Source organism: Mixophyes fleayi, chromosome 5 (assembly GCF_038048845.1).
Source record: "Mixophyes fleayi isolate aMixFle1 chromosome 5, aMixFle1.hap1, whole genome shotgun sequence".
NCBI classification, from domain to species: Eukaryota; Metazoa; Chordata; class Amphibia; order Anura; family Limnodynastidae; genus Mixophyes; species Mixophyes fleayi.
In genome coordinates this window covers 169,177,657-169,249,745 of record NC_134406.1, presented here as the reverse complement: position 1 = coordinate 169,249,745, position 72,089 = coordinate 169,177,657, and the positions used below count along the sequence as shown (strand labels likewise).

General features: G+C 40.1%; 1 protein-coding gene across 2 annotated transcripts; it reads left to right on the top strand.

The window, feature by feature from the left end:
- The first annotated feature begins 21,250 nt into the window (after positions 1-21,250).
- LOC142158756 (uncharacterized) lies at positions 21,251-70,500 on the top strand. Of its 2 annotated transcripts, none has more exons than XM_075213003.1 (7): positions 21,251-21,389; positions 23,227-24,378; positions 25,252-25,348; positions 35,088-35,339; positions 53,221-53,354; positions 59,846-59,969; positions 69,896-70,500. In XM_075213003.1, the coding sequence occupies exons 2-7, from the start codon at positions 23,253-23,255 to the stop codon at positions 70,053-70,055; spliced, it is 1,893 nt and encodes a 630-aa protein (XP_075069104.1). In that variant the 5' UTR covers positions 21,251-21,389; positions 23,227-23,252; the 3' UTR covers positions 70,056-70,500. The 2 variants fall into 2 exon arrangements, with proteins under 2 accessions (XP_075069104.1, XP_075069105.1); XM_075213004.1 differs by having other exon boundaries at positions 21,251-21,431.
- The last annotated feature ends 1,589 nt before the right edge of the window (positions 70,501-72,089 follow it).

Sequence of the window (72,089 nt, the reverse complement as noted above, 5' to 3'; positions counted from 1 at the left end):
GAAAGACAACGATGATGACATTCAGCTCCCCAAGACGTAACTTGAGGAGTGCGCCAGTCAATCTGGGGAGAATGACATTGAAGCCATGGAAGGCCTAAGACAATCGGACTTGTCGTAACAGGAAGAATTAAAAACGAAATCACTTCATGGTGTAGCACACCAATCTGAAGCGTTACTGGAGACGTACTCTGGGTGATGAGACCATTGATGAGACGTGATCCATCTATAGCCGTCACAGTAATCGGTGTTTTCAAAGTAATCACTGGTAGGGACCATTGATTCACTAGGGATTTAGAAATGAAATTTCCTGCTGCTCCAGAATCAATCAGTGCTTGAGACTCAAAGGATTTGGCAGCAAAGGAAATCGTAACATCAAAAGCGCAGACTTTTAATTTCGTAGAAGATGGAGAGGACTCCAGGGACCCTAACTTCACCTCTCCAGAACTAGTTAGGGCCTGGCATTTCCCGATTTCTTAGGGCAAGAACTGAGCATATGTGTGGAATCAGCACAATGGATACAAAGTCTATTCTTTACTCTTCGGTTCCTCTCCTCTAAAGTTAATTTGGAACGTCCTATCTCCATGGGAATCACAGAAGGTGAAGCTGGACGAAATTGAGGGGTTGAGCGAAGAGGTGCTTTAACTGAAGTTGTTTTCTTAGATTCTCTTTCACGAAACCTCATGTCTACACGATGGCAAAGAGAGATCAAATCTTCTAATGACGTAGGAAGCTCTTGGGTAGTCAGTGCATCTTTAATTTTATCGGAGAGCCCCTGCCAGAAGGCGGCAATTAATGCTTCAGTGTTCCACTGAAGTTCAGAGGCTAATATCCTAAATTGAATGACGTACTGGCCTACTGTATGAGAACCCTGACGTAAACGAAGAATGCTGGAAGCAGCGGAGGTCACACGACCTGGTTCATCGAACACACTTCGGAACGTAGAAATGAATTTGGCACTATCTTGTAATACAGGATCGTTTCTCTCCCACAGAGGGGAGGCCCAAGCCAGAGCTTGTCCAGAAAACAATGAGATAAGATAGGCCACTCTGGAACGATGGGTAGAAAAATTTTGAGGTTGGAGCTCAAAATGAACTGAGCATTGGTTGAGAAAACCCCTACAAGTTTTGGGGTCTCCATCGTACTTTGACGGAGTAGGCAGGTGAAGCGTGGGAGCTGTAGACACCTGGGATGGCACTGGGGAAACGGAGGAAAGCACAGGAGCTTCAACATTAGCTGTAACGGTCTGTCCAGATGTTCCTTGGGAGGCTAACGACTGGTAGCATTGAAGTAACAGCTGTTGGCGAGCATCCCGTTGCTCCACACGGGTGACCAGATGCTGCAGCATCTCTTTGGCTGTAGGTTCCGTATCTGGGTCTGTCATGGCCTGATCTTACTGTCACGGGCACTAGGAGTCTTTACCCAGGGATCACCAGGTGATAAGCTTACCAGAGCAGTATAGGTGGTAATATGGTACTCTGGTAGCAGGGTGATCACGGAACAGGAGACAGCAGATGATAGAGATGCTCAGGAAAGTCTATGACTAGCAGCACTGGTAATATAAATGTAGTAATACACGAGGAACTGAATGGACAAAGGACACGTGAGGGTAGTCAGTGGTCTGCGGTAGCAAGTTGTACCACTGCTATAGTGAAGAGGAATGTCCAACAGAAACAAGGAGGTGATGAGAGTCAGCGGTCTGCGGTTAGCAAGTTGTACCGCTGTCTGGGTGAAGGAATGGAATCCAAGTGGAGGTATCCGGGGAGTCAGTGGTCTGCGTTAGCAAGTTGTACCACTGCTATGTGACAGGATACTGGAACAGGTGACACAGGAAACAGGGATCAGTGGTCTGCCTCTAGCAAGTTGTACCACTGAATATATATGTGAGGAGGAGCACGGGGAGAGACTGCAATACAGAGGATACACGGGCACCTTGAACTTGATCCACAATGACATGCACAATATAGTAATGACTGAACAGCACTGCAATAATACAAAGTCACAGAAACTATCCGGGCAAAAGATAACACAGTCAATGATGGCAAAAGTCTCAGCGGATAGTAAGCTCCAGAGGAGAACAACTCAGTCCAGCAAGATATGCAATACACCAGCACAGTCAATGAGAAGTATGCATACCGTGGTTCAGGAGCAGGCTGTCAGACAGGAGTGCAGAGATACCTGAACGGCTGGAGGCCGGCAGGATGCGAAGTCCCTGGAGGGTGAAGCGGTAATCAAGTAGGTGCAGCGCACAGGTAGGTAGACCAGCAGGGAAACAAATACTCAGGAAGCAGTAGTATGTAGAACTGGACTCCTGGAGGACCCTGAAGAGTAGCGATGGTCTAGACGAGATGAAAGCAGTGAGGCGCAGATCCAATGCAGACTGGCGAGTAGAGACCAGCAGGAACACTGAGAAGCACGGAGAGCGGATCAGCTGCCATAGACACGAGTAGAACTGAGGAGTAGCAGCCAGCAGGACTCTGCAGGTACACGGAGCCAATTAAGTTAAAGGAACAGATACTGAAGGTTTTGAAAGGGCTGCGCATGCGCAGACCCTCAGGATGGTGGACGGCCACGGTTCCTAAACATACGGGAAGAAGCACTCACAGTCTGGTGAGTGACAGTAATGCTACTCAGACAATAGCCCCTCGCACTTTCTCCAAGCTCCAAGGTTTCCAAATTTTCCTTTACCCCTGAATTGAATAGAGTAATTGGCCGGACTGATTATGCTACTAACTTCTTCCTCCCCAATACCTTCTTATCATTACCTGAACCAGTCTCTGTCACCTGCTAATAATCGAAAGAATTAACCGCCCTGAGAAGAAAATGAAATGAGAGAACACAAAACAGGAAAAACTACAACTTCATGCTGGACAACAGTTTTAGCCTTTGGCTCAGGTGCTACTAACTGCATTCGAGGCCTTCCAGTACAGACTCATGAGTGCCCTTGGACCCTTCTCTGAGTGTTGGCCCCTCTGCAGTGGGTGGTATGGGCACCAGTGTGTCTCTGCTACCCTTAAAGCCGTGAGGCTGGTAGCCTACACCTGGTACCTGTCTGGCAAATAACCTAAGCTTAAGAGATTTCTGCTCCACAACTTACTCTCCCGATCCAACATCCTGACAGTTAGTGTGACCTTTCAGGAAACAGTGTTTTGGACGTTCTCGGTTACTGTCTCACTATTTACCTTCTCTCAAGGTCTAACCTAGCCTCCCAGTTACAATCTCATCTCACAAGGGGTCAAGAACATTTCAAAAACTAACAGATTAGGAGTCTGCCCAGGAGTGATCTTTTGGTAGCGGGAAAGGACTAGTGGCACTTCAATCAAGTTCCAACTCTTATTCTATTCAATTCATTCTACTGAGTACCACTACTTTATGTTCACACTGGTTTATGGCTAACTGAAAGTATGTGATTTGTTACCACTACTCATACATTATACATCTATTATCAATAACATGAATACCCCTATCATCTATTATAACTCTAGGACTATCACATTAAATAACAAAAGCTTTGAGTATGAAACAGTAATACATTAGACACATTTCAATACACCTCTACCTAGACATATTTCATTGGTACACCTGTGTATACTTGAGGATCCTGCATGGTGGTAATTGGATGACGTGTATTTGTTTTACCTGGAGGAAAACCCATCAGCAGGAGGGATATGGGATGGCTCTATTGGTCTACCTTGTCCATCTCTCCAGAGTCCACCAGACTCCTCACCACATCTCTTCACCTTCCAGACAGTTTATCCCTCGGGTAACACAAATCTTCCTATATTAACCAATATGTGTATGCGTGCATGTGTGTGTGTTCACCTTTTTAAAACTAAAACAATACAACGAAAAACAAAACAAAACATAGATTTGTTAGCTGTCACATAAAACCCTGCTGTCTATTTGACAGCTATGTTCTCCCTGGTGTGACAGCCATGTATGGTTGTGCGTGTAAGTGTGGACCTTACTAGCAGCTACTTCAGTTGGTAACTGTGTCACTGTGTAAAGTCCTCTATGTAGTGTCCTAATCATGTGCTGGTATTGCTATAAAACGATTTCTCAGTCACCTCAACATCGCCCTCTAGACTAGAAAAATGCTAAAGACCAATGTATATCAATCGATTTTCCCTCTGCCAACTCACATGTCATTCTCAGTACCTCATATTCAGCTACTTGACTAAGTGGGAAAGGCAAAGAGGTCTCTTTCTATAACACTTTCTTCAAATATAACAGTATCCAGTACATGCCTGTCTAACAGTGAAAATTATAAAACATGAAAATTCTACATTTTCTAGGGTTTCACATTATGTCGTATCTTGTGGTAAAAATCCTACTCCAATGTTCTACACAGAGATGCATATCTGTATGCCTATCCTCTAGCAATCTCCTGTCTCCACCCTTTGTGCATCCATAAAAAGGCACATTTTTGTACAGGAGGCACGAACCAAAACAAAAAACAAAACAGATATGCAATCTATAAAACATGAATCATATTTCCACAACAGAACCTTTCTGCTTAAAAAAATCAGCAGTTTCTATACACATGAAAACAAAACCCCTGACTGTTTCTGTAACTTATGTCAATCTAGTGTGTGTATCTCTGAATTTGTCTTATGTAAAAATATAAAATATGTTTTAGCCCCATTGTTGAGACTGTGTCTGATTTTATCTCTACCAGAGCAGAGAGAGAGAGAGAGAGAGGTAGAGAGAGAGAGAGAGAGAGGAAGAGAGAGAGAGAGAGGTAGAGAGAGAGAGCGGGAGAGAGAGAGGTAGAGAGAGAGAGGGGGGGAGAGAGAGAGAGGTAGAGAGAGGGGGAGAGAGAGAGAGGGGGAGAGAGAGAGAGGGGGAGAGAGAGAGGGAGAGAGGGAGCGGGAGAGAGAGAGAGAGGTAGACTAGCGTTTGTGTAAAGAATGAGAAATAGGAAAGCAATGAATGATGGGAATACAAAGGTTTGAATACAAACATACATGTAGAAAGGGAGATTTATACAACAAAATGACAGCTGGATTGGACTCTGACTCTATGGGGAAATGGCTGTATTCATTCCACTGTTCCCCTTAGCTATTTGCTAACTATGACCCCTCCCCATACTTGACTAGGGGTTCTTAACAGTGCAATCCAGTGTCGTCCGTCATTTGTTCATTAAAAACTCGGTATCTCATTGACTACATACCTTTTCAACGGACTTTTCTAACTTATAATAGAGAAATGTAAAAATGTACTCTTAGTGACTCATATTTTCTCTGAAATACATAAAACGATATTTTGGAGCAAAGTATGTACATACTTCATTGTTGGATAATGATTCTCAGCCAAACAAATTATCATGAGTCACTGCAGCCTAAAACAAAAGTGTTCCAATTGTCTATTGTTAATTAGTCTTTCAAGAGTAATTCTTCTATTTCTCTATCTCACCCCTTTTAAACACTTGTCTATACTTCTTTTGTGTCCCCTTTATCTGTGAAAAGAAAAACAAGATAGTTATCTTAAAACAGCAAACAAAACAAACATTTCTATTCTTTGCCGTCGGCTAGTGATTTAGGAAAACAAACATGTGACAACATAAAACGAACAAACAAAATCAACAAAGATTACTTTTAAAAAAAATAAGTTTCTTTCTACATTTTGCACCTTAATGCTCACCACAGATTAACTCTAGAGTCGGCTATATTTCTCCCCCAGAATATTAGTTGTTACAGAGTGTGCAATCAATTAAAGGGGAACCTCTGAGAGAAGTGTACGTCTCCTTTGTGGATGTCTATGTGATTTCCAACCCAGGTATTCATTCTTCTCTCTACACAGTTCCTACTCATGTGTCCCTTCTTATGGCAGTAGAAGCACGTCCCTGTCATGTCTGCACAATGTTTTGCTAGGTGTCCTATTTTATTGCCTTGAAAACACTTCCTCAACTCGTGTTGTTTCTCTTCCTTTTTACAATCTTTCCTAATGTGTCCTTCTTCTCTGCAATTGTAACATCTCACTATTCTGGGTTTCCTGTTATGTGGGTTGTATTCTGGTGGTCGTGTGTGCAGTCCCTCTAGTGCTGGTATACTTATCATCATTACCCTATCACTTAGTGTCTCTTTCTGTTTGTTTATACTTTTATCATGTTCTATAGCTGACTCCCTGAGAGCACTTACAGTGGCTCCTTTCCAGTATGGTAATGAAGTTTGCACCCTTCTTTTCAAGTTTTCCCTGAGGCCATCCATTAGAACTTTAACAGCAACCTCTCTGTAATATAAATTATCTTTTATGTCTGGTACCCCAGTATATTTGCCCATTGCTATCAAAGCTCTGCAAAAATAGTCTGCTGCATTTTCACTATCTTTTTGCCGGATACTAAAAATTTTACTCCAGTCCACTATCACTGGGAAATATGTGGCCAACTGTGTGATTATATGTCTAATATTGTCCTGATTATCATCCTCGGTTAAGGATTCATCCTCCTCCAACATACAATCCTTAATGAACTTTTGTATGTCAGTATTGAGAGGAAGACAGGTCTTCAATAATACTCGCCAATCGTTATTAGTTGGCTCATACACATTACCATAATATCTAATAAACTGCTGACATTTGGTCAAATCTTTCCTAGGATCAGGGAAATCAGACAAAATTGAAAATGTTTCAGACCTAGTGCATGGATCATGCTTTGCTACATGTTTTAAGGGAACATCACTATTCCTGTCTGCTTTCCCATTGGGAACTGCTGCTGTGCAGACAGGATGTAAGTCTACCAAATCACTGAAATTAGTTGCTGAAATTGCTGCTGCAGTACAATGGATGTCTCCCCCTTTGTTAACCTTTTCATTATTCTCACCACTTTCAGCAGCTGCCCCTGCTGGTGGGACCGTTCCTCTTCTTTGTCCTGAAACATTACTTTTAACGTTACTTAAAACAACATACAACTTACTAGTTACAGTTTTTACATTTTTGGTATTGGCTGTACTTCCCGCCCCGACCGAATTTATCGGGGGCGTGTTTGCGCTCAGTTCGCCTCGCTTTGCAATGCACACTTCCGGAATGCTTGTTTCCGGTACGCTTACTTCCGCTGAACACGTGTTTTTCCTTACACTCACTTCCGCTGTGCTTTCGCTGCTTTGCCACGTGTTACCTTCCATTTGCCACGATTTTAAACAATGATTATGTGCATTTCTCACTTTCGTTGACTTAATCAACCGTACTTTATCTTTTACGGTATTTAGCACCTCTGCATTAAAACTCCCTGTTGTTGGGAAAGGCCTATCACAATCTTTGGTTATTTCGACCCACGTGTCACAATACACAATTGCGTATGCACCATATTTTGCACACATGAGAAATCTCGCTGACTCAATAAGACCTTCCTTAGGCAGTAAATTGGCAAACTCTAGCGTATGCCTAGCACCCATGTTGCACAATATACTTTCTACCCGGAACACAGACACACCGCAATGCTCTGTTCCTTCCGGCCAAATGTGAAATACAGACACACCGCAATGCTCTGTTCTTTTCACCAAATAATTTCAACTCTGTTGCTATACTCACCGCTAGAGATCTATAATGCTCGGTGAACGTATTTCCTTTAGCCGCGTTCACTCGCTTTTCTCGCCCCTGGCGAGGATCCCTAATACTGAAATATCACTGTGGGCCCCAAGGGCTATCAGCTCCTCGATACCCTGGCTCAACCACAAAAATCTGCTGAGTTTATTATCGCTGGGAGCGCAAGTTAATACAATCAACCTGCCTTTCCAGTATAATTCCTCCTAGCTGCTTCACCAATTCGCACTAACGGTGCGATCGGATCGCACTGCCTACCAATACTAATTATTAGCAAACCTTGCGATCTATTGGTAGCGCTTTGCGAAAACCCGGTTTTCGCATTCGGTATACCTGCCCTGTATACCGTCCTTCAGTTGGGCAATCCGCCTCGTCAGACAGCAACTGAGCACCTCAACAATAAACAGTGTATCTACGTTACAAAATCGCACACTATACACCTTTTCTGCGCAGAAAATTGAAAGTTCCCAACAACCGTAATAATGTCTCAGAGGCTTTCACAAGTAATTATACTATGCATATAATAACTATCAAAACAATTGTTCAACCACGTGGCAAATCTACCGGAAGTTTGCGTACGCACAGCAGGAAGTACACATACGCACAGCAATGCAATACACTTTAAACCATTAAAACGACAATAAAAGAAACATTTTTTTCTCTTTCTTGTCCCTAGATTCTAATTAGCGTTCCTTCAGTCTATGCAACAACGGACATTCGGTTTCGCAACACACAGTGAACCACAGGTATTAGACGCATTACGTTCTTTCCTGCTTTATGCGACGCGTCCGTCAATCCACCCTTTGTTGAGGAACCGAATATCGTAAGCGTTGCATACCTGCCGGTAACGTAACTCCAAACTCACGAGCCCCCAAATTATTAAAGTAATTCTATCGTTTTAAAATAAGCATTGCCCAATCAACTGTATGTGTGTCCAAAGCACAAAGTGATTTATTTTTAACAGATGTAAATAGTCAACAATTCAATACATTATTATATCATGATAAAGTACAGTACAGCACAGCCAATACCAAAAAATAAGTACATACCAATGCAATCGCTTGCGCTCGCTTGCGCACCCACGGGACCCGATGGACAATATTCTGTATAGAATATTGTGTCAGAGTTGACTGAGGCCCCAGTGAGATGCAACTAATATATATACAGTCAGTGTTTCATTGTGAACAATAGAGATGACGTAGATTGTTTCTATAGGTCCAGACGTTGGGTGGGTCCAGGCCAGACAGGTAATAGGTTGATTCAATCTAAGGAATCCAAAGGTGGGGGTCTTCTCTCCAGGGGGTCTGCTCCTTTTCATAGCCAGTATCATACAAAGGTTTTACTCTCTAATATCAATAACTAAAGTATGCAATGTGCGATCTCTTCGCCGACTGCACCAGACAGCTGCTGATGATTAGGGCTTCAATATGATATCAGGAATGACACCTTTCCTATTACCTACACCTTTAATAACACTACAATGTACATATAATCAACACATATTGTCACGTTACCAGAGAGACTTCAACTGGATCCTGATAGTTCAGCTGAGATTGACGTTACTTCAGCGAGGGGCGCGGAGTCTAACAAGTGAAAGGTGTTCACCAGAGATTCCCGCAAGGGAATATGGGCTTTTGCGGCTTCCACTTGCAGGTCGCGGTCCCCTGGAGAAGTTCTCAGCGAACACAGCAGACGGAGCGTAGAATCAGGTAGAAGCTGCGCGGTCACTTGATAGCGGTGTTTAGGCGGGAGGTTGGCAGCGTGGTTACTCGAGAGAGAGAATATAACTGAGACGTTCAGCGGAGTAGTCACTAGGGAGCTGGTTAGCAGGAAAAGATAGTGTCGCCACTTGGAAGTGCTTTACCGGAATGCAGCAGCGTAGTCACCTGGAGGTGAGTTCCCCGGAGAGACGTAGCTTGGAAGCTTGAGGGAATAGCAAAGACACAGGAGCTGTTTCCAATCTTAAAGTCAGGGATTGACTGAAAGAACCAGCATTGAGTTCTGGTCAGAGGAAGTATATATAGTGCAGTTCCAATTGACCAGCCAATAGAGGGCAGTGAGAACACATAAAGCAGTTAGACGGTTCTGCGCATGCGCAGAACCACTGAGCGCTGAACGGAAGAAGGGGAGAGACAGCGCTGGAGAGTTGCAGCAGCGTGGACCAGGTAAGTGAAAAGAAATAGCGGGTCTTGGTGGGGATGGCCTCTGTAGTTAGCGGGTACACCCGCCGGCTCCCGGGGAGGCAGCGGGAGTCCGGTGCGTGACAGTACCTCCCCCTTTAGAGGTGGGCACCGAACACCTAGGACCTGGTTTCTTCGGAAATTTGGAATGAAATTTTTTCAGCAGAAGAGGAGCACGGATGTCTGCAGCCCGTACCCAGGAGCGTTCTTCGGGACCGTACCCCTTCCAATCCACTAAATACTTGATTGTTCCTCTAGAATTTTTGGAATCCAGAATATGGCTGATCTCGAATTCATCAGTTTGTTGGAGAGAAAGGGGAGTGGTAGATGTGACAGGAACCGAGAACCGATTAATGATGAGTGGTCTCAATAAGGAGATATGAAAGGCATTGGCAATACGTAGAGTGGGTGGTAGCCGTAGCTTAAAACACACGGGACTGATTACTTGAATGATCCTGTAAGGACCAATGTAGCGAGGAGCAAGTTTCATGCAGGGCACTTTAAGACGGATGTTCTTTGTAGATAACCACACCTTGTCGCCAACCTTCAAAAGAGGAATAGCTCTGCGTTTTTTATCTGCTGCCAGCTTGTAGCGAGTAGAGGATTTCTGAAGGGCCTTTCGAACTCGAGACCAGATGGATAGAAAGTCCTGTCGAAGAGTGTTAACTGCTGGAACTTGGGTGGGAGGGAGGGCAGAAAACTCTGGCATACGCGGATGGCCTCCAAATACCACGGAGAACGGAGTGGTTGATGTGGATTCGTGAAAGGAATTGTTATGTACGAACTCTGCCCAGGGTAGCAAATCCACCCAATTACTCTGGTTGGCTGAAGAAAATATCCTGAGAAACGTCTCCAGATCCTGATTGACCCTTTCTGTCTGGCCGTTGGTCTGGGGATGATATGCGGAGGAGAATTTCAAACGGATACCCAGAAGATGACAAAGGGATCTCCAGAATTTTGAGACAAATTGTACCCCACGATCCGAGACAATTTCAGCAGGGCAGCCATGTAGTCGGAAGATTTCCTTAATGAAATGTTGAGCTAGACATGCTGAGGATGGAAGGCCGATGAGTGGAACGAAGTGTGCCATTTTCGAGAAACGGTCCACAATAACCCAGATGGTATTAAATTTATTAGCTGGAGGTAGGTCAGTGATGAAGTCCATGCTAAGATGGGTCCAGGGCTTGGTAGGTAGTGGAAGAGGTTGAAGTAACCCTTGTGGAACCTGGCGAGGAATTTTGTTTTGGGCACAGATAGGGCAAGCAGCCACGAAATCTTTAACCTCGGAGTGGAATTTGGGCCACCAGTACTGTCGAGAGAGTAGTTCGAATGTTTTACGAGAGCCAAGATGACCTGAAAATCGTGAAGAATGACACCAGTGAAGAAGGCTCTTCCGTAGATGAGGAGGAACAAATGTTTTTCCCTGGGGGGGAATGGGGTTTGAGGAAGTTGAGAATAATTTAATGCATTTGGAGTCCAGGATGGGACGTTCCAGCAAGGTGTCTGATCCCGAATTTTCTGGGAAAGCCCGGGATAATGCATCCGCTTTCCTATTTTTGATACCGGGTTTGAAGGTGACCCGCAGATCAAAGCGGGTAAAAAAGAGGGACCAGCGGGCCTGACGTGGATTCAGGCATTGGGCTGACTGGAGATAGAGTAGATTCTTATGATCCGTGAAGATCGTAACTGGGTGACGAGCCCCCTCTAGAAGATAACGCCACTCAGTTAGAGCCAACTTCATGGCCAGGAGTTCTTTATCCCCAATGGCGTAATTACTCTCTGCTGGCAGGAACTTGCGGGAGAAGAAAGCGCAGGGATGGAACTTGCCTTGAATATTTTTTTGCGAAAGAACTGCTCCTACACCGGTGGAAGATGCATCCACCTCTAGGAAAAAAGGAAGAGAGACATCGGGTTGCTGGAGGATAGGTGCCGATGAAAAGGCTCTTTTGAGAAATTGGAACGCTTCCAATGCTTCTGCGGTCCAATTTTGCGGGTTTGCCCCTTTTCGGGTGAGAGCTGTCAGAGGTGCCACCACAGATGAGTAACCAGCAATAAAGCGCCTGTAATAATTGGAGAAACCCAAAAAACGTTGAATGGATTTGAGTGTAGTTGGTTGGGGCCAGTTGATTATAGCATGAACTTTCCCCGGGTCCATTTGTAGACCGGAGCCAGAAACCAAATAGCCCAGGAAAGGCAACTTAGGAACCTCAAATATGCATTTCTCCAATTTGCAGAACAAATGGTTGGTACGTAATCTGGAAAGAACTTCAGCCACATGTAAACGATGATTGGGAAGATCTTTGGAGAAGATTAAGATGTCATCCAGATATACTACGACATTGGAATATAGCAGATCGCGAAAGATTTCATTCACAAACCCCTGGAAGACGGCTGGGGCGTTACATAAGCCAAACGGCATCACTAGATATTCGTAATGGCCGTCCCGTGTGTTAAAAGCCGTCTTCCACTCATCCCCAGAGCGAATCCGGATCAGGTTGTAAGCTCCGCGTAGATCGAGTTTAGTGAAGATTCTCGCACCTTTAATGCGATCGAAGAGTTCGGTGATTAATGGAATGGGATAGCGGTTTTTAATAGTGATGGAGTTCAGGCCTCTGTAGTCGATACACGGACGGAGAGCTCCATCTTTTTTTTTCACAAAGAAAAACCCGGCCCCGGCGGGTGAGGAGGAAGGTCTGATGAAACCCCGTTGCAGATTTTCCTTGATGTAGAGTGTAGTAGCCTCTGTCTCGGGCAGTGAGAGCGGATAGACTCGACCTCGTGGAGGAGTTTTCCCTGGAATGAGATCGATGGGGCAATCCCAAGCTCGATGGGGTGGTAGACGCTCAGAGGAGGCTTTAGAGAAGACATCCGAAAAGGAAGAATACTGGTGCGGTAACATAACTGTGGTGGGTTCTGAAGGAATCTGTGTGAAGCCGAGAGGTTTGACTGGTGTTAGGCATTGGCGAGGGCAGGCAGGACCCCACGCAATGATTTGTGATGAAGGCCAATCCAGATGGGGTGAATGTAGATGAAGCCAAGGTAGACCTAGGATGATTGGGCTGATGGTTAGTGGAAGAACGAGAAAGGAAATCTTTTCCCAGTGGAGAGCCCCAACTTGCATGGAGATGGGTCTTGTTCGTTTAAGAATGCTTCCATTAGGGAGACGGGAACCGTCAATGCCCGTAGTAGCCAAGGGCTTTTTCAGCGGAACAGTGGGCAGCGCTAGCCTAGTAACCAGAGATTGTGACATAAAGTTCCCGGCTGCTCCAGAATCCAACAAGGCCTTGGACGACTGGGGCCCTGAAAGCAAATGTAAGGTGACAGGGAAAGAACACGTTAGGTCTGGAAAAGAAGTTGGAGAGGAAGTAAGAGTCCCTAGACTGACCTCTCCAGTGCAGGCTAGGGTTTGTCGTTTCCCGAACGCCGGGTACATGAAGCCAGGAGGTGACCAGGATCTCCACAATAAAGGCATAGTTTATTCTTCATTCTTCTCTCTCTTTCATCCGGAGATAAACGGGAGCGCCCCAATTGCATAGGCTCATCCGTAGACGTAGGTGGTTGAAAACGAGGAGCTAGACGAAAGGTAGACCGTCTAGGAAGGTCTTTCTCGGACGATCTTTCCCGAAGCCGAAGATCTACCCGGTTGCAGAGAGAAATTAGGGCATCCAAGGTGGGTGGCAATTCTTGAGAAGAGAGGGCATCCTTGATTTTATCTGATAGCCCTTGCCAGAAGGCAGCAACAAGAGCCTCATCGTTCCACTGGAGCTCGGAAGCTAGGGTCTGAAACTCAATAACGTATTGAGCCACAGAACGGGAATTTTGACGTAGTCTTAGGATGCTAGTAGCAGCGGACGTCACTCGTCCCGGCTCATCAAAAATCCTCCTGAATGCCGAAGTGAAGGCGGAAACATCATTGAGAAGATTGTCATTACGTTCCCAAAGAGGCGAGGCCCATGCCAGGGCTTTCCCGGATAGGAGGGAGACCATATAAGCGACTTTTGACCTGGGAGTAGGAAAATTCTGAGGTAATAACTCAAATTGAATGGAGCACTGATTTAAAAAACCTCGGCAAGAGGTAGGATCACCATCAAATTTGGAGGGTGTAGGCAAACGCAGAGAGGAAGCGGCTGCAACAGGGACTTCGACTGCTTGTGGTTGAGCAGCCGGCTGAGGCGGGGTCTCCTGTAAGGCGTCTAAACGGGATGCAAGAGTTTGCAAACCTTGCAGAAGTTGCATCTGAACTGCATCCTGACGCTCCACTCTTCCAACCAGGTGTTGAAGCATGTCCTTGGCGGAAGGTTCTCTATCAGGATCTGACATGGCTGGTTCTTAGTGTCACGTTACCAGAGAGACTTCAACTGGATCCTGATAGTTCAGCTGAGATTGACGTTACTTCAACGAGGGGCGCGGAGTCTAACAAGTGAAAGGTGTTCACCAGAGATTCCCGCAAGGGAATATGGGCTTTTGCGGCTTCCACTTGCAGGTCGCGGTCCCCTGGAGAAGTTCTCAGCGAACACAGCAGACGGAGCGTAGAATCAGGTAGAAGCTGCGCGGTCACTTGATAGCGGTGTTTAGGCGGGAGGTTGGCAGCGTGGTTACTCGAGAGAGAGAATATAACTGAGACGTTCAGCGGAGTAGTCACTAGGGAGCTGGTTAGCAGGAAAAGATAGTGTCGCCACTTGGAAGTGCTTTACCGGAATGCAGCAGCGTAGTCACCTGGAGGTGAGTTCCCCGGAGAGACGTAGCTTGGAAGCTTGAGGGAATAGCAAAGACACAGGAGCTGTTTCCAATCTTAAAGTCAGGGATTGACTGAAAGAACCAGCATTGAGTTCTGGTCAGAGGAAGTATATATAGTGCAGTTCCAATTGACCAGCCAATAGAGGGCAGTGAGAACACATAAAGCAGTTAGACGGTTCTGCGCATGCGCAGAACCACTGAGCGCTGAACGGAAGAAGGGGAGAGACAGCGCTGGAGAGTTGCAGCAGCGTGGACCAGGTAAGTGAAAAGAAATAGCGGGTCTTGGTGGGGATGGCCTCTGTAGTTAGCGGGTACACCCGCCGGCTCCCGGGGAGGCAGCGGGAGTCCGGTGCGTGACACATATATATATATATATATATATATATATCTCTATATATATACATATATAGACTAATAATAAACCGAATACTATCTGCTCCTGAATTACAGTGTAACAGAACCAATATGAAATTATATAAATAACGAACTGTTGTAATGCGAGTGTGTGCGTGCGTATTTTACCGTGCGAACGCACCACATCACGTAACACGTGGCGTACGCTTCGCAATACGCACGGCAAATCAATATTAAACCAATATACTTTCGTTCATCCAATTATACGACTTTGACAACCCAGTGGGCTGTCACAGTTATATAGTCCTTAGTTTGCCCTGAACCACTTGTCCACATGTTCGTGGTTAAGTGGACAGTGGGTACAACCGCATTTTTCAGAGCACTGAGGACACTTGTTCGTACTTCTCTGTACATCTTTGGTATCGCCTGCCTAGTGAAGTGGAATCTCGACGAGATTTGGTACCGGGGACACAATACCTCCATCAACCATCTAAATCCCACTCCACTGATGGCGGACACCGGACGCACATCTAACACCAACATTGCTGTTATTGACGCAGTTATCCGCTTTGCCATAGGATGACTAGTGTCGTACTTGGTGCTCATGGCAAATGACTGTTGGACGGTCAATTGTTTGGTGAATGACGTAGCGGTCTTACGACTTCCCCTCTGGGAAGATGACCGACTACCAGCAGCAACAGCAGCAGTGGCTGTAGTAGGCGTATCGCTGCAGGATTCCTCGGATGAATCCCGTATTGAAGAGGACTCTGTCTGGCTGGTGACATGGCCTGCAGGACTAAATATGATGGAGAGCGTGGAGGAAGTTGAGGAGGAGGGTGTTGGTGGTATGTATCCAACAGGACCAAGGGATTTAGGTGTCCCTGGACTGCTGACGGTCCTAGCCACAGGTCCTAAACTAAACACTGAATTATGAAGGTTCTTCAGGTGACGTATAAGTGAGGATGTCCCTAGGTGGCCAAGATCCTTACCCCTGCTTATTTGAACTTTACATAAGCTACATATGGCCATACATTTGTTGTCCGGATTCGGATAAAAATAACTCCAGACAGAAGAGGTGGATTTTTTGGTCTTCTGACCAGGCATGACGATGGGCTTTTTCATCCCATGGACAACAACTGTTTCCCCCCCTGGTGGCTCATTTATGATAACCACATCAGCATCCTCGTCGTCAAGTTCCTCCTCAGCGCCAGCTACATCAATATCCTCCTCCCGGTGTACAACATTCACACCTTCATTAGCCAAATTTGTAACTGGACTGTGGGTGATCCTTCCAGCATATGCAGAGGGCGTACTGCAAATGGTGGAAGGAGCCACCTCTTCCCGTACAGAGATGGGAAGGTCAGGCTTCGCAACCACCAACACCCTTGGACTCGCCTTGGGGATTTGTGATGTCATCTGTTTAGAAGGCAGAGTTGTTTGCTGTGTTATTGATGACAGCTTAAGTCTCTTAAATTTTTTAGAGGGGGGGGAGGAGGAGGAGGGCTTAGATCCTTGGGTGATGCTGAACCACTAGTCCTGAACACGGGCCAGGGCCTAAGCCGTTCCTTGCCACTACGTGTCGTAAATGGCATATTGGCAAGTTTTCGTTTCTCCTCAGATGTTTTTAATTTTCTTTTTTTGGTAATTTTAGTCAACTTTGGGTTTTTGGATTTTACATGCCCTGTACTAGGAGATTGGGCATCGGCCTTGGCAAACAACGTTGATGGCATTTCATCATCTATGTCATGACTAGTGGCAGCAGCTTCAGCATTAGGAGGAAGTAGGTCTTGCTCTTTCCCTACTTTATCCTCCAAATTTTTGTACTCCATTATATGCAGCACTAATGAGTGTACCCCTAAACCACACACACTTTGGAAATGCTTAAAAATTGAACGTAGTATATGTAATATAGATTGCAGTACCTATTCTCTGGAACTGCTTAAAGAATGAACGTAGTAAATGTAATATAGATTGCAGTACCTATTCTCTGGAACTGCTTAAAGAATGAACGTAGTAAATGTAATATAGATTGCAGTACCTATTCTCTTGCACTGCTTAAAAATTGAACGTAGTAAATGTAATATAGATTGCAGTACCTATTCTCTGGAACTGCTTAAAGAATGAACGTAGTAAATGTAATATAGATTGCAGTACCTATTCTCTTGCACTGCTTAAAAATTGAACGTAGTAAATGTAATATAGATTGCAGTACCTATTCTCTTGCACTGCTTAAAAATTTAACGTAGTAAATGTAATATAGATTGCAGTACCTATTCTCTGGAACTGCTTAAAGAATGAACGTAGTAAATGTAATATAGATTGCAGTACCTATTCTCTGGAACTGCTTAAAGAATGAACGTAGTAAATGTAATATAGATTGCAGTACCTATTCTCTTGCACTGCTTAAAAATTGAACGTATTAAATGTAATATAGATTGCAGTACCTATTCTCTGGAACTGCTTAAAGAATGAACGTAGTAAATGTAATATAGATTGCAGTTCCTATTTTTTGGACTGCTGAAACAGTGAACGTAGTAATATAGATTGCAGTTCCTATTTTTTGGACTGCTTAAACAGTGAACGTAGAAATATAGATTGCAGTTCCTATTTTTTGGACTGCTGAAACAGTGAACGTAGTAATATAGATTGCAGTTCCTATTTTTTGGACTGCATAAACAGTGAATGTAGGTATTGCAGTACTAATATTTCAGGACTGTAATAATATATTGCTCTAGAAATTTTTTATACTTTTTAAATTATTTTTTAATATTTTTTTTTTATAATTTTTTTTTCATTTTTTTTTTTTTATTTTTTTTTGGAGTTTTTAATAATTAGACAATTACTATGGACTTAGCACAAAAATGCACAGGACTAAAGCACCACTGGACTCAGCAGGACAGACACTGGCCAAAGCACCACTGGACTCAGCAGGACAAAAGGACCACTGGACTCAGCAAGGACAGAGCACTGGACACAAGCATAAAGCACCACTGGACTCAGCAAGGACAGAGCACTGGACACAAGCATAAAGCACAACTGGACTGATCACGCAGGAGTACCACTATCCTACAACCTCCCTCTACCCTGATCACAGTCCAAATGAAAATGGCGGACGCTAGCGGGGAATTTATGCAATCCGAGTCCCGCGAGATCCGACGCGAGACTTGGACGTCAGAGCCTCAGTTTAATTTTTTTTTGGTGCCAGAAATACCAGAACAGTGCTCGGATCCCGTCGGATCCGAGCACTGTTCGGGTGGGCTCGGATTAGCGGAATCCGAGCCCGCTCATCCTTATAAATATGTGTGATAAAAATAATCATAGATATCTATATGTTTGGAAATGGTAAGATGATGAAACACAATTGTAACTGTATAAGAGAAATGGCTGCCTCTAGGGGCTCTGCAACCCTATACAAAGACAAATACACAAAAATTAAGAGGCGCTCAAAAACCCTTAAACCTAAATTCAAGAATGATAAGAGAAAATTAAATAACTCTGAACTAATTTATTTATAAAGTAACAATATGTGGAGATTAAATTGCTGCTGATGTGGCACACGAACATTGCTGGCAATTACAGTAGAATCTCTGCCGCGAGGTGTCTTGTGGACCTTCCTGAGACACCCCGCGTCTAGTTGAATCTTCCTCTGTATCTTACAACACAACAAATTATATATATATATATATATATATATATATATATACACTGTATATATATATATATATATATATATATATATATATATATATATATATATATATATGTATGTATATAAACAGGGTTTTTAAGCTCCCCTTAATTGTTAGCTTGCAGTGTATTATACATACATTAAAAGATAACATAACATTTAACATGCCATCCCCACAGTCACATTACAGCACCCCCATACACATCATAACTCCTCCCTGACACATCATAAGGCCCCCCGACACACATCATAAGCCTGCCCAGCACAGCATACTTACCTAGGCTGAGGTGGTGCAGGGCTGAAACTCCTCCTATTTCTCCAGGCTTCTGGGCCAGTGTGTTACGCCACTGCCCGAGGGAGCTGCCCCCTCCCCCCCAAAAAAAAGAAATTGCGGCTGTGTGCATGCTCACCACCCGCTGGTGAAAACAAAGCATTAAAAAAATAATAATAATAATTGCCTGACTGTGCAGGGCCTTGGGACCCCCAGGCAGGCCGGGCCCTGGTAATTTGTACCAACTCCACCCCTCTTGGCACCTCTGCCAACAGGACTGTCCTGCCAAAATTGCAAAATTTGGGAGGTATGTGCCAGTCAGGACTTTTGTTTCCACTGACCAAAGATTGGACGATATGTACACATGTATTTAAGGGAGTGGGTGTCCCAGTGCTTCAGAAGAACTAACACACCCACAAGATGCGTCATGCCCACAAACATGATATGAAAATGCCTCCTTTTCAGAAAGGGGGGCACCACTTCCACTTGTGCACAGTGATGAACCTGCCACTGGTGCTGTGCAGACCAATGGCAGGTGCACGCGGCACCCAGTAGACGTGGTGAATGGGTAACACCTCTCAACATTCATGGTAATTGGAACAATCTCAGTTTGAGGGACATTTGGGAAGTATGGGTTCAATATTCTTCTAGTAAACCTTCATAATTAGGGTTTATACTGTTCAGTGTTTATTTTGGGGGATTTAGTGTTTATTATTACAGGTTTTAATTTGCTAAAAACTTTATAAATAATTTATAAAACTGAAAAACTGTGTATAATTTGCTCTTTATTTTGATTTTAAATAAGTTTTGTTGTAGTCCAATAAGAGACAAAAAAAATGCTCATCATCCAAGGAGCAGAGAGAGGAGATAGTAAAATACGCTAATGAATCTTAATTTACCATTGTAATTTTTGTCTTTATATCCTGACCAGTCTCTCTTTCTCCTTCATGTTATTATCTATCAGTCTCTATACTTGTCTCACTTACATGTCTGATGTCTTCTCCATGCTGGATCTGTTTCTTTTATCCCGCTCTGCAGCTGTACAGGAAAACTAATCTCATCCCATCTTGGTCAGTCACATGACATGGTTCACCTTACCTGTCACTCAAAATCCTCTTCAGTAGATCCTACTTTTCTAACAATGTAAAAGGATTTCAGAACACATGACACATACATTTCTGTTGGCGGAAGGTAACCCCATGTAGTGGTAGGATATTTTACACTTAGAATCCTGGCTAGCAAATTTTTGCCCAGGGCAAGACTCTGCTCGGCAGCCTATTAGGAACATTGAAAAGGGAAAAAAAAATGCAGGTAGCCCAGTGACCTATTCCACTATTCATCCACTATTTACCCGCATTTGAGGAAACTCTTTATTGTCTCTTGGAGTGGATCATGTAATATCATTGGGAATTGCTAGTACTCTTTTTATTTGGTGTGGCCACACCTCCATTTCCACTCCTTATGCTATTGAGACTTGAGTTAGTGGTACATTATTCTTTGCCATCTTCATCACAATGTGATGCATACATTGATTGATCCAAGATTGGTGTTTTGACAGTATACATTTGGATTTAGCGATCATTGTTTATTGCACTGCAGTTATTCAATATCTACACTGGTCAGTGTACATTCTCTTTGCATAACTTTTATTGTTTTATGTACTAATAAATGTTTTTTATTATCTCACGGACCGTATCAGCAGATTCTGTGTGTGCTAGCTGTCAGCGCTGTTGTTGTGTGTTGAGCCCAGTGACCTAGTCCAACGTAGCCCACTATGCGATCGGTTGGGGCAGATGCCCCCCAGCCCAGCCAGCCCCTGCTGAGAATTAATTTTGGGTGATGTTAATCACGTTTTTGCTATAATAAAGAATTCTACTTACCTGGGATCGGAATAAGGTGAGCATCAGCAGGCATTGCTCAGATTTTGGGGGTCCCACCAGAGAGTCTGCATGCTGGTCTCCAGGTATGTAACCTTTGGGTACCAGGTTTTACTTAGGATATTATCCATAAAATGAACTACACCAGTGGATGTATATATATATATATATATATATATATATATATATATATATATATATATATATTTAGGATTCTTGCAGACTTGTTACTCTGACCCATTTCATCTAGAGATATTTCTTCTACTCATGAATTTAGCACTGATTTTGCTACTTTATTAACTTATTCTTGATTCATGTACTGTTGTAAAATACTTGTTGTATAGAAATTTGTGAATGTACCAATGTTAAGTCGTTTAGAAAGTCTATTCTAAATTCAGAAGCAGACTAAAATATTCCGGATGTAATAGACTGTCCGATGTCATTTTTCTCGTGAATGCAAAACATTCATTCATTCATTCATTGAACGATCGTTTTCCCTACTATACAGCGTTAAAATTTTTTTTGCTTTGTCTGGTAATAAAGTTTGTTTAAAAAAAAAAAAGAAGAAAAAAAAAAAGGTGGGAGTGGTGTACATGCGGCACACAGAGGGCTCAGCAGCTGAGAGCAACAGGCAGCGAGGAAGGGATCTCTGCTGCCGGAAGGACTCTTGTGATGCACAGAAATGCCGATCTGACAGTTGATGCTGATCCAATAAGTGTTGATCACTTGTAGTTTGAAGACTGTCAGTGAGTACAGCGTTCCTTCTGCCTGGTAACCTGCACCGAGGTGTAAGGGCTTAGGGGCTCGCAGTTCTATGGAGTTGTTACACTTGTTAAATCTTGTCTTAAAAAGTTATTTTCTATTGATAACGTGTGTGCTTCTGCAGATTTAGCTTGATTTTTCTCTATGTATGTGGAAATGGATATATGCATCTGGACATAGATTGTTTTACTGTGCATTTATAGCGTTAGAAATCATTACATGTTGTCCAAAAATATGTCACTAGTGTAGATAATAAGGATTTTAATTAGTATTTTAGTTTACTTCTCAGAGTGTTTATGAGCTGGCAACATTTTCTGCAGAGCAGCACAGCTGTCATTTAGCATTAACTAACAAAATTTTGGCCATAAAGTAATGGTGACAAGAAAGCTAGTTTTAGCTATTTGAATAATTACCTGTAGTTTTTTAAGGTATGAAGGCTAAATATAAAGTAACTTTATGTAAGGACCCCACCTCCCGAAACCTTATTACCGCTGCCCTCCACCACCCCTCTCTAGGGATTTCTACTATGGAATTGCTAGCCCAAACTGGTATAGCCCATGAAAAACTACAACACTTCCTACTAGACCTTGCTGGGACAGGCTATAGACAAGTTTCTTATGTAAATGCCACAATGGCAGTGGTGAACACGTAATACGGAAACCTTCTTAAAACATAAACCTGCCACAGAACCTGTTCACAAAACACAGTTATATGACTGGCTTTCCTTTCTTTAATTAAACAACCAAAATAGTAGTAAAACTATGATGGTAGGTATACCAAAACATTAATAAAATTGGATGTTAAATATTTTACTATTCCATTTTAATTTCTTTGTCAAAAACTACTACCCTGTAATTTGAAGGGCAGTCCAGCACTTCTGGGCGCTGGGCTGCCCAGAGCCTCTTCAAAACACCAATTTATATATGCCACACACACCATAGCTGCAGTGAATGGGGCATACCCTCCAACTTTATTCCTGTGGTTAAAAGCTGTCTTTAAGATGGACAGAGCCCTATAATCTAAACTGTCTCCCCTAAATCAGAACAGTTGGGAGGTTTACATCTGCCCACTACGCAGCCTGGTGAGCGACATTCAGGTAGAATTGTCTGCACACCTAAGAGAATGGGAAGTGTCCCATTGCTGAATCTCCTGGACATTCTGGAACAGTAGACAACTGTGCACAGACTCATGAGTTTGTTCATAATGTGCACAGAGGAATAACCTAAAACCATGTGTAACATATGCTTTCCTATGTTTTAAACACAATTAAGCAAATACAATTTGTGAGGTTATTGTCTCTTTAATGATATCGGTAGTACTGGTAATAAAGCTTTCTTCTGGGTGATCAGTTGCATGATCCTGTACTAGAAGGACTAGGGACCTGATTCATTAAAGATCTTAACTTGAGAAACTTCTTCTTTCAGTCTCCTGGACAAAACCATTTTATAATGCAACGGGTGCAAATTAGTATTCTGTTTTGCACATAAGTTAAATACTGACTGTTTTTTCATGTAGCACACAAATATCAACTTTAAATTTCAGTGTACAAATAAGCTATCAAGTATTTGTGTGTTACATGAAAAAACAGTCAGTATTTAACTTATGTGCAAAACAGAATACTAATTTGCACCCCTTGCATTGTAACATGGTTTTGTCCAGGAGACTGAAATAAGAAGTTTCTCAAGTTAAGATCCTTAATGAATCAGGCCCCTAGATGCTGAAACTTCTTTCAAACTACATGTTTATGATTTCTCCAAAATATACATAGCTTTTTAACAAGGTAGATTCAGTGTAATCACATTTTTTTTTTACCTTTTTTAGGTGCACTGCATTTTCTGGTTTGAGAAATGAATGAACTAAAATACAAATTTGAGAGTATAACACCAAGAACGTTACATATTGACGCAGAGATTACAACATCATGCTTTTATGCATCTACTGCGGAGGACTTTGATGCCAGGATAGCCAACCTAGTGGAAGTATTTTTGCTGGAGATTTACAGGTGCAAATTATGCCAATTTACCAGCAGTTTGAAAAACAAAGTCTGCCTTCATGTCTCAAACGTACACCAGTTAACTCAAACCCCGCTAATTCCAGCGAGCACTGATCCAGAGGAAAATGACTCCTATAGTATTGGAGAGGAAATAGCTCAGGAAAATAAAATAAATGAGGAAAATATGGAAAAAATGCCTTTCTTGTATAGAATGCTAAACACTATGAGCCCAGAATCATGTAGTATGAGCCTTGGGAGCCAAAGTGGCAACACAAATATGGTCAGTGCAAGTGAAGTAAATTCATTATTTGAAGAAGAACAGTCAGAGTTCCGGCTGGATGAAACTGTTCCAGATGACTCTATTCCTCCTGTGACTACAGCAGATTCACCCAGAAGCAAAGCTGAAGATGATGCTCAGTGTGAACACCTCTTATCTTTGGGCCTTTACCGGATTTCTAGCGTTAGACAGATTCCTACGGCAACTGACGCAAAACTTCCTAAAAGCAGCGTGGTTCAAGAAACGGAAAGGACAGAAAGTAGACATGCAAAAGTAAACAATATGCCGTCCTTGTCAGTTGACCAGTTAAAAAAGACTGATGGCAAGAAACAGAGCTATACATGTGCCTCTTGTCAACTTGAATTTGAAACAAAGGACACTTACAAAATACACGTGCAGTGTCACAAGCATGGAGGTGGCTTCACCTGCTTGTATTGTGATTGCTCCATGAGTGAATGGACCCCAATGGAAAAACACATCAATAGTCACCGTCTGGTAAGAAAGAGCTATCAATGTCAGGTTTGTGAGAAACGCTTCATGACACAGAGTGCATGGAAAAGCCACATGAGGACCCATGACAAGAAGAGTGAAGTATTCTTGTGCACAAAATGCCCTTTATCATTTGAAAGTGAAAGTGTCAGAAACCTGCATGTGACTTGTCATCATGAAGATGTCTTCAAGTGTTGTCAGTGTGGACTAGTGGGTATGTGCTTCATTCTTTTTCCATGGCAGCTTAGCTCTCCATCCATCATTAAGGCTCATTTTACATATGTGCAAATGCACCAGGTTTTGTTTTGTTTATAACCTGCAAGTGCATGTATTTACAGGCCTATATGGCAGTATTTGCAGATATACCACAGTTTGCACTGTGTAATGGGTGGATCAGAGATATTTTGCTGAATGTAGATTAGGAGCACAAGCACGGCCTGTTCGTTCCACATCCTCAGAGATTGCAGCGATTGGGACTCGGTGTTTACATTCAGTAGGATGTACATTTTTTGGCACATTAAAAAAAACAATGCAATCCAATGTATGACTGTGATATAAGATTAATTTAAGTGGAGCTAAACAAAGCAGCATTTTAGGAAAAAAAAAAGTATAAAGTTTAAATGAAGGGGATGGATTGGTAGTAGATTGATCTTCCCAGACAGCTCCCAGGACTATGATGTGGGCATGCACCTTGAAAAACCACACATAAAGAAGCAGTGCATATCCATTTTTTTTTTCATTTTCTTGCTGTTAGCCTAATTATATGTTTTTGTACTTCATTAATACTTCTAATTTTATTTTATTTTTTGTAAGGATGTTATGTAATCATGATAAAATTTAAACATTTTCTATTATTAGGAAACATTGTTTTGTAGGTTTAAAGCGTGTGCATGTGTGTGGAGATAGAGAGAGAGAGATATATATATATATAATTGTGTTACCATTGCACTTCAGTATGTTGAGTATTACTACTTTTACTTTTTTTATTGTTGCATTTACGTTCTGCTTTGCTTTCATTATTACAGTTTTAGTTCACAGCTACAGCTCTTTATAATAACCATGTTATTTCATTTTAATCCATTTGCAGAGCAAGAATGGAATAAGATTTATGAACATTTGTGTAATCATGATGGTGATTTGAAACCCTTTATCTGTGACAAGTGCAACCAAAGATTCTTCACAGAGTAAGTTTCAAGAAATCCCAGACAGCACAGATGGTCAAAGATGTTTAGCGAGAGGTTACCAGGGGAGTTGGCAGTTTTACTCTATTATCATTATTGTTTATATAGCACCATTCGTATTACACAGCACTGTACAGAGAATATGTGATCATTCACATCAGTCTCTGCCCCATTGGAGCTTTCGTTATATATTTACCTAACACACACGGGTTGGATTCGAGCCCATGATCCCAGCACTGTGACAGAGCAGTACTAACCACACGTCGCCCTATATAAACATACAATATATCATGTATATGTTACAGTAGATGCTAGCAGGGCTGGCATCAGAAATTGTGGGCCCAGTACAAATGAAATAGACAGGGCCCACCCTCCCCGCTGCCGGCCACCCCTTCTCTTTCCACAAGCCCCCTTCCCCCTCCACACCCCGGCCGCCTCCCTCGTGGATAGCTTATGATTTTGGAGGCAAATGCAAAAGTGTTACATATAAAAGAAAGTACTATGTGTTTGAAAGATGAATAGTAGGAGATGGAAGTAGGAGAAATGAGGTGGGGTATGTCATATGCACAGACACAATCACAGAGAGCCTCTCCTCCCGTCACTACGAGGAGCACTGCTATACAATATAATGATGAGATTATTGGCATACGCATCATAGGGATCACATAGCTTACTTCTACAGTCCCTATGAGAAGCACTACTGCTGAATATAATGAGCAGGGGACTGTTATACACAAAGTTAGGATCACAGAGAGTGTCCTCCAAGTTAGGACCATCCTTACACCGTTTGATAAGAATGTCAATGCAGGAATAATATTTTGAATGTACTTGGCATATTTTACATACAATATTCCAATTGCGGTCCCAAGCTTTCTGGATAATAGACCTCATATTCATATTGTCTTAAGAATGATATTTTGGTAAATGTTCTGTGCTTTTTACCTGACAATATACACACTTAATAATTTCACTTTTACTTATGAAAAACATTCATCAAATTATTTTTTAGGGAAATATAGTGACGTTACATGCAAAGAAAATAAGTAAAGATCAGGAGTGAGGTTTAGGGTCACTGCACAATGATAATACAATGGTATGGTACTTAGCCAGCCATTGTTCAGTATATAAATCATCTCCGCATTCATTTCTATAACACCTCGTTTGTTTAGGTCACAGTATCTAATAAAATAACCATTTATCAAATAAAATCTAATTCATGTAGAGAAATTAAATTATTTCTGGTTGGTAAAATCGTAAACGAGTTCACTCAAATGAATATTATAATCCCAGTGCTATTGTACAATAATTGCAGATAATAATGTACTGCAACTGGTTTAGAAAAGCCTAATAAAATAAGTGTACAAGCAAGTAAGAATTTTAAATATTATATTATTATTATTATAGTGTGAAGCTATTCAGTCTTTTTATATACTTAGCTGCAGTCTGCTACAATTTCTTCTTAAAATACCTGAATATTGCAACAGGGGCTTTCTGTTTTCCAGATGGTAAACCTGGAATTATGTAGCCTCCAAAAGTGAAAGTAAAATGTACTCTTCCATCTTACCCAGAGATTATATAACAGCTGTGGCTAATATAGTTCTATCATGATAGCCCTGACAAAATAACTCGCTACCACCATATTGTGTACCTAGTGACACTAACATGCACATTTATAAAAATTAAAAAAAACAGCCCAGAGAAAGGTGTTGATTGCAGCAGCCTCTTGATAGTAGAGCGCTGCTCCTTCCTACAGCAGCAGCGGGAAGATGATCAATTGACAGGGGGCCGATCACATGGGCGGAGTGATCATTCCCCTGCAGTTCACCACCGATCGCATTTGACAGCTGCTCACTGCCAGGCTCACAGCAGCAATGGGGACACTGGGGAGCAGACAGCAGCGGTGGACATTGGGGCCCCCGGGCTCCAGACGCCTGTACTCCCCGTACCCGCCTGATGGCGGCCTTGGATGCCAGCAATATTAAACTTAAGTACATAGTAAAGGTTATTCTAATGAAAAATATTTTCCTCCAATCACATACTATGTGTAATTGATTATAGTCTGTCCTAAAAAAGCAAGGTCTTAACATGTTTTCATAAACTTTGCTTTGGAACTTTCTAACACTGACAGTGTTAAAGAACCCAATACAGTCTGTAATAAGGGCAGAATATAATGTATACATGTGGATAAATATATTTAAGTGTTCATTATATTAATGCCTGCCACCTATCAATGAAAACATAATGGGTATGGTGAAGCCTTAAAAAAGTTATGTCAAAGTTTTACATATTTATGTGATTGAAAGAGCCATACGCTTAATGCAATGTGCTACCTGAATCACAAACCACCTCTGTGACAGTTATACAATAATTATGAGTCTATATAAGAAACACTTGGAAAATATGCAACATAATCAATATGACATTACTTGCACTGTGAGAACTGAGAACCAGTTAATATTACTAAACTAATTGAGGCTAAAGAAAAAAAAATCCTCTGACATCCCTATCACCATTTATCAGAAGCTGTACCAAACAATTGTCCCCCTCCTTTTTTCATGATTGGTTTTAACCTATTGGCTGTGTTTCAGTAAAAATGATATGGTCTTAGGTTATGTAGGTAATGCCTTTGTAAAAATATTATTATTTTTTTCTGCAAAATTGTGATGTTATGCAAACAAATGGACATCACGGATATCTTCATTAAGCAGATAACTATCAAAGCAACTTAGTTAAAACCGATTAATGTTCTTAAAATTTCCCAGTTAGACATGCATTTTATGTCCATGAAAATTGTTACCTGCGATGTACAATATTTTAGTTTTTTATTGCATATGATATGTGATGATGGAAAAAAAACCTCTTTCCAATATAGAAAGAGCGAAAACCCAATAAATATTTAAACCGTAGTTAATGGAGACCACTCACTCTTCTGTTTGGTTGCTCATCTTCTATCTCCTCAATGTAATCAGCAGTTTGAGGCAGCACTAGTAACTCTTTATTCTATTAACCTTTTTATAGAAAATAAAGAAAAAACATAAGACTGTATTTCTTTCTGTCTTTATGGTGTGTTACATTGAATTATTCACAAATGGTGTTGCCATGACACACATCCTGATGTTGTACTATTAATCATAACAGCAAAACATTAGAACTGTTTCATGACTGTTAGCGACTAGTGACTAATGACTAATAGCTGTCCAAGTTTTATCAGAGAGAAAATATATTGGCATCACTTCGTACTAAAATAAAAACTAAAAATCAAAGCATTCACATTGCTGCATAGTATTTTATTGTATAGAAGTAAACTGTGCTACACAAGTTATGCTGTGGGGGTAGTCCCTAGTTATTCCTTTCATACCATAGCATCCTTTTTCTGATCCAGAATGCCTTAGTTTTAAGTATTGCCATGTCTCCTTGGAACTGGAATTTCTTGCAAAAAATATTATTTTAGCTGCCTTGCTGAATGTTTAAATTGTGCAAAACGTTCTTATTCTGGAGAAGTAAAGTATATAATATCTTTTCTCGTGAATAAGGTACACTTGTAGGATGATTAACAAATGTCTCACTTTAAGTTCAGCTTTTATTATGCTTTTTATATTTCTTTTGCTGAAGATTTTCCTTGAACTTGTCATTAATGTACTTTTTAATCTTGTTCTTGAAGATGAGGGTAGAGTAAATAATATACATGTCGCACCTCTATAAAATAATTCAAAAATCACAGAATGAAGTCATGTAATATGTACATAGTTTCAAAACTATTACAGAACTTATGGTATTTGAAATGGCATTTGCTGTACAGGAGTTGTGAAAATTTCCTCAGCAACACCTATGATATAAATAATTTAGTATATCACTGTAAGATATCTGAAGGTGTGCTTAAACAACAAAATGATAAACATCTTTGCAGAAAGTGTGGGTCTATCCTGTCTATCCTTTTTCTATATATATATATATATATATATATATATATATATATATATATATATATATATATATATATATATATATATATATATACACACACACACACACACAAGTTAACCCGTGCATGATACTCATGCATTCTAGTCAAATCAAGCTACTTAAGGTGTTAAAAAGGTTCTTGTCATGCATTTGGGGCTAGGCCAGGCTTCCTCAGGGAAAGAGCGTTACTTCCCGACGTAAGCACCCTTTTTTAACGTGGTTTTGTCCACATGTCACCACCTCATCATTCTTCTCCATCACCTCATCCTTCATCTTCATCGCCACATCCTTAATCTCCATCGTCTTACTGTTCTGAAACCTCTCGATACACAACGTTTCTGCTAAACACCTTATCGCTGTGCTCAATCAGTCTTCCTTGAAGGCCAGTATTCATAACCTGCACTTTCACATATATATATATATATATATATATATATATATATATATATATATATATATATATATATATATATATATATATTGCAAAAAAACAAGATACAACAAATGGCGCTTTGTAACAAATCACCAATAGTCCAGCAAACAAAAAGTCTATGTTCTTCTCAATAAACACTCCCCATGTGCGGGTGGCCGCCAATCTTCCTTAACCAAGCGGTGTAGCATGGAAACAACCTATAGAAGAAAAATGGAGGAAGAGGCGCACAATAGTGTAGTATGTTGGTAAAATGTTGGGATCACACAGAAACCCACAATAGGACCGGGAACACCAGTGGAGAAGAAACCAGCAAATGAATGCTGTAATCAAACACCCAATGTAGAGATACAAGTTACAACTTATTCTCAAATAAAGGTGGCTATATTCACAGTATTTCCATATAATATATGTGAAAACACCCAGGACACATTTATGTAGATATATGCGTACCAGATAGCGAAACTTTACAGTTTGTTGATGTAGATATCCTGCAGCTCATCAGAAACAGGTTACATGACTGGATACACAACTGTCAGCCTCAGAAATAGGGCACACAAGGGACCATAGATGTGATATCAAAATAGTACACTTTAATAATAAAAATGTAGTAACTTACAATTCAAGTAACAAACACAGGGATCAACTCCCAATGCAGTGTAATGGCAGTAACAGCTTCTCAACGCGTTTCGTCTGTCTCCACAGACTTCATCAGGAGAAAAAAGGACAGTACTAGCCCTCTTACCAGCAATTCTATATATAGTGCGCCGCGCCATTTTGCGCATGCGCACAGAGACTCGGAGTATAGACTTATTGCGCATGCGTCAATCGGCGCTTTATAACTTATAGACATGCAGGCAGAATCTAATGCCCTCTAGTAGGCTGATTGAATGTAACAATACCTGTATTAGCAGCATGAAAGACCAGTAGGTTCCCCGCAAATTAATAAGAATAATGTACACAAATGCACTTACCTATTGCGCATGTGCCAATCGGCACAATAGAGCTTAAAGACATATACATAAAGTCTAGTGCCCTCTAGTGGGCACAATATTACCTCTATCAGTGTATTCCCCACATATACGCAACAATACATATAAAACAATTGCACATGCACAAACATGGCTTTAGCTAACATCTTATTGTGCATGTCTAGAACGCTAGATATTGGACCTTATTGATCCTTTATAACGCCCATCTATATTGCGGCACATGTACATAACGCTTGAATAACATATTAAAAAATATATATAAAATACAATAGTCACTAATCTAATGAACCTAACGTTGGCCCCTCACCGGCCATTCATCATATAAAGTGACAAGGCTAACAAATGCCGAGATTAAAACTAAAGTGCATTCAAAATACTAGTTTGATTGTATTGCAGACTCAATTAAAAAAACTCTATTATAAAATAGATCACTCAATTATGAGAGAGAACACTCACTTATAAAAAAGGAGTAACCTCAAACCCCTCATTAAGTCCATGTGGTGACAATGTGTTCGGCGTATAAATCCAATACATTTCCCGCTGTGCGAGCTTCTTGGCCAAATCAACTCCCCTTGGACCCAGGGTCACATGCTCTATAGCTAAAAATTTAAGACAATTCGGGTCTGATTGGTGTACATCCATAAAGTGTTTAGGTACAGAATGATTAGTTAATTTGTTTTTAATGTTCCTCACATGCTCCTGTATACGCAGCTTGAGCATTCTTTTTGTTTTGCCCACATAACTAAATCCGCAGGAGCATTCTAACAAATAGATCACAGATGACGTTATACAGTTCATGAGACTGTTAATAGTATAACTCTTATTCACCTTAAGGTTTGAGAATGTTTTGTTATTATTGTTCATATATCTGCATATATTGCAATGATTGCATTTTATGCTTCCTTTCGAGCTTAAAAAGGTAGAAGGAGTACTGATACTTTCCTTGAGCATACTAGGAGCTATCATATCTTTAAGATTGCGACTCTTTTTAAAGATTATATCTGGTCTATTAGGTAAAATATCACTTAAAACAGGATCTCTCTTAAGAATGTTCCAATGCTTTGAAATCACTGATTTAATTTTACTCTCACCATTGTTATAGCTCGTAATAAAAGAAACTCCTTCTCTATTTTTTCCTTGTTCTTTCTTAGTATAGTTTAACAGTGATGATCTATCCACATTTTCAACCTTATTACGAGCTCCTGCAAGTAAACTTTTTGGATACCCTCTTTCCATAAATCTATCTTGATATACCGCCAGTTGTTCACTACATACTGTGGGATCACTACAGTTTCTCTTGATACGACTATATTGTGAAAACGGTATATTTGTCTTCCATTTATGTAAATCGCAACTCTTAAAATGCAAATAACTATTTGCATCCACTTCTTTAAAAAAGTTTTTAGTAGTAACTCTACCATTTTGTTGCATTAGAACAAGGTCCAAAAATTCCACTTGTAAAGGATCAGACTTAGCTGTAAATCTTAAATTAAGATCATTATTGTCAAGATAGCTTAAAAATTCTTCCAACAATGCAGTACTACCCTCCCAAACCATAAATATATCATCTATATACCTTTTGTAGAATTTTATATTATCTTTAAATTTTTCAGATTGGTATATACACCTCTCCTCCCATTGACCCAAAAATAAATTAGCAAAGCTAGGGGCAAAAACAGTCCCCATAGCAGTGCCACATGTCTGCAAATAAAATTGATCTAAAAATGTAAAATAATTATGAGTCAAGATAAAATCTATTAAAATACAAATAAAGTCCTTATGGGCATCTGTAAGATCATTATCCCTATTCAAAAAGTATCTAGAGGCCTCAATTCCTTTCTGATGACCTATTGATGTATACAGAGCCTGAACATCAATTGTTACCCATATGTAGTCAGGATGCCATAGAAAATCATTAAATAACTGAAGGACACTAGTGGTATCCTTCAAATAAGACCGTAGTTGTATAACATACTTCTGTAGAAACAAGTCCACATATTGTGAAGCCCGAGAAGTAATAGAATCTATTCCGGCCACTATCGGCCGACCTGGTGGATTCACCAGGCTCTTATGAATCTTGGGCAAGAAGTAAAATATGGGCACTACTGGATAGTTCATTATTAAGAACTGATATTCATCTCTAACAATAAGCCCATTGTGTAATGCTACAGTCAAGATATCCCTTAGTTCTGAAACAAAGCCATCAGTAGGATCTTTAATTAATTTCTGATAGGAGGATGTGTCATTTAAAAGACGTAGGGCTTCCCCTACATAAGCCTCTCTATTCATGATCACCAATCCCCCTCCCTTATCAGCTTGTTTTATAACCAAATCCTGATTAGTTTGCAGTTCCTTAAGAGCTTTTACTTCTTGTGGTTTCAAATTGTTAGAACCATAACTACTTTTGGGACCATTCTCATTGGAATCTGAATTACACAGATCCTCAATTACTAGAGTCTGAAATATTTCAATAAAGCTGCTTTTGGACTCCAATGGGTAATATTTTGAAGGTAATTTAAACCCTGATTTTGAAATCCCTTCATAGTTAGTCAGAACTGCCTCATCTTTTCTTAAGAAGTGCCTTTTTAATGTCAGTTTCCTGACAAATTTATTGATATCAATATATAATTCAAATTTACTAGGCCTCTTAGTTGGGGCAAAGGACAAACCTTTTCCCAAAACTGAAATTTCTGAGTTAGTCAGTACATGTGAAGAAAGATTAAAAATACCTTGCGTCTTCAAATTCACCCCTCTGTCTAGGCTAACCTTCTTCTCTGAGGTTTTGCGACTCCCTCGCTTACCTCTTCGTCTATCCATCTGCGTTTTAATGGGGAAGCTCGCTTGGTATTTTCCTGTAACAGGAAATTTGGCTTTCCCGTGCAGCTGAATCGGGCGATAAAAAATCCTCTATATCGCTTTCAGCCCTATCCAGAGCGGAGAAACGGTTCCTATATGTATTGGTATTCATCTGCCTCCTAGTTGGAATATTCCTTGGGGTGAAAGATCTCCTTTTCTGTGGAACATTTGTCCAAGACTCAGAGGTTTTTATATTCATATTTGTCTCACCATTATTCCTATACATTTTAGTCAGAGTCTTTTTCCAACTTTTAATTTTATCTTTGATGTAATCATTCCTATCTCTGGCGTACTTTCTCTCTTTAATTTTAGCTACATCCAATTCAACCCTATTCACTTTCTTAATTAGTACTTGTTCATTGACCGCAAAATCTTTGTGGTCTTTAAATGCATTCATACTTTTCTCTTTTTCCTGTATTTCCTTTTCAACCACCAGGACCATTCTTCTTTTTTCTTGAACAATTATCTGCATCAACTTTTTAGAACACTCATGGAGAACCCCATCCCATTCTTTGATGAAATTCGGATCGCTAGAGTTAAAAGTGGGGGATTTGTTAATACGGAGGCCTCTCGGGACTCTATCTACCTTAATATATTGCTCTAAGGTTTTAATATCCCACCACAATTTGGTCTCTTTAATAAGGACCTTCTCCAGGTGTGTGTATATATATATATATATATATATATATATATATATATATATATATATATATATATATATATATATATATATATATATATATAATACTTTATTTGGAGAGTAGTTCCAACAAGCAGCAAGTTGCATGAAACCTTTCAACATTGTAAGGACATTAAATCTTGCTGTTGTGTAAATGTGAATATATTTTTCAGCTAACTTATGAATGTTTTACTACCTATTGGTGCCTAAAGTACACTAAAAAGATAGTTTGCATTGATACACAAGATGTAAATGCATTTAAAATTGAAAATGTTATCTAATATAAAGTGCTGGCCAAACAACTTAAGCCAGGCAGACATTTTCAAAGCCAGTCTAGTAGAATTTTCTGAACATATTAAACATTGAACACATTTTTCAAAGGAAAAAAACAACAATATTTGTCCACAAAGTGCTAGTCTAACAACTTCATTGAATAGAACAGAGGCGCTGAGAACATGGCACCTAGGTACAGCACATGGCAGTCCTCAGGGCTCCTAGCAATATGAAAAGTTGGAAATATCAAATCCATAGAGAGACTGTTGAACTGAGACCGCTCCAGTGTGCACTGGCTGGAGAAATACTGGTCTGTGTAGTAGACCTGAAAAACGGATTATGGTTCTTTGCTCCAAAGAAGGGGTTGCCTTTAGAAGATTGAGTATTGGTGATATGTTGGCATGACTTTTAATGAATGGCAATTTTCTCGTCAATACTGCAATATACATGTTTGTGAATTGTATTTAGTGAGATGTGTACACATAAATGTGCAGAAAGTTATGGGTTCTGTATTATTGTATTGGTTGCAACATCTTTTCTTGTATTTAGGACGCAGATGAAAGCCCACTCTTCAAAGCACAAAAAACACAGACTTACTACATGTCCGTTATGTGCTCAAAGATTCAAGAACATTAGCCAATTGAATAGACACCAAAAGCAATTCCATCACAAGAAGAATAATGGCCAGTGTAAGAAGGGGAAACGGAAAGTAGAAAAACATATCGGCGTCTTTGTTACAGATGGTTCTACAAATCCACAGTCTACTTCAAAGAGAGACTTCACTTGTGACATCTGCAGTAGGTAAGTGAATTTATATTCTTTCACCATTATTAAGGTGGGGATTTGAAAGATTTACAGTGTATTTTTAGTTCAGGAGAAGAGTTTATATTAGGGATAGATGCATAATATTGATAAATAGACATGTTGTGAACATGTAATTAAAGGATCCTTGTAGTGGACCTTTCAAGTTTGCAATCCAAATGGCAAACCCTGGTATATGTCAGGTCCTAAAAAGTTTTGGGCATTCGCGCTGGAGTTTTATCCTTCTTCAGCTTCTTGTCCATCTACCCTTTTTGCTTCCAATTTTTTTCACAGTGAACTCAACATATCTCTTACAGAGGTTGGAATCTGTTTCTAACCAATGCTTCTTGAGTTCTTTGACCCATTGGTATAATGTATAATTCTTTTTTTATGCAACCTCTCATGTTAGGAGTACCTTTCACTTACATACGCCATTGGTGTTAAACGTAAGCAATACTTGGAATTATTTGAAAATTGCATAGTTATAATTGGGAAATTCACAAATTAGTACAGTTATTTTATACAGGACCTAAATACAAGTTGACGTGTATATATGTGTATATATATATATATATATATATATATATATATATATATATATATATATATATATATATATATATATGATAAAGATATAAATAATCTCTACAGATAAATATGTAAATATTTTAGGAGCTTATCAGAGCATGAGATCTTTTGGATTAAACCTGTCCACAAGGCCAATCATGCTGCATAGTGCAAGTGTAGAGTGTGGTCATATTGAAAGAGACCCAGCTGTTCTGCCCGCTGGCCTGTGACTGAATCACTTGTGGCATAACTAGGGCCTGTTGTTGCCGACTTCCGTCCACATTTACCAACATGCCCGATAAGATACTATGGATTTCCATCGGACTTTAATTGGGCATTACTCCCTGCTGGGCAATTTTCTAGAATTCCACAGCATATATGACCAGCTAAGGTTGTTGCAATAAGGGAAGCATTTTCCTATACACAAGACTTGCTGTCCATAATGCTGTTGAACTGCACTGGCAATTTTTTTAATTTTGTGTGCAGATTTACCCATTTGTCTGCAAAGCATATTTCAAGGTGCATACCCCTGTTCTTGGAACTGCCCCCAACTCTGCAAGTCCATCTGAAGAAACCCAAGGTGCTTTAAATCGCTGCAGGTGTCATAATTTTCACATGTAAAAATTTCCAATTGCATTGTGGGTTCATGCTTTACATTTTCCTAATGACCCTTAATGGCAAGTAGCTAAATCTATATGTGTGTATATATGTATGTTTGTGTGTGTGTGTGTGTATATATATATATATATATATATATATATATATATATATATATATATATATATATATATATATATATGGTAACCCGTGCATGATACTCATGCATTCTAGTCAAATCAAGCTACTTAAGGTGTTAAAAAGGTTCTTGTCATGCATTTGGGCCTAGCCCAGGCCTCCTCAGGGGAAGAGCGTTACTTCCCGACGCAAGCGCCCTTTTTTAACGTGGTTTTGTCCACATGTCACCACCTCATCATTTTTCTCCATCACCTCATCCTTCATCTTCATTGCCACATTCTTCATCAAGCTACTTAAGGTGTTTAAAACTCCCCACTGTCACCCCCAGCAACCACCAACCACTCCCAACTGTCACTTCTCCTTCAAGAAATATATAGGTCAGTGTATAACTCTGCCCAGCAGGTGGCGCTGCAGCTTGTTTTTTTTTTCACACACGCCACTAGGCATTTATATAGTACAAGTTAACCCGTGTATGATACTCATGCATTCTAGTCAAATCAAGCTACTTAAGGTGTTAAAAAGGTTCTTGTCATGCATTTGGGCGATAGTCCAGGCCTCAACCACCAACCACTCCCCCACTTTCACCCCCGGCAACCACCAACCACTCCCAACTGTCACTTCTCCTTCAAGAAATATATATATATATATATATTTTTTTTTTAAAATCTTTATAAACACTTTTAACAATTAACAAATTAAATGAACAAATTAAAAACATCTTAGTATACCAAATTTCAGCCCTTTCTAGATTTTTTTTTCCACACACACTAAGAATTTAGTAGGTCAGTGTATAACTCCGCCCAGCAGGTGGCGCTGCAGCTTGGTTTTATTTTTTCCACACAGACAGACTGACTAACACACGCCACTAAGCATTTATAATATATATATATATATATCCTCATGCAATTGTTTATTGCTTCTGTATGTGTTTGTATGATGTAATTGTTATGTCTATGTTTTCTGTATAGCTGACGGTACGGCGCTGAGGAATCTGGCGCCTCATAAATAAACATGACAATGAAGATATATATTCTGTGTGTTCACTGAATAGGCCTATTGAATCTGTATGTGGTGAAGCAGTGACTTGTTTCAGCAAATGTAGTTCCATTGAACTGTATATATGTGGACTTTCTTTACTTTTTTTTTTTATTATATTATCATTACTTGTAATTACATTATTTAGTGTGCTTACATGCTGTGATTAACAAATTACTTGCATCTTGCCACTGTTTAGTATTGAGAGTTTTTCTATGGCTGACCATAATACCTATGATATTTAGTGCTTGTATTTTGTTTTCAATTTAGAACAGTACATGGTGATAACTAATATACATACTTTCCATTAGGTGTCAGTAAAGAACAAGCTATCTACAATATATGTTTTGTTTGGTTGTGTTTTAACATATTTCATACTAGTTAGAAGGCTGTCAAAATGACAGAAAAATATAAGATTAAGATCATGTTGGACCATTTTTTGGTAACTGTTACATTCTGCATATTACTTGTCCCACAAATGTGGAATCAACTACCAGCTCAAATTCTTTCTTTTTTTTAACACAATTCCTGTTTTACAAATATTTCTTTATATACCACATTACTTGCGTAAATCTCCTTATAGTCTTATCAATTTCCCGTTTCATGTCACCAATAGTTTTGATTAAAAATTTACAAATACTCTACTAACATACAAGGCCATCAACAAGATTGCACAGACATACATTTCCTCACTTGTCTCGAAATATCTCCCTACTCGACACCTCCGTTCTGCACAAGATCTACGTCTCTCCTCCACTCTCATCACATCCTCCCATTCTCGGTTACAGGATTTTTTCCGGGCTGCACCTACTTTGTGGAATTCCCTCCCACCCACAGTAAGACTTTCCTCTAGTCTTCAAACCTTCAAGCGTTCACTGAAAACCCACCTCTTCAGACAAGGTTATGATATTCCTCAACCATCATCTTAATTTCCCTAGATTACCCTATTGCCATCCTCTACACTGCTAACGCAAGACAACAACCTTCTGACCAACATTGCAACACACACAGCCCACTCAGTACTTTTACCTTTGCAGTCTGGCTGGTCCATTGTGCAATATGATGTAGCACATGCCCTTGTGTTTCTAACTCCCATTGTCCCATAGATTGTAAGCTTTCGAGCAGGGTTCTCTTACCTCTCTGTCTGTATGTATTACCCAGTATTGTCTTATTAATGTTTGTTCCCAATTGTAAAGCGCTACGGAATTTGCTGGCGCTATATAAATAAATGTTGATGATGATGAAATACTGTTCATAGGACCACCGTTATGAGCATTAATATTTGTTTCATCAAAGTCACCAACATCAAGAAAGGCGTGACATCTTGTTTGCTGACTTTGTAGGCGTTGACGTGATATTACCTCTGTCCTGTTCAGTTACTCCCACAGCAGACATTTGCCTGTTAGGTGGCATCGCAGTTACACTTTGTTGCTTAAATGAATTTAGTATATCCTTATTAATTTAATGCAAAGTGCAAATAAAACAAATGGATAGAAAATTGAGTCAATTTGAAATGGCAAAGGTCGTTCTAAATGGTAACTGCCACCCAAAAAACTTAAATAATCTAAACAAACAAAGGCCAAGAAGTGAGAAATATATAGTCAGTAGGAATAGTCAAGTACACACGAGTCATTTGTAAACATTTTTAAAAATTTGTGTTTATAAAGGAGAGGAGCAACGTCACACACACACACACACACTTTATAGTTAGGTTTCCTTTCTGCCATTTTGTAAACCAGTTACAATGGGGTCAGTTGACTACATTAACATGGTTATAAATATATTAATGATCATGGATTGGGGCTCCTTGTTTTTTTTTTGTTTTTTTTTATAATCCAATATATTTTATATTGAAAATATAGTGTTACAATATCACAAATTCATATTATCACAAAGCTTGTCTCAGTAACATAGTGTACAGGTTTATAAAACAACACATATTGTCTTTTCACATCAATTCATTCTCTTCAGTCCCTCTAGTAATTTAGTCTGCTGTGAGTGGACACAGTGAACAGACACATGTAATACATAGAAGATTTTTTTAGAAATGATTGTTTATTATGGTTTTGTTCCTTGCAGCCTAGGCATACCCCATAGCTGCCTCCCCTGTAAATCCATTAGGGGAAAGTACTAAGACTGTCAGTATTTACTGTCTGCAGAGTTATCACAACTGCATTGCCCTGGATAATGTATGAATCCATATTCCGTTAACGGCGGATATGTCATCGTCCTCTAATTATCCGTTACAAGTTCCAACATCTCCCTGCTGTGTTCTTTACTAGACTTGCAGATCTGAAACCTGATGTACTTTGCAAACATGCCTCTATTTTGTGTCACATATCTTTAGCTCTAAATATAAGGTGTGAGAAGTCACAGGATTCCCCACAGGTTAAACACAAAGTGCACATAAATTGTTAAATTCATAGGATGCGACTATTCCGCAGTTAAAGTAACAAGCTATTTTTTGTTTTTTTTTATTTTTTGTTTTTTTATTTCGCTTTATAGTGTAAACATAGTTATACAGCAGATGGTCAACCATTCTTAAGGTTCCAGGCTATGTTTGCAGCTGGTTTCTTCAATATCTACTTTATTGGCCACTCTATGGTGGTTTATTTATAAAGAATTTAGTACATGTTTCTGAAAATTATTTGTAATTCTTTTGCATGAGGTAACTCGAGTTTTGCAGATAGTGGTAATTTAACACTTATTAAGATGTGAATTAGATGGGACAGAAATGGCTATTGCAGTCAACCGGCCTGTCTGACATTTATATGTATGGTGCCATGCAGATGGCAGTTAGTTTTGGCTACACTTTAGATCAGCTCTGTACCCTACCTCCCACATAATCACTTCTCATAAATATAAAACCGAAATTACATAGGAGTTACCATCCATTCCTCCTTTGTTAGTCTCCTATGCAGCCACTGAATATGGGGAGAATATGCCCTGGCTTGGTTTCCAGTAGTAAGCATGATGCTAAAAAAAACAAGAACAAACTCCCAGCTACACATAGTTACTCCAAGATGGCGAATAACCACAAAAGATGCCCAAACAGCGCGAAAGCAAAAGCTTTCTGTAGAGCCAGAGATTGAAGAAAATGAGTGGGGGGAAGATCGTGGTTGCCAGAGGCTGATTGTATTAGGATTTCTGCTATGACTAATTCATGCTTCATGTCTCCACCACTTGCTGTCTCTCCTCACTACAACTGTACTGCAGCTCCAATAACTGCACATAAATGCCAGTTGTCCATGGATCCTTTATGGATAATGTTGCTGTCTTACAGTAGTCACACACACTTTCCTCACACTTATTCTGCTACCTGTATCAAGTGTTTCCATGCATTCTAGATTGTAAGCTAATTTGGGCAGGACCATCTTTACCTTCTGTTTCATGTCATTGTATGTAATTTTTTTGTTTTGTGTTGACCTCCTCACTCTATGGCTTATTTTTTTTTTTTTTTTTTTTTTTTTTAATCAAGTAATTTCTATTGTAGAGTTTAGCCAAACGACATAGTATAATGAAATAAAACAAATTAAACAAAACAAGATAGTCGGACAGCATAAATAGTTATATGATGTTGGTGAGTTTTGATTCAAGCAGAATGTATATGTGTGTGTGTGTGTGTGTGTGTGTATGTATGGGTGAGTGTATGTATATATAATATATATATATATATCTATATCTATATCTATCTTCACTTTAAAAAACTTGCCATCAGCTCCCACTATGAAGGAGAGTTTAGAACTGGATTAGATTTTAATAAAGTGGCTGTTCGGGAGCTACAGCCATAATGCACAGAGTAAAGAGGAGGAGGATGACAATTCAGAGAAATAGAGTTTAAATATGTCTAGTTCAGACCTGTGTAGTTTGTATTTTGAGGAATACCAGGGTGACCATATGTTTTCATATTTGTGTCTTTCTGTATACATATACCTTTCATGATTCATGGTGTCATTCACAAGAACTTTCCTTTTTTGTAAACCAGGGGCTTCCCTTGTCATTCACTTGCGGGCTATAATAACCTTGGCTAGGGTTGTGAGGGTAAAGATATATTGACAATGAGTTTTAGAGAAACTATCATCCAAGGAAATACCCAATAAACATATCTTTGGTGTAAGAGGAGGAACCCCATGCACCGTATTATAAACACATACCCGTACCTTGGTCCAGAAATCGTTTACTTTTGGGCATTGCCATAGCAAGTGCCAGAAATTGCAATCCATTGACCCACACTTTGGGCATTCAGTCATGTGTTCTCCCAAATTCAACCAGTGAACAGGGATTATTTTAGACCCTATATAATATGTGTAAATTAATTTGCTTTTTTCAAACTTCTTAGGATATGGGACCATTCTTCCTCTGACAACACCCCTACATTAAGTTTCCATTTTGCTTTAAGGGGTAGTAGACTATCAGATGCGTAATGATAATTTAGTTCCACTAGATGTGTATTCGTAAATTACATATGGGTTATGTGTTCTCATAATACCAATATTGTATTTTTCTTTTAGTCAACAATGGAATGGTTTTAAGGAGTACTATCCTCAAATATGTATTTCTCAAACACTGTCATCTCATCACTGATGAGACCATGGGTGGAATGGGCCTATCACTCTGTACACCCTTCTAATTCAAGAGGAGTTTCTCGTCTCACTTACGCCTCACATTAGAGTACTTACAGTTAGACCCTTATGGCAGATTTGTATTTTTGCGAGTCCTCCCCAATTATAATACTTGCTGTCTACATCCGACCCCCGTATAATACCGAGGTGCTTTGAGCCATGAAGGACGCTGATTTTCCATCTCCTGACACCAGTTGTATGTATGGGCGATTTTAATAATGTCACCGATCCTACACTCGACAGGTGGAGGGAGGCTTCTGAGCGATTACCATCAAAACCTACTGCTTTATCTAGGCTCCTTAATGAGAAGGAACTTGTAGGTGCTTGGAGATTGTAAGTTTCCTGTTAATCAATTACTTATAATTCTCGATCGATCTCTCTCGATCGAATAGATTTCATCCTTTTTTCCTCTAGATTGTTGTCCTCAGTGTCCTCAATAAAATACTTGTCAAGAGGCATTTCTGACCATTCTCCTGTAATTGTTCAAGTTGACATTGCCACAGAAAAGGGTATACGTTTCTGGAAACTACATCCGGCTTGGTTGGAGCCAATGGTGACTGGTTCAGATCTTATATTCTTGTGGGAGGGATATTTTGGGGACAATAATATTGGCAATCCAACACTTATATGGGATGCCTTTAATGCATTCATGCGGGGTATGCTTATAAAAAAAAAAATAGCGGACACTAAAAATTCTAATAGACATAGGGAGTTAGAATTGGAACAACAGTGCAAGAAGCTTGAATCTAAATACTTGCTTTCCCGTACAATTGAGGATAGGGTTGGATGGTTGAGTATACAAAGTGAGTGGTTGGATTTTTTTATTCGACAAGGCTAAGAGGCGGCGATTATTTACTAGACATTCCTAATACACGAGCAGACATGGGTAATGGGCATAGGGCTTGTGTGGTTTGGGAGGAGGGCGTGAATAAGACAGTCATAACTATCTTTTGATCACAACCATGTAAAACATTTTACGGGAATGGGTATTGCTAGCACCTTAATTACTATAGTGCGTCTTATGAATCCAAGGTAATTTATACAGAGGTGCAACTTAATACATATCTGGATTTCATCCACCTTCCTAGGCTGTCTAACGAGTCTTTTGCCCTCCTAGATGCCCCCTCTCAGCAGAAGAGGTAGAGTTGGCAATCACCTCCTTTCCCAATCACAAGGCCCCGGGAGTGGATGGCATTCCGATTGAACTGTATAAAAAATGTAAAAGCTTTTTTTTTTTTGTCCCTCACCTTCTAACTCTTTATAATAGATTACTGAAATCTAATACCATTTCCTCTTCAATGTCTGAAGCATTAATTGTAGTTTTACCAAAACCTGGCAAGGACCTCCTTATCCTGATTCCTATCATCCTATCTCATTGTTTGGGTCGGCTCCCTCTCTGAATTTTTTGTGTGCAGGTGCTATCTGGGAATGCATGCATTTCATTGATCCTTCATTGCATTGGCCATATTTCCCTTTCAGACATCTAAACTCTGGCAGTGAATCTAGCTGAGGCCTGGGCGCTTTTTTGTGACCTTTTCTTGCATTTATAAGCTGTTTGTGTATAACCTAATAGTGCATCTATCAACATCTGTGCATAGCAGGTGCCACTATGGGTAAGCACACTGCAAGTAGTACTGCTGCTAGCAGGTTGGAGAAATATCCCAGTTCGAACTCCTCTGTAGCCTCGAGAGGGGTTCCTGCGTCTGAACTGCAGGTGCCTCAGTCTTCCAAGGACTCAGATTCATCTACAGATTCTGCCACTACTTTGCAGGAGGTCCTGAAAGCTATCACTGCCTCTGAAAAGAAGGTAATGGACAAAATTGGAGAGGTGCAGGTTGATCTGTCATTGATGCGACATGATTTTCAGAAGATCCAAGAGCGAGTTGCAGAGACGGAGGCTTGCATTTCCGTTCTTGAGGACAGTACAACTCCATTACCTCAGAAGGTTGCTGGCCTGGAGGCTCAGATGGTGTCTGTTAAGCAGAAGCTTTCGGATATGGAGGGCCGCCTCAGGCGCAGCAATGTTCGGATGGTTGGTCTTCCTGAAAAGGCGGAGGGGGATGCTCCTGAAACCTTCTTGGAGAACTGGATGATTCAGACATTCGGCAGAGAGGAGTTCACGGTCCAGTTTGTGGTGGAGAGGGCACATCGGATTCCGGCTCAGAGGCCGCCTCCTGTTGCGCCGCAGCGCGCATTCATTGCTAAAGTGCTATACTATAAAGATCGGGATGCTATTCTGCGTCTGGCTCGGATTAAGGGCCCTTTAATGTATGAAAACCAAAGAGTGGTGGTGTTTCTAAATTTCTCGGTTGATGTACAAAAAAGCAGAGCTCAGTTCATACAGGTGAAGCGTCGCCTCTGTGAGATGCAATTGCCATACGCTATGCTGTTTCCGGCCAGGCTATGGGTGGTTGCTGATGGAACTACCTTTTTCTTTGACTCTCCGTTGACTGGATAGGCGAGCTCCTAGAGGTCCTCGCCCGGATTGAAAATGTTCCTGCTGATGTATTGGCTTCCTGGAATGAACTGATGTAATTTGATTATTGTTTGGTTCAAATAGCTAAAGTATTTGAGACCGTTTTTTCAAGTACATAGCTTCTGACTTCCGTTTATGTATGTTGAAATGCTTTTGATTTATGTACAAGTTATTTAGCTATTCATGAAGGTGATAATTTGAGGGTGGTATTCCTGATGTTCCCTGATATTTTGTATCTATTGATCGGATGGTCATGGGGGATGGAGGAGTAGTGGTGTAGGTGCATGGGCTGGGGGGCTCTCCTTGCTGTAAGGGTCAGGGTCTCCTTCTCCTCTGATAGCATATACTAGCACGTGGGGATAGATGTGTGGGTTGTTTGAGGAGATGGGGGTTGTTGTAGTGGGCTCCAGGTATGTCTGAGTTGGGGGTGGATCTACAGGGAGGGGGGTTGTTTGGATAGGGTAGGGAGTGTTGGGTTTAATAAGGTGCAATGCAGTGTCAAAATGTTCTTTTCTATGCAAATACTTTCTGATGTCGAGGTTAATTGATATTGTATGTGTTATTGTGGCTGTCTGGTGGCTGGGTGTCTGCCTGGGTCTGGAGGGGTTTCGTTTTGAATTGCATCATATGTATTCCCTGGTGTTATGGCAATTGGGAAGGTGAGTAAGGGTTCCATTAAATTGACCTGGAATGTTCGTGGTCTAAATGATCAAATTAAACGTTCTTTGGTCATATCTCAATTAAGAAAATATGAAGTGGATGTTATATGCCTCACTGAGACTCATCTAGTGGGGGAGGTAAGCTATTGGCTCTTAAGAAACCGTGGGTTGGATGGGCCTATCGTGCTACTCACACCTGCCATTCCAGGGGGGTGTCTCTCCTTATATGTAAAAAAGTTAACTTTGTTTTGGAAGAGGTGGAATTTGACCCACTGGGTAGATACGTTATTTTGAGGGGTACTTTTGATTCTACTCGTATAAATGTATTGTCAGTCTGTCCAGCCCCCCTACAGTGGTGAAGTTTTAAAAAAATGTAGTGATTGTATCTCTCTCCTGATACTCCTGTGATTTGCTGTGGGGATTTTAACAATGTGTTGGATCCTAATTTTGACAGGTGGAGGGAGGTGAGAAATACTATGCATTTTGGAAAGTTGAAGTTTGCTGATCTGGTGGAAGAGATGGGCTTGGTGGATGTGTGGCGTTTGAGACACACGGCAGAGATTTGTTTCTCTTGTTACTCTACTTCATATTATGCCTTTTCCCGAATTGATTTGGGACTTGTTTCTAAGAGGCTGCTGCCGGCAGTCCTGGATGTTGCATACTTACTGAGAAGGGATCTCAGATCATTTTTCCTTAGTATTAACTTTAAAACTTAATGTCTCTCGCGGCCAAGCAATTTGGAGACTTTTTCCCTTCTGACTGACATTACTGAAGGATGGGGACACAGAGTCTCAATGGGAGGGTTATTTTTCTATTAATGTTCATACAGCTGATCCACCTTTCATTTGGGATTCATTCATGGCCTTTTTAAGAGGTTCTCTAATTAGAAGTATTAATCGTTTTAAAAAAGAGTCCAGGCTGCGAGGTGATATGTTAGAGAGGGGGGTTTTACAGTTGGAGGAGGTGTATCTTTCTTCTCATATGGCATCTGACACACAGGCTTGGTTAGTGATACATCAAGAGTGGTTAGACCATTTATTAGACAAATCGAGGCGTAAGTTGTTATTTGCTAGACATACCCAATATTTTGAGGTGGATAAATGTGGTAGGTTTTTGGCGTACTTGGCTAGATCGGAAAGACTGTAGTGGCAATTATCACGGATACCTTGGATGTTGTGCATAACTTGACTGAAGAGATTAGTGAAGTTTTTTATACATATTTTAAAGATGTGTATGCATCTAGAGCTGAATATTCTGATTGCGATTTAGACTCGTACTTGGCGGCTGTTTGCTTACCAGAGCTTAGTGCGGCTAGCAGGGAGAGTTTGGATTTGTCGATCACTGATGAAGAGATTGTAGCTGCAATATCCTTATTTCCAAATGGCAGGGCTCCGGGTGTGGACGGGATCCCTATAGAACTGTATAAGAAGCATATGGTTTTTTTTGTGCCCCGCTTGCAAGAAATGTTTACAAGTTTTAGAGATTTGGGTTCTGTATCCTCGTCCATGTCTGAGGCTCTTATAGTTCTTATTCCTAAAGTGGTGAAAGACCCTTGTCTCTGCATTCATACAGACCTATATCCTTGTTGACAACGGATGTTAAAATATTGGCAAAGATTTTGGCGTCTCGTTTGAGTCAGGTGATTGGTGAGATTGTACATTCTGACCAAACTGGTTTTATGCCGGGAAAATCTACGGCTATAAATTTGCATAGGCTTTTTTGTCCTCTGCAGCTGCCCTACTCGGCAGAGGAGGAAGCAGTGGTGGTGTCGCCAGATGCTGCTAGGGCCTTTGATTCTGTGGAGTGGAGGTACCTGTGGCCGTTGCTATCGAAATTTGGGTTTGGGATGGTTTTTGTCCAGTGGGTGTGATTGATTCAGCGTAATATCCAGCCTCAGATTGATTATCTTTAAAGCCGGGTTCGGGTGTGGAAGCAGCTGGCACTAACAGTCACAGGTAGAATCAATCTGGTTAAAATGATAATTCAGCCAAAGTTTGTGTATGTTTTGCAGCAGTTGCCGGTTTGCATCCCTCATAGTATATTCCGTTCTGTTGATCGACTCATATCCTCATTGGTGTGGGTGGACAAGAGAGCACGAGTGAAGCTTACTACTCTGTTGTTCTCGGGGATCGTGGGGTCTGGCTCTGCCAAATCTGCGACTCTATTATTTTTCTTCTCAATTGGCACATAGTGATGTATGGTTGCGGTCGCTCGGATCTTCATGATTTCTTAGTCTCTGTGACAGGATCTAGACATTTACGCATGCAGTTCCTTTTAGCTGGTAGAAGGCCTAGGGACGATCCTCCCTTGCTGACACAGGCCCTGAGGCTCTCGTCTTGGATTGGGGGTGAATCTGCCTATGATCTGTGTACTCTATTTTGGGATAATCTGGACTTTGGTGAGTTTGTAAAGATGGGGGGAGCTGGAGCCTGGCGTATTTATAATATAGAACATATTGGACAACTGTATGTGAACGGGATACTGTGTTTCTTGGAGCAATTACGGAGGTTATATGAACTACCTAGGGGTTACTTTTTCAGGTATTTGCAGCTAAGACATGCCTTGGCCTCGCAGTTTCAGGGGGCCGCCCCAAGTCTTAGTGCAGATCCTCTCCGGGTACAGCTGTCAAGGCTAGGCCCAAGACGGCAAATTTTGTCCATGTATTAAACTTTGCTGGAGGGATCTGGTGCGGGTGGCTTGCCGGAATTGCGACGCCTGTGGGAAGGTGATCTTGGGGATATTTTAGTGATAAGACATGGGATATTATGTTGTGCAGTCCTAATCGGGTCATTGCTTCTGTCAAATTTTCTCCAGGTCCAGGTTTTCCTTTTGCATAGAGTGTATTTTACCCTTCTCCGGCTCTCTAAATTTAGCGGTGGTCAGTTGGTTCTGTGTCCTAAGTGTGGGAGTGAGAGGAGGGACTTTTGGCATATGCTCTGGAGGTGCCCATTGGTTTCCTACTTTTGGAGAGAGGTAGGGGTTTGTATAAATCGACTGGAGGCGAGAGTGACTGCCATTACGCCAGGACTATGTATATTTGGTTTAGGCTTGGACAAGAACATCCATAAGCTCATTAATACTTTACTTATGCTGGAAAAGGTGGTTATCGCTAGGAAGTGAATGGCTCCGGAGGGCCGGTTTTGGAAATTGGATTGATCTTGTTAATGACACAGTAGGCCATGAGAGATTTATGTACACCAATAGGAACCTAGTTGGTAAATACGAAAAGATCTGGTATAGATGGAGAACGTCCCACTATGTTACAGAAGGATTGAGGGAGGTGGTGCTTTCCTAATGCTGTGTTTGGGGCGGGCACCCAGCCACTATCACTATTAATGTCAATGTTTTTTGTTTGTTTTTTTTGTAATTTTTATTATTATTGCCTCATTGCATGATGTATTTTAGGCAGTTCGTACGGATTGCCTTTATTTCCTGAAGTATAATGCATTTTGATTATATTTTTATAATCCTATGACACTGCTTGTGCCCCTCCGTGGGCTTAGTTTTTTGTTTTTATTATAGCCTAATGTTATGGGCTTTTTTTGTTAAAAAAATAAGAAAAAAATGCAATAAAAATAAATAAATAGTAGGCTAATTCCTCACTGTGTTGGTGAATTAGGCTGCAGCTTTAATGCCTGTCTGAGAGAACAGTCACTGCGCTGAGTCAGATTACATGGTTAGCTTCCGCGAGTGAGATCATATTTGGCTCGTTCTTTCTCTATCTCTCTTGTGTAGCCACGAGTACAGCTTTCATGAGATAGAAGTGCCAGCAAGGGAAAGTACTGAGACTGTGATCATGTGTTGTCTGCAGAGTTATCACAACTGCATTGCCCTGGATAATGTATTATGGTCTGTTACAAGGATTCTTGTATAAATTCATCAGGCAAATGTGTTCCTCACATTTGATCATGAATGTTGCCTCTCATTCCTTTGGTTTGTGTTTTTATGTCCTCTGTTTAAGTCTTTACCATATGAATCTTTGCTGATACATGGTTTACGTTATGATTTTTTTTTTCATTCTCTTTTTATTTTATTTGTGCATATAAACATGTACAAACATCTGGCATCTTTGCATGAAGCTGTATGCTTCACCGATAATGAGCTATTAAATTGAGAAGATGGCTATTAAATAGGCAATTCACATACATATTGTGAGACTTTTCATTTAGTGAATTTGGTTGCAATTACATTCCAGTGATTTCATTGTAAAGAAATGTTGCAAATATATTTTTATGTATTAATCTTAAAAGACCAACAACATCTGGCACTGTATTTAATACACACAGGTTCAGTATTGATTAAAGTTTTATTTTGTAGAACTTATTTTTGTATTTAATGATATAAGCCAATAGGCAACTGAAAGGAGTGGGGCATTCCAATAGAAGAGAGCAGAATGTGATAGGCTAGTTATGGTTCATGTGAAGTCATGTGCTACCATCTTCGATCTGGAAAGTTGCACACTTATCCAGAGTCTCACAGCCAATCACTGTAAATATAGATATGCACTTTAACACTCTCTGAATGCTACAGGGACCGACCCCTGTAAGTAATGCAGAAGGGGCTCATCTCGACTGGGGAAGCTAATTACAGAGCACAGAGGGAATTTGGTAAGGTTTACGTTGGGAGGTGCATTTTCAGGTAATAGTTTAAAGGTTAGGGAAAAGTCTATTGAGATAGAGTATTCAAGACTATAGGCTCCATATAGGTCATAAAACGGTTTTGTATTTAATATCCTTGTTTTGAGGTCTGTGATAACCAATCAGATCATTAGATTTTGTACAGGATCATAAATGACTGAACATGAATGTACTGATCTCGTAGAAGTCAATAACTTGTGCAATTGTTTAAGTAACAGGTTGTTGTCCTGATGCAAAGAGGGGCATGGAGATGAGCCGTGAAGACAGACCTCGATACAGTGGAAGGAGCAGAAGTGTTGTGAGGTTCCTGCCACTGTACTGATGAGAAACTATTGTGTTGTCAAAAATACTCCTATATGAAGTGGCAGTCATGCACCCAACTTATCAATTATTGATTGGAAACTTTGACAAGTATGTAGCATTCCGGTAATAGAATTTGGGCCATATTTAATGCAGGCAGCACTTTAAATCCAAGTTTCAAAGAAAGCATGTCTATATATTTTACATTTATTCATATCCAGTCTATATTCAGCATTGGCTTTGCAATAAAACTCAGGCCAGGTATAAGGGTGTGGCAAAGTTTGGTTTTAATGTTTCATCATTCTTTAGGAACTTGTAACGTGTAATGACTACATCTGTGTACTCTAGGTGGTATTTCCCCTGAGCTTTTTTCTGGGTTGGATGAGGTGTGTATAGGAAGTAAGGAAACATATGGAGAGTGCCAGGAGGGGATTGTAATACATGATAAGGGGAGAGTAGAAGGCAGAGAGCAGGGTGAACGACCACTACGAAGAGGAACTTATGTAGAAGGGAAAACACAGCTCTCATGTGTAAGAAGGCAAGAAACTATGAAAAGACGTTAAGCTCAGAGGGCGAAGCAGAGAGGAGATTGCAAGATATAAAGGGACAGATGCAGTCCACATAGACAGGGTGATACAAGAACTGGAGCCATGATAAATGTATATTTGTTTCTGGAATTCTTGTTTGTTAGTTGTTGTGCCCACTTAGCTGTTACCCAATCATAGGTGCAGCTATTGCACTGCTATCCAGCGCAGACATTCCTTATCGGCAACATTTCTCATTTACAAAGCACAAAATAGATGAGATGTAGCACAACACACTTTGGTATCATTGTGTGCTTTGATTTGTGCAAGTCTGCCTAGTTTTCCCCTTAAACAAAGAGCTCTCATCCTGTACTTCTAATGAAACACATTTTGCTACTTCCAGGAACATTTTCGGGAAAGAAGCATTTCAAGGCTCACTACGAGCAATGTGAAAAAAAACACCATCAAACTCAAAGTGGCCTGTAGTAAACAGTCACAATGTTCTCTCTCATGTCTACTTTAATCCATACATTAAGCTCAACAAAGTTTTAATTTTGGAAAAACTGGAACGTTTTTCTTCAAAAGGAGGTGGTTATAAAATGGTAGAAGGTTGCATTTTATGACCTTTAAACATTTGCACTCTTCAGATATTTCCACCTCTCCATGACCACCACTTAGGAGGACAAAAGAAGTCCACTATACATATTTATCACACATCGCCTTTTTAAAAATACAAAAAACTATTACTGTGTAGTTAACTTGCTCTGGATTCTAACTACTAGAAAAGGAAGCAGACATTGTATATTGATTGCTATGGGTTACCACACTTATTTCTTGGACCAGTTTTGATTTAAAAACAACATTTTGTTTTTCCATTACTTGTCGTGAGTTTATGATTTAAACAATTGATTATTCTATATTCAAAGTAAAAAAAATACGTGCAATGGCTTCATATTTGAGGCGTTCCATTTTTGTTTTTGTTTTTTTTAGGTTTCATGGGTTTGTATTAATGGGTGGTGGTGTAAGACTGACATATTTTGGATGTATATATGAATATTGTCAGTTTACAATGTGTGAACAAAGTTGTAGATTGAAGCAAGGTCAGGTAAATGTAAAGCACCCATTAGGGTTATTTTTAAGTTAAAATAGCCTAGCTATCTGCAGTCGTTGGTTAGATGAAGGTACCTGCAGATGAGGAAATCTGTGATCAGGACCACTTGTGCTGTATTCTAAAAAAAAAATGCTGACATTAAGTCAGTAATACAGCAATAGAGGCTTCTGCTGTATACTCATTCCCACACAATGCCATCACCTGAATGCAGAAGTTAAGAGATTTTCTTCATTAGTGGAAGCAAACGTTTGAATAGTTTATCTAATCAATCATTGCAGATATCTAGTCTATATTTTAATTGCAAATCTCCCGATCCTAATCTACCATGTTGTTAAGCAGATTTGACCGTTAAAATAAAGAGAAAAGGATTATACATGGGTACTTTTTTTGAACCTGTTGAAAACTTGATGTAACATATCAATTACAAATTGGAGGCGATGAAAAACAAAACAAAATAGAACCATATGTCATTATTGATCCACTGTCCAAAAAGAGACTGTTAGGATGTTGTGGTCGTTTCTGTTGGTGGTTGTTTCTGTTGGTGGTTGTTTATTTGTATAGTGCCAACACATCGCACAGTACTTTCATTCACATCATTCCCTACTCCATTTGAGCCTTTAGTTTAAATTCCCATCACCCAAAAACACGCACATATGCTAGGGTCCAATTTGTCTGAAGCCAATTAACCCACCAGTATATTTTTAGACTGTGGGATTAAACTGGAGCAGTTGGGAAAAATCATGCAAACACTGGGTGATGGTGCAAACTCCACACAGACTCTGCCAGTGTCACCCAGCAAATTGTGAATTATTTCCTAGTTCTATCTAAGGGTTACTGACTTTAGACCATACACTTGCATGTCATTTTATGTCAGCTGAGCAAGCACTATGACTGCTCTGTCTCACAATGGAACAGAAATATGTATAGGAGGAATAAGGTTATTACAAAATAACTTCTGTTCCTATGTTTTATTGAAAAGAGATTTCTTTTTTGTAAATAAGATATATTTCCTTTTTAGTTTTCATTGATAAAGTGAAATGATTGAGAAGAATGTGTCTATTGCATTCATTAAATGTTGAATTACTTTTTTTTTTCCCATGCCCCCTGTATAGTGTGTCTGGTTTCCACCAGTCTATAGATGACGCTAGTAATGATCTCATCGACTCTAGTTAAATGAGCTTATTGTTGTGACAAAGTTAGTTTTCTCTCCTGCAGGAAGTGTTCATCGAAATTGGCACTACAGAGGCACATGGGAGTGCATGCTGGAGAAAAGCCATTTCATTGCCAACATTGCGAGTATAAAACCAGACTGAAAGCTTCACTGAAACAGCACATGAGAATTCATACTGGTGAGATGAATGTGAACAAATAGCTGACACTTAACCATACATTAAAAAATCTTTTTTCTTTTTGTAATATATTTGTCTTGGGGACAAGGGCAAAGTATATTGTACTGCATAGAACATAAGTAAGTGTGGCTCACTCCTAATGAAAAGAAATTGGTGTTAAGATGTTAGCTTTGTGCTTCTCAGGATTACCTAACTATTGGTGTGGTTTACAGCTCTCGACGGGTCTCTCGGGAATATTTGGTACTCGCCCATTGCTTCTTTTTTCGTGTGCACCATTAAAAATACACAACAAAGCTGCACCAGCTATCAAGAGTAAGGAGAACATGCTAAATCAATTCCTCCATTAAGAAAACAATGCAATAAAACATTTATTTTGAAGTTTAGTGGAAAGAACTCGCAGTACTGTAACAAGTATAGTTAATAGCCTGTTCACATATTTCTCCTGTAGGTGATCTGTTGCATTTTCACACAGATCAGACACAGAAGAAGCTTCGGCATGCACAGAGACCATTGACCATTATGCAATGTGTTTTGGGAGATTGAATACTAAGCAAACTGGTGCATATACTAGTTTTCCGCATGCAAAGTCTGTTTTGCCCTTTTCATGTTTTGATCCGTGTGCCCTGAAGAAATGTCTTTGTGAATGTACCCTAAGATATAAAATGCCAAAAGTTAAACAAAGACTACTTTTATATTAGTATTTTTTTAATAATCCATCTGAAACACATCTTTTCATGCATTTGAAAATCTATAATCTCAGCTTTTGTAATAGAAGGACTGCCATGTTTCCCGAAGTCTGTTGCACAGTGCTGTACTGTATATGCTAAGAGCAACCACATAATTGTCATAACAATCAATTTTAGTCCTAGCATTTTGAGATTCCAGTCAATTGGAGCATAATTGCATAAACATTTGCAAGAGCAGTTGTTTAGGAGCACCTCTTGTGCACACACACAGGGTTAAATAATTCCCAATCTGTACTGTGCTGCTATAACGTTTGATTCCCAGGAACCAGTGGAGTCTGATATGCTAGCATTACCAGTAAATGAAGTGTATAGTAATTATCCTACTAATATAACTTACTAAAAATTTAGTAAACTTTGTTTGATTTTTCTAAATGTAGCAAGAAGACCAATAAGCCCATACTTGCCAACTCTCCCGGAATGTCCGCTAGGCTCCGCATTTTGCGAGAGTCTCCCGGACGAGTGTGGCAATCTCCTGAATTCTGCCCACTTCACTAGGAAGTGCCCACTTCCTAGTGAAGTGGGCAGAATTAGGTCCCAAACGCGGCAATTCCCAGTGAATCGCTGCGTTTTGGCCCCACGTCATTAAGTCACAGGGGACGGGTCCAAAAATGACGTGATTTTTGGCGCCCTGCCCCCTCACGCCCACCTCCAACGGCAGGCTCCCAGAAGAGAGCTGAAGAAAGTTGGCAGGTATGAATAAGCGTCATGGATTTGTCGGCAGGCTTTCTATTAAGACCATGGTTTAGAAAAGAGAAGGCTCATTTTACCCTTTAATTATAGTTTTCATTTCTTACAGTCTGCTGAGTAATGTGCATATGCAAAACTGTTTTTGCTGTAAACCTTGGTTTTTTTTTTATGACCACGAGCCACCACTTAATTTCTACGCAATTGTGTTTTTGTGCTGTGGCTTTCCATCAGATTGTTTTCAATTGTATTTTGGAACATTACATTTATGAACTGAATTCCTTTTTATGAGGCAATAGGAGAGGACAGTGAATTTATTATGAAGCAATGAATGCTCCTTTTTATAGCTGTTATGTATCTACATTTGTATTCATTTTATATTATAATGGCAGTATGAGTGAACATATATTAATGGAACTGCAAACTCCTTTTCTATTTTCCCTTTGTATTTGTGCACAGTATATATCAGTGTTGTTATTGCATTTTTTTTTTTTAGCATAGGTTTACTAACTAAGCAAGCTAAACACAAATTATGTTTCCTTTTTTTTTTTTTTTGGTCTTTCCCACTATCATGTAGTCTTCAAATGGTACCATATCCTAGGTCTATGCAGTTACTGTAGCTTATTTTAACTGGATCATATCAGTGTGCAGTGTATTCTGTACTTGTATAAGAGAGTAATCAGACCATTCTGTCAATCCACATGCACCCAATTTCTCATTTAAATTTCTATGCTCTATTTACAAGTAAATGGACCCATGTGCAGGATTGATGGACAAAAAAATTAATTAAACTCTAATTGTAGTGGCACACAGAAGAGTTGAATGTACAGTACCATTGTTATCAATATTCTGCATACCTGGCAGTAGTCCCACATTTAGCAAGGCAGTTCAGGTTCTTGATCAAAGGGGATATGGTTGTGGCTAAAATACTGTGGTTTTGGTGGATCAATGTTGCTACCAAATTTTTCCTAATTTTCCAATTGTGAATGTTGTTTCTTATGTTTTCTGTTTTTGCTTTGTGCCATTATTATGGTATCCTTACTTTAAACTCAGTTTATGCACATTAGCCTGGTTATTTCTCTTGGGAGCATTTTTAACTTGAACATTTGATTGGATTGGACAGATACATAAAAAAAAAACCAATACATTCTTCAATTGTGCTGGAATCCCAGTCTAAAATGTAAATGTCTTTGTAAATGAAGATAGATGGACACACTTGGGTAACAGGATTTCATCTGTATACAGTGTACACAGAACAGCGTGACTTGTCTGTAACACATCCAGACTGAGGAACAACAGGGTGCATGACCCAGGAACAGATAACCACGCATTGCTTAGCAACCTGCCGTAGTCTGGTATACTCCATGTGAAATCATCTCTGACTGTTGTAACTAGAGATGGGCGGGTCCGGTTCTCCGAGAACCGAACCCACCCGAACTTTGGGTATCCGAGTACCGAGCTGAGCAGCTCGGTACTCTCCCGCCAATTCCGAATCCAAATCGAGGCCGAACGTCATTGTGACGTCGTCGGATCTCGGGACTCGGTTCTCGCGATACTTCAACTTTATAAATACACGCCTCCACAGCAATCCATCGCCATTTGACAGAGGGAGAGAGCAGGGTGTAGTCATAGGCTAATTAGAGCAGGGACAGAGAAAGAATACAATATTGTTCTTGCAATTGCTCTAACCAAAATCGCTAGTGCAGAGAGGAGGATAGAGGTTTATTATTTTTTCTTCATATTTGGCACTCCCCAGCGCTTTTGGGTTGTCCCCCATAATTGTGCATTAATATTTCTGGCTGTCAAAAGTCATATCTGTCAGCAGTATCTACTCAATAAATGTTAGCACTCCTCAGTGTTTTTGGGGTGTCCTCTCTAATTGTGCATTAATATTTCTGGCTGTCAAAAGTCATATCTGTCAGCAGTATCTACTCAATAATTTTAAGCACTCCTCAGTGTTTTTGGGGTGTCCTCTCTAATTGTGCATTAATATTTCTGGCTGTCAAAAGTCATATCTGTCAGCAGTATCTACTCAATAATTTTAAGCACTCCTCAGTGTTTTTGGGGTGTCCTCTCTAATTGTGCATTAATATTTCTGGCTGTCAAAAGTCATATCTGTCAGCAGTATCTACTCAATAAATTTTAGCACTCCTCTGTGTTTTTGGGGTGTCCTCCCTAATTGTGCATTAATATTTCTGGCTGTCAAAAGTCATATCTGTCAGCAGTATCTACTCAATAAATGTTAGCACTCCTCAGTGTTTTTGGGGTGTCCTCTCTAATTGTGCATTAATATTTCTGGCTGTCAAAAGTCATATCTGTCAGCAGTATCTACTCAATAAATGTTAGCACTCCTCAGTGTTTTTGGGGTGTCCTCTCTAATTGTGCATTAATATTTCTGGCTGTCAAAAGTCATATCTGTCAGCAGTATCTACTCAATAAATGTTAGCACTCCTCAGTGTTTTTGGGGTGTCCTCTCTAATTGTGCATTAATATTTCTGGCTGTCAAAAGTCATATCTGTCAGCAGTATCTACTCAATAAATGTTAGCACTCCTCAGTGTTTTTGGGGTGTCCTCTCTAATTGTGCATTAATATTTCTGGCTGTCAAAAGTCATATCTGTCAGCAGTATCTACTCAATAAATGTTAGCACTCCTCAGTGTTTTTGGGGTGTCCTCTCTAATTGTGCATTAATATTTCTGGCTGTCAAAAGTCATATCTGTCAGCAGTATCTACTCAATAATTTTAAGCACTCCTCAGTGTTTTTGGGGTGTCCTCTCTAATTGTGCATTAATATTTCTGGCTGTCAAAAGTCATATCTGTCAGCAGTATCTACTCAATAATTTTAAGCACTCCTCAGTGTTTTTGGGGTGTCCTCTCTAATTGTGCATTAATATTTCTGGCTGTCAAAAGTCATATCTGTCAGCAGTATCTACTCAATAAATTTTAGCACTCCTCTGTGTTTTTGGGGTGTCCTCCCTAATTGTGCATTAATATTTCTGGCTGTCAAAAGTCATATCTGTCAGCAGTATCTACTCAATAAATGTTAGCACTCCTCAGTGTTTTTGGGGTGTCCTCTCTAATTGTGCATTAATATTTCTGGCTGTCAAAAGTCATATCTGTCAGCAGTATCTACTCAATAATTTTAAGCACTCCTCAGTGTTTTTGGGGTGTCCTCTCTAATTGTGCATTAATATTTCTGGCTGTCAAAAGTCATATCTGTCAGCAGTATCTACTCAATAATTTTAAGCACTCCTCAGTGTTTTTGGGGTGTCCTCTCTAATTGTGCATTAATATTTCTGGCTGTCAAAAGTCATATCTGTCAGCAGTATCTACTAAATAATTTTTAGCACTCCTCAGTGCTTTTGGGGTGTCCTCCCTAATTGTGCATTAATATTTCTGGCTGTCAAAAGTCATAACTGTCAGCAGTATCTACTAAATAATTTTTAGCACTACCCAGTGGTTTGCGCTCAGAATGGATTCAAAGCAGTCCACATATGATCTGAATGAGCAACCAGGTTCTGTCACCAGTCCTGATGTTAGTGTTCCCAGTACGTCATCTGGCCAAGGCGATGTCAAACAACAGAGTGTTTTCAAATTAGTGCAAAAAACAAAAACCAAAAAAAAATTTACTGTATTGAAGCGAAAAAGAAGTGTAACTGAGCAAAAGTTAAGTGACGATAAAAAAAAATTTGCAAGCATGCCATTCTACACACGCAGTGGCAAAGAGAGAATGAGGCCTTCACCTTTGGCTATTAGTGGCAGATCCCAAAAAGTTAGCCAGCCTACAATTGGTGCACAACTACTGTTACGCGTCAAAGCCGAGCTGCAAGATAACAGTGAGGCATTACAGGAGAATATTTGCTCTGATTCACAAATGACAACAATCCCTGTGGAGAGTCCATCCAACAGTGGGATGTCTAATCGTGAGCATTCTGCTGATGTGTGCCTTAATAGCCTGAGTGTAGCCGGTGATACCCAAATTGAGGATGCCACTTTGGAATTAGAAGAGGATGAGGGGGAGATTTGTGTAGGCGACGAGCGCGCTAATGATGATGTTGATGATTATGATGCAGACAGATACCAAATTGCCTTTCTCAATTTCTATTTATATTCTAGATTATATAACGGCTGAATAGTTTTCTATTTTACTCCTAGTGGAGAGAGGATCTGATGCAGACAGATACCAAACTGCCTTTGTCCATTTCAATTTATATTGTACAGTATATAACGGCTGAATTTATTAGTATTTTATACAAGTGGAGGGGGGCCTAGAGAGACAGAAACCAAACTGGCTTTCTCCATGTCAATTAATATTGTACAGTCTATAACGGCTGGATTTGTTTGTATTTTATACAAGTGGAGGGGGGCCTAGAGAGACAGAAACCAAACTGTCTTTCTCCATGTCAATTAATATTGTACAGTCTATAATGGCTGAATTTTTTAGTATTTTATACAAGTGGAGGGGGGCCTAGAGAGACAGAAACCAAACTGGCTTTCTCCATGTCAATTAATATTGTACAGTCTATAATGGCTGAATTTTTTGGTATTTTATACAAGTGGAGGGGGGCCTTGAGAGACAGAAACCAAACTGGCTTTTTCCATTTCTTTACATATTTAACTATAAGTGTAGGGTGTAATATACATTCAAAGACGATGGCTGCATTGCCAATATGCATAGATGGAGAGGAAGACAATCTGTTTTGTGTGTAGAATAGGCCTACCAACGAAGAATTAAACTGTTTTTTTGGATGATTTATTACCTCAACAATTAGATTACTTGTCTCTAAAACAGTTGGAGCACTAAATTGGGTTAATTTAGGCCCAAAAACATGGATTTTCCAAAAAAATAGCAAAACAAAACCAAACAAAACCAAAACCAAAACCAAAACACGCAATGGCAGTTTTGCAAAACCAAAACCAAAACCAAAACACGACGGTAATCCAGATCCAAAACCGAATCCAAAACCAAAACACGGGGGTCAGTGACCATCTCTAGTTGTAACACTAATAAATAAATGTTTGTTTTTATTTTGCTATGTATTTTATTTTCTTTTGTTTGTAGGTGAAAAGCCTTTTAAATGTGAGCTATGTTCCTACGCTTCAATTGATGGCAGTTCTTTGCTGCGGCATGTCAGAACTCACACCAGCGAGAAGCCTTACAAATGTCAGCACTGTTCTTATAGTTGGTGAGTTTTTATATATTCTCTTTCTACATAATAAAAAATCCATTAAATACAAACCGCCGACAGCTGTGTTAAAAGAAGCAGTGTAATTTTATATTGCATGCAACCAGTCCAATTCCTTTCTCTTACATTCTGTTTTTTGAAGCTGTAATGTTCATGGCAGCCCTTACTGATCTTATTTAGCGGGGTAAAGAAAGATACAATGGTAACACCCTGAATGGTATATAATGTGACTTTTCCTTCTATCACTTGTCTTTTTCCTGTCTCTTCATACGTGAGTAATGCCGTGGTAGTGTAGATAGTGTTTTTATTGAGTGGACTTACCTAACTGTTTCCGCTAAAAACCGTAGAGTCTTGGCATCGAACCAGGATTGGCAAGCCCACTGGCACTGGCGTATCTCCCCAGGCAGCAATTCTACCATCTTTTGTTCTGGAATTAGTTTTGGGTTCCGGTGGCATAAAAGGACTCCAATGTCATGTCATCAGGTAGCACATTCCAGAGCAGCTGATGTCACTCCTGGGGTCACTGGTAACTCTGTGTCGACCTGACTGGGAGCATAGCACTGGTGAGTCTGCTGCACAGCCTGCAGCATGGATTCAGAACCCACCCATTCTAGGTAAGTCTATAGCCAGAAGTATTTAGTCATAGATTAGAATTGGGTTGAAATTCTGATACATTCCTCATTTTCTGTACGTTTGGGAAAAAGACCAGTAAAACTCATAACTGAATATGTGGACCCTGTGACAAGGATCTGCCTAACAATTCTAAAGAAACATCTGGAACAGTTTAAAGAATTGACTGGATGGATGATTAAGTATGTTGTGTCAAGGGATAGCTCAAGGCTAACCAAGAGGTTAAAAGGTACAGGTAGCAAATATGTATGGAACTGGACAGCATGCAGGAGGTCTCCTTACTTGAATATGAGTATTCTTATGGCGAGGACTCTTCAATTACGTTTTCAGCTAGAGGCATAGCCTCAACCGAAGTGGCTAGGAGAGTGCTTTGGCTGTGCCTTTGGACTGCAGCCCATCAACGAAAAATATATTATCAACGTTTACCTTCGATGGTAGTCTCCTTTTTGGTAGTAAGTTAGATATGATTATTAAGAAGGTCACGGAAGCCAAATTACATCACCTTCATCTCTTTCCTCAGGTTCTTCTGCTTGGGGAAACATTTCCAGTTTACATGCCTACAGTTCAGCCTATCTACAGTAGAGATGGGCGGGCTCAGTTCCCCGAGAACCAAACCCACCCGAAGTTTGGGTATCCGACTCGGCTCGGTACTCTCCCGCCCGCTCAGAATCCAAATAGAGGCCGAACGTCATTGTGACGTCGTCGGATCTCGGGGCTCGGTTCTCGCGATACTTGAAGATTATAAATACACGCCTCCACAGCAATCCATTGCCATTTGACAGAGGGAGAGAGCAGGGTGCAGTCACAGGCTGATTAGAGCAGGGACAGAGAATACAATATTCTGATTCCAATTGTGCTAACAAAAATCGCTAGAGAAGAGAGGAGGATAGAGGGTTTTTTTTTTTTTCTCAATATTTGGCACTCCCCAGTGCTTTTTGGGTGTCCCCCATTATCTTGCCTCAATATTTCTGGGTGTCAAAATTACTATCTGTCAGTAGTATCTACCAAATAATTTTTAGCACTCCCCAGTGCTTTTGGGGTGTCCCCCATAATTGTGTATAAATATTTCTGGCTGTCAAAATTACTATCTGCCAGCAGTATCTACCAAATAATTTTTAGCACTCCCCAGTGCTTTTGGGGTGTCCCCCATAATTGTGCATACATATTTCTGGCTGTCAAAATTACTATCGGTCAGCAGTATCTTACCAAATATTTTTTAGCACTCCACAGTGCTTTTGGGGTGTCCCCCATAATTGTGCATAAATATTTCTGGCTGTCAAAATTACTATCGGTCAGCAGTATCTTACCAAATAATTTTTAGCACTACAAGTGCTTTGGGCTCAGAATGGATTCAAAGCAGTCCACATATGATCAGAATGAGCAACCAGGTTCTGTCACCAGTCCTGATGTTAGTGTTCCCAGTACGTCACCTGGGCAAGGCGATGTCAAACTACAGTGTTTCGAAATCAGTCCAAAAAACAAAAAAAAATAAAAAATTTAAGGTGTTGAAGCGAAAAAGAAGTGTTACTGAGCAAAAGTTAAGTGCTGATAAAAAAAAATTGCCAACATGCCATTCTACACACGCAGTGGCAAAGAGAGAATGAGGCCTTCACCTTTGGCTATTAGTGGCAGATCCCAAAAAGTTACGGAGCCTACAATTGGTGCACAACTACTGTTACGCGTCAAAGCCGAGCTGCAAGATAACAGTAAGGCATTAGAGGATAATGTTTGCTCTGAGTCACAAATGACACCAATCCCTGTGGAGAGTCCATCCAACAGTGGGATGTCTAATCGTGAGCATTCTGCTGATGTGTGCCTTAATAGCCCGAGTGTAGCCGGTGATACACAAATTGAGGATGCCACTTTGGAATTAGAAGAGGATGAGGGGGAGATTTGTGTAGGCGACGAGGGCGCTAATGAGGATGTTGATGAGGATGAGGTTGTTTGTGTAAGTCCTGCACCAGTGGCAGCAGTTCTGGCACGTGACAAGAAAAAGGCCATTGTCATGCCTGGGCATAAAACAAAAAAATCCACTTCTTATGTGTGGAATTATTTCTACGCAAATCCAGACAACAATTGTCAAGCCACAGTCAGTCGAGGGAGGGACCTTAACCATCTTGGAACCTCGTCTATGTTACGCCATTTAACGAGAGTTAATGGCAAAGTGTTGGGAAAAGTTGAAAGTTCTTACCAAAAAATTACAAGCACTCCATCATCAGCTAAGACCCTCCGCTCACCGACATCCCGACTGCTACAAAATACACCCACCACACCATCCTCATCAATATCCTCAGTAGCGCTCGGAGTTAGCCCGGCATCCCACTTATTAAGGTTGGATGACTCCTGCACTATTATTGATTCCTCTGAAGAAAGCGTTAGTCCCGCTGCTGCTGCTGGGGGTGAATCGTCAGCCCAGAGGCAGGTCAAGAAAATGAGCAGTCCTACATTTCAGCAATAAACTGTGAAACAATCATTTGCTAGGGGAAGCAAATATGACAGCAGTCACCCAGTCGCCAAGCGAATCACAGACGCCATGGCTGCAATGTTAGTGTTAGATCTGCGTCCAATCTCCACAATAAACGCAGCTGGTTTTTCACAGTTAATTGAGGTTTTGTGTCCGCGTTACAGAATTCCATCGCGACACCATTTCTCCCATAAAGCAATTCCACAACTATACCAAAAAAGTGTGTAAAAATGTAGAGATTGCGCTGAAAAATGCCATTCTGCCCACTGTCCATTTAACCACAGATAATGTAGACAAGTGGAAGTGGCCAAACCAAAGACTATATGACTGTGACAACTCACTGGTTTGGTCATTCACCTTCACCAGCAGGAACAGCAGTAGCATGTACACCACTACGTAACATTTGTCACAGGCAGGCCACTCTTTTGTATTACCGGCTTCACTAACAGGCATACAGCTGACAATTTGTTACGCAAACTGAGAGATGTGATTGATACATGGCTTATACCACTTGAACTCTCCCCAGGGTATGTCATTTCTGATAACGCCAACAATATAGTGCGAGCATTACAGCTGGGTGATTTCCAACACATTCCCTAATTTGCTCACACCATCAACTTGGTGGTGCAGAGCTTACTACGAAATAACCGTGAGGTGCGGGAGATGCTTTCGGTGGCCCGTAAAATTTCAGGCATTCAGCCACAGCATGTAGGAGATTACAGCAGCTCCAAGGGCAGTTTAACTTGCCCTGCCACCAACTTAAGCAAGAGGTGGTAACTAGATGAAATTCCACCCTGTACATGCTTCAGAGGATGGAGGAACAGCGCAAAGCCATCCAAGAATATTGCACAAGCCATGACATTGGGAAAGGAGGGGGGATGTATTTCACTCTTGCACAGTGGGGAATCCTTTTAGTGCTGTGCAAGGTGCTGAAACCATTTGAAGTTGTGACGTGTGAGGTGAGTGCAGACTCTGCTAGTTTGAGCCAAGTCATTCCTTTAATTAGACTATTGGAAAAGCAGCTTGAGAAAATGAAGGAGGAGCTGAAAGCAAGCAATTCCGCAAAGTATGTTGGCCTTGTCGATCAAGTACTTCATTCGCTTCACAATGATCCTCGAGTTATTAAGATCTTGAACTCTGATCAGTACGTTTTGGCCACTGTGCTTGATCCAAGGTTTAAGACCTACATTGAGTCTTTACTTGTAAATGAGCGAGATGTGAACTTTTGCAAGGAGCTATTGCTCAGCAAGTTGGCCGCTGAACTGGGCCTCTGCTTGACGACGTGTCCTCCTTCACTTTCTCAAGCTGCTGCTGCTCGTAAAAAATTAAATTTCCCAAAAAGAAGCAGGGAAGACGCAGGGGGCAGACCAGAACAATTTAACATCTGGGGGTAAATGTATTAATGTCCGGATTCTTCAACTCCGGGGTGTTCAGCGTCTTCGGCGATTAAATTTAAAGCGGCGCTGCATTGTAAAGGGAAACTTCCCTTTACAATGCAGCGCCGCTTTAAATTTAATCGCCGAATACGCTGAACACCCCGGAGTTGAAGAATCCGGACATTAATACATTTACCCCCTGGGCTGGTTTGAAGGATTTTTCAAAAAAAATGTGTCCCTTTGCCCATAACTCCATCCAATATGAGTATAAACATGCAAAGGATGGTGGAGGATTACCTTCAAGAGGTAGTTGATATGGAAATTTCAGACAGTCCCTTTCCTTACTGGGAAGAAAAGCAGGCCATTTAGAAACCCATGTACAAACTTGCTTTGCAATACTTAAGCTGCCCACCCTCCAGTGTGTACTCTGAACGAGTGTTCAGCACAGCAGGGAACTTAGTCAGTGATCGCCGTAGAAGGCTACTTCCCAAAAATGTGGAGAAAATGATGTTTTTAAAAATGAACTACATCTTCCACGAGGAAGGATTTCACCATCCAAGACATCCAAGCACTGACTGTTCTCTAATGGCGGATTCAAGCGGCGATGAATTGATAGTCTTTTTAAAACTTTCTATGTAAGTGTAGGGTGCAATCTACCCCCAAAGAGGAAAGGGACTTGTGGCATTTCCATATCACTTACCATCTTGAAAGGCTGCTGTTTGGGCAGTTTATCCTTAAGGGTAGGGTGTCATAGACAGTGACCCCAAACTGACTTTGTCCATTTCTCTTAATATTGTACAGTCTATAATGGCTGAATTTTTTTGTATTTTCGACAAGTGGAGGGGGGCCTAGAGAGCCAGAAACCAAACTGCCGTTGTCCATTTCAATTAATATTGTACAGTCTATAACGGCTGAATTTTTTGTTTTTTTCAACAAGTGGAGGGGGGCCTATAGAGACAGAAAGCAAACTGCCCTTTTCCATTTCTTTACATATTTAACTATAAGTGTAGGGTGTAATATACATCCAAAGATGATGGCTGCATTGCCAATATGCATAGATGGAGAGGAAGACAATCTGTTTTGTGTGTAGAATAAATGAAGGCCTACCTACCAGGAATTAAACTGTTTTTTTGATCATTTATTAGCTTTACAATTAGATTACTTATCTATGAAACAGGTGGAGCACTAAATTGGGTTATTTTAGCCCCAAAAATATTGATTTTCCAACAAAATAGCAAAACAAAGCCAAAACACGCAATGGCAGTTTTGCAAAACCAAAACACTATGGTAATCCAGATCCAAAACCGAATACAAAACCAAAACACGGGGGTCAGTGGCCATCTCTAATCTACAGCCAATAGGATAATTACCAAGGTATTGGTAGTATTTATGGTGTTTATCAGAGAACAGGGGATTGCAGTATACCCATACCTAGATGACATCTTGGTAGTACGGAAGTCAACACTGCACCCAAATTACAGATGCTCAGGCTCGGTTCCTCGGAAACTGAACATACCTGAAATTAGGGGATCCGAGTACCAAGCTGAGTAAGCTTGGTACTTTCCCGCTTTTTTGGGATCGAAAGCGAGGCAAAACGTCATTGTGACATCGTCGGATCTCGCAAGTTTTGGAATCTATAAATACCGCCCTCCACGGCGATCTAGCGCCATTTGAGAGAGGGACACAGAAGGGGTAGCATAGAGAGTAGAGCATTGGGCAGGCAAATAGATAGAATTGAAAGAGGAGGGGGTAGCAGTGTTAAAGAAAGTAATCCATGACATTCAGGAGAGCTATATAGCTCCAGTGTTAAATCTCATTGCAGAAAAATACAAATGATAGTGCTTACAGGTTTGATGTAATTCTGCAGTCCAATTCTACTGTGTTATATAGGTAACACACAAAGGAGAGCTCCATTGGTAATTCGCATTGCAGAAATACAACTACTAGTCCTTGCAGGCTTTTCTTCTAAATTTGATTTGCACAAAAATGTGTATGGTGTTATATACACCTAAAGAAAAGAGCTCCATTGCTAATTTTCATTGCTGAAATACAAATACTAGGCCTTGCAGGCTTTTCTTCTTACTTTTCTTTTCTGCCACTGCTGTATGCCAATGTGTCCTAGATATGGTAGGAACTGCCGTGTGTTTGTCATTGCTCTGTCGCTTAGTATCCAGCCAGGTCGTTGCATTATTTGTCCTAAAGTGTATGAAAATAATAATGTGACCTGTGAGGTGGTCAAAATTGACTGCAAATGAGTTAAAATTAGTGTTATTGAGGTTAATAATAAAGTAGGATCAAAAAAAGCCAAGCCAAAACACACAAGGGTGGTTTTACCAAAACACGAAGCTAATCCAGATCCAAAACCACTTCACGGGGGTCAGTGAGCATCTCTAACCCAAATCAGCAAACACAAAGTAATCGTCCTGTTACAGAAGCATGGCTGGATAATATTTGGACAAGTCATTTAATACCTTCACAACTCCTAAATACTTAGGAGGTCTGGTAGATACAAGAAAGGATATAGTGTCTAGATTATATCCTTAAAATCCTTAAATCCTCGACCAAAGGGATCATAGCATGTTTGCTAATTATTGTAGCAGGCATAATTTATTAGGTCTACATACAAACATGCCTAAACTCCCACCGGTCGGCTACCTCTCTTTCTCATCCCTTCTTCCCTTCTCCCCCTTCCTCAACTTCGTCTCGGTTTCTCCCGTCTCTCCGTCTCATCCATGTGTCTGTGTGTCTTCCCCTCCCTTTAGATTGTTCGCTCCTTTGAGCAGGGCTCTCCTACCTTCTGTTTCCATCACTTTAACTGCGCTCTCCAGCTACTCAGCTCACCTCCTCTCCAACCCTCTGCCCTCTGTCTCCTCTCGCTTCTCTCTGCTCCCCTCAGTGACTCTCAACCTGTCATCCGTGCCCACCCTCTTGGGCCATAGTTACCTGCCTATACTCACTTTTCCCCTCCCTCCCTCTCTTTCATGCTGTGCCTGAGCCCCCAGAGTTATAGTGCTTACTGTTACTTGTACTGTGCTGTTTCACCTTGTACTGTGCCATTGTTTGTCCTTGTACGGCGCTACGGATACTTTGTGGCGCCCTATAAATAAAAATTAATAATAATAATAAAAACAGGGAACAAAAATGTGTTTAATTTACTAATTTAATATATTGCTGAATATTAATTAAGGAACCACCTTGGACACAATGGTTCCTGATAGAAAATACTCACTGCAGATAATGATAACATGACAGTTTCAGCTGACCCAGGGAATATAGTAGCTGAGCCAACGTCCTGACTACATTTTGCAATATAATTAGTGACCGTTTAATAGTATGAACAATAATTGCATATCGACATCACTGTACATAATGCAGGCACATTTGGAACATAACTGAATATATAAAATGTATTTGTCCCTTTTGACTGGACATTAATTAGGACACATTTTCTTATCATAATGAAGTCTGTGATGCGGGGATCAGGGATAAAAATGATGGTAACTCATCCCCTGTTATTGTGAGGTACAGTTTGTCTGGGTGATGAGGGTCCTTTCGTTTCCTCACAAGTACACATTTTAGCTCAGTGTGTTCCTGGACAAAAATAGTGGCAGATAATTTAGTGGAAAAATTTCTCCAAGCAGCTAAAATGATTCGTCCTTGCATTAAATTAATGGCACCATGGAACCTTTAGTACTAGAGTCTCTAGTATCAAAACCAAAATTGTTTGACCCTATGCAGAAGTGTTACTCCAATGTCTTCTTTTTGGTGGTAATCACATCTGCCAGAAGATCAAGCATTATGTTGAAAAGAACCATTCCTTAACATACACAGTGACAAAGTAATGATGAGAACAACCTGGACTTTCTACCTCCGCTTTCCATATAAACCAGAAAATTGTGCTTCCAGACTTTTTTTCCAGAACACACTGGACTTGGTGAGAGCAATCTCAATTTATATTTCAAGAACAGAGGAATCTAGAAAATTGGATCATCTATTTGTAATCCTGCAAGGTCCACAACGAGGGCAATAAATCAATAAAAGACACACTAGCAAGATGAATCCGAACAGTGATACTACTAAGAGGAATAAGCAGGAGGTGTCAAAACTATTGAGGGCACATTCAACAAGGACAGTGGCAACCTCATGGGCACATAGAGCTCAGGCTTTGGACTATGACTAACGAGAGCTGCAGGCTGGACTTTGCTTATAAACTTTTTCCAAACATCTTGATGTGACAGCAACAGAAGACACATCCCATTTTGAAGAACAATTCTCCAAGCTGTCAACAATAAAATACTTTTATATGTATCTCTATTTTTTTATACTGATTATTCCTGTTTAACCCATCTCAGAGTATTGCTTGGGTACATCCCATCAGTACAGGCTGCCATGGGGTAAGAAGAGGATATAAGCAAATTATATACTCACTGATAAAAAATTTTCCTTTAAATACTTCATGGCAGCCATAATAGACCCTCCCATTTTCTAGGTGATTGTTGCTTTGAGAGCTTGGGAAGTTAGAGTAGTGGAAGGAGGAGTCGCATTGTATACCTTCCGAGGTGTCAACCTTTTTTGTTGTCTCTATTTAGCTGAATAAGGGACAATCCATCATTAAGGACTGGCATTGAGTATTTAGAGGAAAATAAATTATCTGTGAGATAATTTGCTTATTATATCAGGGTGTAAAAATTTAGGGTGATGGGATTTCGGAAAAGTACTTGGTAATAAATACAGCAATGCCACAAATTTTATCCATGTGATTAGTATCGATTCAGGTGGTATTGCTCATCACTTCTTTCCTCACATAGTTACATTAGGGTAGTACCTCCCCCTCTGCAACCATTTTCACTAACTCCCACTCGCTCATACCCCCGCTCCCACCACCACCACCACTTGCAGCCATTTTCATTACCTATCCCTGCCCCCCATAGCATTTTCATTAACATGAATATGAGCTCTGCCATGCTGTCAAGGTGAAATGATCTATCTGTGGATTCTGGTGGACAAAATATTTATATGAAATGGCTGATTACTTGCTTATATTTGCCAATAATTTAACCTTTGAAGCAAACATCCCTCAAACTTGACGGTAAACTTGTTTTATTGCACTGTAAGCATTTTATGAAATATCTTTTTGTATTCAAAATAAGAATGATGTCATTTCCCTTTAACAAGATCCATCCGTAATGTCCATTTAAACCTGAAATACAACTTAATCTCATATGATTCATGAATGTGTATAAGTTTCCTGTATTAACAACATTGTTCACTACACAGGGAATGGTGGAAAACACACAGTCAAAATTGTGCAACGAAGATAGAGTGGTTTTCTAGAAGTACTGTACTAAGGATTAGTTTGTATGATATGGTAGCAGCTGGTCCAGCTTTCTTGTACTTGGCATTAACATAACCTTTCACTTTGTAAATCTCCAATATAACAATACTTTTGTTTGCAGTATTCAGAAGAAAAGTCTTGACCTACACATACGTCGCCACCACACTGGGGAGATGTTCAAATGCAGTGTTTGCCAGTATTCATCTCCTGACAAGCAATTACTACAGAAGCATAGAAAAAAGCATCATGTCAATGAGAACTCTTCGCTTCCTACCAGTTGACAAATGTCTGGCTCTGTGACCATTACATGAACATTTTATTTCATATTCTATAAATGACAGAAATGATGTCTCCTTGACTAAGCACTGTTTTAATTATGTCTTTATTAGAGGCCTGTGAGTCTTTGCTGTCATCTTATCTCTGGGAGCTGTAGTGTGGTCTATCCATACAACTTTATATTTGTTATACAGATGCATTATTCTGCTTCGAACAGCAATGTTTTAAGCCATTACTATATGCACAAAAAAGTGTATAGCTTTATTTTAAGAATAAAAATAGATTTTGCTACTGGCAATCAACATCTGTGCATTGCCCACTCCATTACATAATCCTCCTTTTTATTATTTAGTAATAAGCATATCTGTTTTACATATGTGAAGTACAGGCCTCTTTTAAGAATTTGATTTTGGGTTATGACCTTGGCAATAAATATGTTAGATTGCTTAAGTTGTTTTTCTCTTGGGTGTGTTTTGCAGAGTTTCTCAATGACCCGCTGTGCAACTATGTTTTAAGGATTAGTGTATTTTTTTGTGTGAGCTCTTCGGAGATAATTATCTGCTTAGTCAAATAGACAGCTAAATTTATCTGCACCTTACTGTTCCCACCTCTAGTATGATGGGGGTTCTGCCATTTAATCTACACACTTCCTACATTTCTTGAATCTAAATAATGCTGCCTAGAGTATTAAATGTTCAGGATAAAGTGTGGGAGACCACCAAGTGAAAACGTTGGTGGTCCTACTTTAAATAGTAAAGACGTACAGATTTTTGGTGGACATAAAATAAGGTCTGATTACTCCAGCAGAAAATCTTCTATGTTGATTTATTCTTTAAGTTTAAAAAGAATCACAAAGTTTTGTTTGTAATAATGTCAACACCAGATGCAACATTAACATATACCTACAGAGAAACATTTTTCCTAAAATGTCAATTAATAAACCTATATTTGCTTTTGAAATCTAATAAAATATAAATTTATTTATAAATTATTAAATATCACTTGTCTAAAGGTATTTTCAAGTGCTGTGTGAAATTTGGTGTAACATAATATAGATAAGAGCTTCCTGCATGCAACAGACATTTACAACAGGTGACTTTTGGCAATAAGTGGGAACTAGCTATAAAACATGGTAGTATTGTCTGTGTAACAAGCAACTGTTTTTTGTTTGAAACTGATAACATTATAAATTTGCTGACTAGGAGATGCCATGATATATGCTTTCGTTTTTGATGGAGTTTTCTTTTTAGTTACTGAAATCCTACAATTCGTTCTAATTTCTATTACATTTTCAACAATCTTGTATTAAGGGCTTATTAGGTGGTGTGTTAAACAACTGCTCAGGAGTAGCCAGTGAAAATGGGAGATTAGACCAATTCATAACAGTTATAAGCATTTCTCTATGACTTGGCTAAATAGAGACTTTTATAGCAAGGATGTGTGATTCTTTAGCTAGATACTGCCTTTATGTTGTACGAAAGGTTCTATCAGAGCCATCAAATTCAAAGTTTAAAGTATAAGCTAACTCGCTGTCAGAGAAAATTCTCAATCACTAAATAAACAAGCAAACATCAGAAAAAGGCAATTAAAAATAACTTTATTTTAGATCAGCTTTGTGCCCTACCTCCCACATAATTTTATAACAAATGTAAAACGGGTTTCAAATTATGAAGGCTTTGTGATTACATTTTGGTACCAAGGAGTATTCTCACACCAAGGACTTGGTTGTTTTGAAGATTTACAGTAATACCATCTTCATGCAGCTGCAGGACCCAGAGATAATTCTTATAATATGAAGTTCACGCATACTTTTAGTAGGACCTCAGTACGATTGATGAGAGAGTCAAATCTAAGAAATCCACAAAGATTGTAACTCAAACATATAAAAAAAAAAGGGTTGATACCAACAATTTCCTTCACTATAGGGGGCATATTCAATTAGCTTTCCGGTTCGCGGGATCGCGCTGGAACGGCCCGCGAAGTTAATCCACGGTACCGCAATAACGTGGATTTTCGTTCGCAGCCCATAGTACTAATTG

Coding starts and splice junctions, on each gene's coding strand:
- LOC142158756 (XM_075213003.1), top strand. CDS start 23,253: ATGAATGAACTAAAATACAAATTTGAGAGTATAACACCAAGAACGTTA. Junction 24,379..25,251: donor TTGTCAGTGTGGACTAGTGG/GTATGTGCTTCA, acceptor ATCCATTTGCAG/AGCAAGAATGGAATAAGATT. Junction 25,349..35,087: donor AACCAAAGATTCTTCACAGA/GTAAGTTTCAAG, acceptor TCTTGTATTTAG/GACGCAGATGAAAGCCCACT.